Raw genomic sequence first — 72089 nt, 5'->3', positions numbered from 1 at the left:
GCAACCACCCCCTCCCAAGTGTTGGCAAACGTCACACATCGGCCTGGGAAAGCAACCTTGAATACATGTCATAACCCAAACACACATTCCTTCAGAGCAGCACAGAGATAACAGCCTGGCAGGGCTGAAATTCCCCACCCCGCGGATGATAGACACGGATCAGAAACATGACATGCGAAACGTTACGATGCATGCAAACCATTGGAACGATGAACATGACAGAGGTTGGGTTGTTACTTTGGTAATGGAGCACTTGGTTAATGTGAGTTGTTTTCCAGTAGACTTATCTTTCTAATTTGCCTAATTCCTGGAAGCTTGGCACTCAGACAAGTCAGCCATCAACAGGCACATAGAGGTAAACAACATTTACATACCATTCAAAAGAGACAATAAAAAAGCTAAAAAGGAAACAAAAAGACCAGAACACATCCTTTCCAGCAAACAACATGCAGATAACCAAAGATTAACACCAGGATTAACACCAGACGAACAATCAAGCAGTATACAATACCCTAATCAAGGAGCTACCAACTCAGTCAAACAAGCAGTAAACAACAGCCCAATCAAGGAACTACCAAGGAGAGAACAACACCCCCACCCCCACTGTCACGGCAAACTGCTGTATATAAGCAGAGACCCACTCCCTTCCAGCCCTGAAGATGCTGCTTGGTTGGACAACGAAACATCTGCAAGAAAACAACCAAGCTCGGAAAGCACCAAGGACTCCACAGTTCAACACTGAGCTACAATATTCTCTTTGATTGGTAATATTAATTGTGTCATCTGGACTGTTGCGAATTCAAATTTTTTTATTTATTCGATTTTTCAAATTTTTTTATTTATTCGATTTGTATAGCTGCCCATTTCACCTGAGTGATTGTAGGCGGCTCACAACAGTTAAAAAACAAAAACTAGGAACAGGTTAAAACAGGAAAAAGGGAAAAAGGGAAAGAAACTAGAGTGAAAATAGAATGCCTCTTGGAAGAGAAAATATGATTAGAAAATAATCTCCAAATAAGAGACTGGAAAGCGAGTTGAAGAAAAGAGAATGTGGAAACTATTTGTAACAGAATGAAGATAATTATGTTAAGATTGTCACAGAAGTGTGTGGAGTTATACCATTGGGAAGTGTGAAAAAAGGAATGCCTAGCAGAATGATGAAATTAAAGAGGCTGTGGATGAGAAAAAATACAGAGGAAAATGTAATAACAGTACTAAGCTGCGATTCTTCTATTTTTGTTTGGTAGTATTTTTGGAGCAGGGAAGATCGTGCGTGGTATGTGGAATGTGGTGGCATGGGGGAAAGATGAGTTAGTGGTACTAGAGTTTGGGATGAAGTAGGATGACATGGTGCATGGTAAGGAAAAGAGAGAAGGAAGATGGCAAAGGATGACAGACAGTAAATTGTGGCAAAGACCCAACAAGCAAAGAATGGACAAGACAGTACTTCTGGAAAAGTACAGGTAGACTTAGAGGGACTGAGCAATTACAAGCCAGGTTTTAGCCTAATGGATTGTGTACCCTATATATCTCAACCAATCAGAAGTGGCAATGTATCATAAGCCTTTTACCAATTAGTGGTGGGTAGACAAGACCTACCAGAGCCCTAAAAAGAGGCAAAGAATCAGAGTAAAGGGAATTTAGTCTTTGGAGGAACTCTAAAGGTTACCGTTGTTACCATATCTGCAGACTGGCATTAATCATACATTATACATTCTCTGGTAATCTGCAGTGTACAGGTCTGCCTTTGAAAATGATTTGGAAACTGATCAGGTTGCCCAGCGCAAGTACATGCCACTGATTCTTTTATGATGGCAGAAATGTATTATATCTACTGTTCCTCCTTCCCTGCAAGCCTACAGGGAAATCTTTTCCTGCTACACGTCAAAAAGTATTTTTGTTGACTTCCAGTGGAGATATGGTGGACTGAGCAGCTGTGCCTGCGCGCTCCGCGGGCAGAACTGACAACACGGCAATCTTTTTTCGGGCTCAGGCGGGTTTTCCTGAAGCCCAGGAGTGTTCCTTTGATTGCAAACAGTGTTTCGTGTTTGACTGGTAAGAGCTAGCTGGGAGGCTGGGAGGTCACCATTTTTTAAATTTCTTTTTTAACCAGGTAAAATTGACAAGAGTTCTATGAACTTCCCCTTCTTGGGCAAGTGATAGGAAGGAAGGTACTACAAAGCCATGGTTAAGCACAGTCCAAACAGAACACCAATATGGCTAGAGTGGAGGGAGGAGTTGAATTCTGGAAAGGGATTTTGGGAGCTGGCTTCATTCCCAGGGAGCTTATGCATGGGAGCCATGCTGCTGCAGAACGCCCTCCATTCAAGTTGGGCATTCGCTGGCACAAGTTGAAATGTTCCTGTCATGCCACTGTATCAGCAGCTTCCCCATGGCCAATTCAAAGGACTGCTTTTGACCTTTAAAACCTTAAGACAGCTTGGGAGAAAAGTTTTTAAGGCAAGGTGCTAAACTCTTTATTTTTTATATACAGGTAGTCCTCATTTCTTCAGCAAAGGATCGTTACCTTGTCGTGGTGCTGGAGCTTGAGCACCTCAATGATGCCATGAGCTAAACCGTGAAGGGCCACCCAAGACGGGAAGGTCATGACAGAGAGGTCAGACTAAATGCGATCCCTGGGGAAGGTAATGGCAACCCACCCCAGTATTCTTGCCGTGAAAACTAAATGGATCAGTACAACCAGAGATATGTCGGTATACCATCGGAAGATGAGACCCCCAGGTCGGAAGATGGTCAAAATGCTACTGGGGAGGAACAGAGGATGAGCTCAACTAGCCCCAGTCGTGATGACGCAGCTAGCTCAAAGCCGAAAGGATGGCTAGCGGCCGACGGTGCTGGTGGTGAACGGCGAATCCGATGTTCTAAAGATCAACACACCATCGGAACCTGGAATGTAAGATCTATGAGCCAGGGCAAATTGGATGTGGTTATTGGTGAGATGTCAAGATTAAAGATAGACATTCTGGGCGTCAGTGAACTGAAATGGACTGGAATGGGCCACTTCACATCAAATGACCACCAGATCTACTACTGCGGACAAGAGGACCACAGAAGAAATGGAGTAGCCTTCATAATTAATAGTAAAGTGGCTAAAGCAGTGCTTGGATACAACCCAAAAAATGATAGAATGATCTCAATTCGAATTCAGGGCAAGCCATCTAACATCACAGTGATCCAAATATACGCCCCAACCACAAATGCTGAAGAAGCTGAAGTAGAGCAGTTCTATGAGGATCTGCAGCACCTACTGGACAACACGCCTAAAAGAGATGTTATTTTCATCACAGGAGACTGGAATGCTAAGGTGGGCAGTCAAATGACACCTCGAATTACAGGTAAGTATGGCCTGGGAGAACAAAACGAAGCAGGACACAGGCTGATAGAATTTTGCCAAGACAATTCACTCTGCATAACAAACACTCTCTTCCAACAACCTAAGAGACGGCTTTATACATGGACTTCACCAGATGGACAACACCGAAATCAGATTGATTACATCCTTTGCAGCCAAAGGTGGCGGACATCTGTACAGTCGGTAAAAACAAGGCCTGGAGCTGACTGTAGTTCAGATCACGAACTTCTTCTTGCACAATTTAGGATCAGACTAAAGAGATTAGGGAAGACCCACAGATCAGCTAGATATGAGCTCACTAATATTCCTAAGGAATATGCAGTGGAGGTGAAGAATAGATTTAAGGGACTGGACTTAGTAGATAGGGTCCCGGAAGAACTCTGGACAGAAGTTGGCAGCATTGTTCAGGAGGCGGCAACAAAATACATCCCAAAGAAAGAGAAAACCAAGAAGGCAAAATGGCTGTCTGCTGAGACACTAGAAGTAGCCCAAGAAAGAAGGAAAGCAAAAGGCAACAGTGATAGGGGGAGATATGCCCAATTAAATGCAAAATTCCAGAGGTTAGCCAGAAGAGATAAGGAATTATTTTTAAACAAGCAATGCGCGGAAGTGGAAGAAGACAATAGAATAGGAAGGACAAGAGACCTCTTCCAGAAAATTAGAAACATTGGAGGTAAATTCCAGGCCAAAATGGGTATGATCAAAAACAAAGATGGCAAGGACCTAACAGAAGAAGAAGAGATCAAGAAAAGGTGGCAAGAATATACAGAAGACCTGTATAGGAAGGATAACAATATCGGGGATAGCTTTGACAGTGTGGTCGGTGAGCTAGAGCCAGACATCCTGAAGAGTGAGGTTGAGTGGGCCTTAAGAAGCATTGCTAATAACAAGGCAGCAGGAGACGACGGCATCCCAGCTGAACTGTTCAAAATCTTGCAAGATGATGCTGTCAAGGTAATGCATGCTATATGCCAGCAAATTTGGAAAACACAAGAATGGCCATCAGACTGGAAAAAATCAACTTATATCCCCATACCAAAAAAGGGAAACACTAAAGAATGTTCAAACTATCGAACAGTGGCACTCATTTCACATGCCAGTAAGGTAATGCTCAAGATCCTGCAAGGTAGACTTCAGCAGTTCATGGAGCGAGAATTGCCAGATGTACAAGCTGGGTTTAGAAAAGGCAGAGGAACTAGGGACCAAATTGCCAATATCCGCTGGATAATGGAAAAAGCCAGGGAGTTTCAGAAAAACATCTATTTCTGTTTTATTGACTATTCTAAAGCCTTTGACTGTGTGGACCATAACAAATTGTGGCAAGTTCTTAGTGGTATGGGGATACCAAGTCATCTTGTCTGCCTCCTGAAGAATCTGTATAACGACCAAGTAGCAACAGTAAGAACAGACCACGGAACAACAGACTGGTTTAAGATTGGGAAAGGAGTACGGCAGGGCTGTATACTCTCACCCTACCTATTCAACTTGTATGCAGAACACATCATGCGACAAGCTGGCCTTGAGGAATCCAAGGCTGGAGTTAAAATCTCTGGAAGAAACATTAACAATCTCAGATATGCAGATGATACCACTTTGATGGCTGAAAGTGAAGAGGAACTGAGGAGCCTTATGATGAAGGTGAAAGAAGAAAGTGCAAAAGCTGGTTTGCAGCTAAACCTCAAAAAAACCAAGATTATGGCAACCAGCTTGATTGATAACTGGCAAATAGAGGGAGAAAATGTAGAAGCAGTGAAAGACTTTGTATTCCTAGGTGCAAAGATTACTGCAGATGCTGACTGCAGTCAGGAAATCAGAAGACGCTTAATCCTTGGAAGAAGAGCAATGACAAATCTCGATAAAATAGTTAAGAGCAGAGACATCACACTGACAACAAAGGCCCGCATAGTTAAAGCAATGGTGTTCCCTGTAGTAACATATGGCTGCGAGAGCTGGACCATAAGGAAGGCTGAGCGAAGGAAGATCGATGCTTTTGAACTGTGGTGTTGGAGGAAAATTCTGAGAGTGCCTTGGACTGCAAGAAGATCCAACCAGTCCATCCTCCAGGAAATAAAGCCAGACTGCTCACTTGAGGGAATGATATTAAAGGCAAAACTGAAATACTTTGGCCACATAATGAGAAGACAGGACACCCTGGAGAAGATGTTGATGCTAGGGAGAGTGGAAGGCAAAAGGAAGAGGGGCCGACCAAGGGCAAGATGGATGGATGATATTCTAGAGGTGACGGACTCGTCCCTGGGGGAGCTGGGGGTGTTGACGACCGACAGGAAGCTCTGGCGTGGGCTGGTCCATGAAGTCACGAAGAGTCGGAAGCGACTAAACGAATAAACAACAAAGTCCTCATTTGGTGACCACAATTGGGACTGGCAACTTGGTTGTTAAGTGAAGTGGTCACTAAGTGAAACTGCGACTGTGCTTATGATCTGACTTCAGCTTTCCTTTGCTTTACAGACATGCAAAGGTCGTAAATGTGAGGATTGGTTGCAAAGTTACTTTTTCATCACTGTTGTAACTGCAAATGGTCACTAAACAGGGCAGTTGCTAAACAAGAACTACCTGTATTGCATATTCTATTTAGTGTTTACGTATTTTCTTATCAATTTATTCTAAACTTTATTGTTTCTGTTCTAGATTTTGCATTTTATTGTTAGGCGCAACAATAGAGTATGTCCTTATTGGGGTGATTAAAAATATAATAAATAATGTAAAGTGAATGTTTTTTAAATGTAAATGTAGATGATAATTATGCAAAAGAGTTCACCTATTGATGCCCTAATAAGAGATTTTTTTTTTTTCAGTGCAAGTAGCATTTTCAGAGCTAGGGACGCGGTGGTGCTGCGGGTTAAACTGCTGAGCTTGCTGATCAGAAGGTCGGTGGTTCTAATCCACGTGATGGGGTGAGCTCCCGTTGCTAGTCCCAGCTCCTGCCAACCTAGCAGTTCAAAAACATGCAAATGTGAGTAGATTAATAGGTACCGCTTCGGCGGGCAGGTAACGGCATTCCGTTTAGTCATGCCGGCCACATGACCACGGAAGTGCCTATGGACAAACGCCGGCTCTTCGGCTTTGAAACGGAGATGAGCACCGCCCCCTAGAGTCGGACACGACTGGACTTAATGTCAAGGGAAACCTTTACCTTTACCTTAGCATTTTCAGAAGAGGATTTTTTTTCAGGACTAGAATTGGGAAGAAAATATTTAATATTCTCTGTGTGTTGGCTACCGTTCAGGTAATTATCAGTCTACCCTCCTCAGCTGCTATTGTTTACTTTTTCAAGGTATGCATGTTAAATGCATAATAAATACAAAAAAGCATATATAACCTTATCCACTTTGCCCTTGAATGCAAATCTGTCGCTGTCATTGAATTAAGTATGAAAGAAAAGTATTTCATTTTCATTTAATTGCATCATAAACAAATGGTGTTAATTTTTGTTATGGTACATAACTTTATTTGATATTTTGTCAATGTGAATTTTCCTTTTTGTTATTATTTACTAACCTTTTTTGATCTAATCTTGTAATATGTGCCTGCTCACAGCTTATGTGTCTTCCAAATGGCCTGTGTTCTACATAAACAGCACTAATTACCTATTATGCACAATAAATTTTGTTTAAAATATCAAAACTGGTATAATTCACCCCACTCCAGCATTCAGCTTGACTCAGTGGGCATTGTATTCATGGATTGTGAGTGTGTGTGTGTTTTTTAAATTCCTCGATCAGTGTTCTGTGGTTGTTATGGAAACATATTTCTAGCATAATGTATGTCTTTCTCCTGTGAGGTCCTTTTCTTTGGCACACACATCTCTTCATGGGCGGGAGAGTTGGACATTATTTTGCCACACCTTTCAGCTGTAGAGCACCTTCTGTCGTTTGGTGTAACCATATGTGCTAGCGATAGATGGTTGTGGGGCACTTAAAAAATACACGAATCTTACAAACAACTCCAATTTGCCAGCAGATCAGTTTATTAAACTAACAGTATCATTGAATTCACTGTGGCTTATTTCTAGTACACTCCTGCATACTAACACTGCATTCTAAGACTATTGCTAAAACAACCAGACTATCTCTTTATCCAGGCCATGAAAATGCAGGGTTCACAAGCAGATTAGTTTGGGATGTCTGTACCATTTTTATTTCTATGCTGACATTCATAATGCTACATTCTATCCACTTTTGGGGGTGGGTGAGAGGTGGAATTATGGAATAACTGGTGATGAGCCTAACCAATTAGTAATGGTTTTCCAAGTTGTTCCATGGATGATTATCCCTGCCCCACATTTGCAGGTCCTTCCCCTCAAGCATGCATGGGACACTGGGACAACCCCCCCTCCTTCTCACTAAAAGAAAAATAAAGAATTGCCCTGGTCCTCTCCCTTCCCATCCTCAGTCTACTTATATGTCTGCTATTAACATAATGCACTGCATTTGGAAGCTAGCTAGGCAGATTACAGGTAGTTCTCATTTAGTGAATGCCTCATACAATGACCATTCGCAGTTATGATGGTGATGAAAAACTAACTTTGCAATCAATTCTTACATTTATGACCTTCACAGGTATGTAAAGGGAAGGAAAGCTGAAGTAAGATAATAAACAAAGCTGCAGTTTTACTTAGTGACTGCTTCACTTAATGACTGAGTTGCTGGTCCCATTTGTGGTTGCTAAACAAGGACTACCTGTATTGAAGGAGTGCCTGAACAGCAGCATTCCTTACAGGGCAGAAACCATGAGGACTCAGGAAACTATGGAGAGTAGAAACCATAACTGATGGCTAATTTTCTTAGAATGGATTGTTCTTGCTGGCCTCCAAGTTGGCCAATTAATACAAGTCCATTTCCTGACTACTGTGCAGTCCACACGAATTACTAAAAAGCAAGGATCAAACACACAGAAAATATTGCAACATCTTGTTTAAGGCAACCAGGATATTGTAATAATTGTGTTATAGAAGACTGAGACATCAAAGCAATTCGAATAAACCAACCTTTGGTACAAGATGGGAGTTGAGCGTCATCATCATCATCATCATCATCACCTTGCCATTTTATTCTTGTTCAACTGTTGGAAGCTGTAAGGACTTGATGTTCTATTGCAAGTCACTAGGAGATAGTTCACTAGATCCTGATTGAGCTTCTGTCCACCTCCAGCTTAAAAGAAAGCTAGAGAAGCTACGTGGCACAGAGACCTCTTGAAAGATATGCTCTAGTCCTCCAGCATCTGCTGCTTGAGTGATTGTATCATGCTACTTAATAGTAGAGTCAGCCCTGTTGGTGTATGCATAGCCAAATAATAGAATATTGAGTCACAAGCCTATTCAGTGAAGGACCAGAGATAAAGAGTAAAATGCTTCTTCCCACCTGCCCCACCCCACAGCCCTGCCTTCCTCCAAGGATTCTTGCTCCATGAAATGTGGTGAACAGGCATGGATTCTCACCTTAGCGCGAAACAAAGGAGGACTGATATGAATCACTATCTTTTTTGTAATGCTTTTTATTGAAGAGTTTTAACAGTAATAAAAGCTAATACAAATTGAAATTAAAGAAAGAGAAATAGAGAAAAATAAATAGAAAGATAGAAAGTGCAAAAAAGAAAAAGTCACTCATGCCTTGTTCATCTCCCATAGAGACTACTGCAATGCGCTCTACATGGGGCTACCCTTGAAGAGTATCTGGAAGCTACAGCTGGTCCAGAATGCGGCCGCGTGGGCAATTCTAGGTGCCCCAAGATTGGCACATGTAACACCTCTGCTGCGCAAGCTACATTGGGTCCCAGTTTGCTTCCGGGTCCAATTCAAGGTGTTGGTTACCACCTTTAAAGCCCTACATGTCATGAGGCCAGGCTACCTGAGGGACCGTCTCATCCCCATTACATTGACCCGTCCCACCCGGTCAGGCAGAGAGGGCAAGTTATGGGCCCTGTCTGTAAGAGAATTCTGTCCTGTGGGGTCCAGGAAGTGAGCCTTCTCTTCAGTGGCTTCTACCCTTGGAACATTTTTCCCCAGAGGTGAGGCAAGCCCCCTCTCTCCTGACCTTCCAGAATAAGCTGAAGACCTGGCTCTGTCACCTCGCTTGGAGTAGGAAGGGGAGTAGTCATTCTTGGGGATGGCTGGTACCCTAAAATGGCCCTCATATACACACGAACTGAATTAGAACTTTCATTGCCATCTGGATTTTATTTTATATTTATATCTTGTATTTATATTTAATGTATTATTTATGGTTTTATTGTATTTTAAATCTCTTACCTTTATTATAAACCACCCAGAGTCCCTCCTCTGGGGAGAGAAGGGCAGTGGCAAAATTTGATGAATAAATAAAGACAAAAAGAAAAAGATATGTAAGAAAGTGACTTCCAATCTTCTTTACAGCAGGTACAAGCAAACTTGATATCTCTTCTCCCCCTTTGAAATTACGTTACATATATCACTTCTTCCCATATCCCAACCCATTTCAATACACAAATCCAAAAATCAGTGACAATTCTGTCCAGTTTCAGCAAAAAGTCCAGAAAGGGTTTCATTATTTTATAAAAGTACTTATTTTTATCCCTGATCAAACAAATAAATTTTATATTCTTTGCTCTTGCATAATATGCTGATATCATTAATCATTAACTTGGCATTGAAATATTGTTTTAGGACTTGGTCTCCATCCATATCTTCTTTTGCCCATCCTAAACTTTTTTTTGAGGCTTCAACAGCCCTCCCCTTACTATTTTCACCAAATTGTTCTGTGAATCCTCCTTTCTCTTGTAAATGATTAACCACATCATTTTTCACCTCTTGACTTAATGTTTGCATCTCCCCTCTGTTTGTTATCTTTGTTTTGTTTTCCAAAATTTCTGTTTGTTTTCCAAAATTTCCACCTTGACTTCACTTTGAATTACCTCTCCACTCAGCTGTCCTGTAAATTCTTCAAGATTATTTTTCATCTCTACTTTTATCTCCTCTTTCAGATCTCTTTTAAATGATGCATTCACATAGGCAGTTATTAAAATATCTACAGTATTTTGTTTTTATCACTGAACATCATTTGTAATACTGTGGATTTATTTGGTAGGTCCTCTGCTGACAAATAATTAAACAAATTCATCACAATTTCTTACACTCCTGCTTGACTTTTCTTGAACAGAAGGTAGGTGTCACAGTTCCTGTTCCAATGTTACTGAAACATTGCAACGAGTCCCCATGCCATGCTGGTGCTGACACGTGTTGTTGTCCAGGAGCGGGCTGCTACTGTTCGCTTGTACCAGGCAGCGAGCTGGATGATGCGAGTATGAAGGAATGCATGTTTGGACTCACTTGACTGGTCAAGGATGTTCCCCGAAGACTGCCAGCAACCGTTACGAACACCTGCAAGGGAATGGAATTGTACTGACATTAGGGGGAGGGGGTTGGGATTGTTTGTAGGTTAACTGGGAGAAATCCCGTGCTTTTGGTATTCTCAGCTTTGCCTGTGATCTTGCATACTATTCATCATTAAATTAGATTTCCATAGAAGTCTCCTGAATGGGACTTTAAAACTGGAGATAAAGTTTATCTGTCTACTAAGTTCATCAAATTGTCTCAACCATCCAAAAAGCTGGCTCCAAAATTCATCGGCCCCTTTCCCATTGTGGAGATAACTAATCCTGTGACTGTTAAACTTCAGCTTCTACGTAATTTAAAACACATCCATCCTGTTTTTCATTGCAGTTTATTGAAACCTTTCTGTGACTCCCACCGTTGGCACCCTTCGTCGCCCCTACCGCCTCCCATCATGATTGATGGTCACCAACACTTTGAACTGAAGCCCACATTCCGTAAAGATGTAAAAGACTATGTTTCCACTTGTCCTGTTTGTGCCATGTCCAAACGCCAAGATGGCAAACCTCAGGGGCTTCTGTAAAAAGTGGCTGAACCCTCCAGACCCTGGGAGCAAATTTGGACTCATCTCTATTTAGCCCAAAAATGTTGGCCCTGCTACTTCTACCAAGGACTGGTCCATGATCTCTGTGGCAGCTGGAGGCTGAAAAAGAGTTTTTAAACTATTTTTTTAAAAATGCAGCTTCCAGCTGTAAAAAGATTGCCTGTTTCTGCTCTTTTCACAGCAATCCAGACCAGTGACAAGTTTAATTTATAAAGCTCAGTTATAAATGGAAATAACTTGGAGATTGCTAATTGCACTACAGAGTTGCACATATCACTTTACAAACTTCCCTAGCCATATTGCACTCTGCATACTCGGTTGCTGCCAACCTCACAACTTGGCCGTTACTAAAATTATTCAATTAGTATTGAAATCAAAAGAGTGTTAAGTGTTCTTCTCTCCCTCCCCCCAATATATGGCAGTGCGTTTTGTTAATCAACTCCCTCTGAAGAAAATCCTCAAAGCCAATTTTCAGTTTCCTCCCCATCCCTCACCCCCTGCCACATCACACTGTTAGTAACAGTTGGGACCCTGGGTTATAGAAAGATGACCACCAACACCATGGGCTTCCTAAATCAGAATAGCAATAAAACACTTTTTAAAAATGCATTTCACAGTTTATTCTTTGTGAGAATTGCCCTTGCTTCTCCTGGGGAAAGAGATCAAGGGCTGTTTACCCAAAAGGGTTTTCTCTGTTGGCATAAAGAAGGGTCTCCTAATAGAGGAAGTCCAGCCTGTTCTATGAACTCCACCAAAAGTGAAAATGGAGTCCTAATAAGGATGCCTGGCCTCTGACTTCTTTCTGAACAAAACTACAAATATGGTATATTTATTCCTGTTCAACATCATCTCTCTGTAAGAATCTGATGACATGTTATACACATCACCTTTTTTAACACACCTGGTAAAACTCCACTTGTTTCTTTAGGGCATCAAATGGCAGCATATCACATAATTACAGAGCAGTAGAGTCCAGTGGAGCCTGACATATATGAAGAAAAAAAAATCTTGCATTCTCCTCACATGAAAAGCTAAGCTTGTGGCAACTGGCAGCTTCTGGACCAAATCTGCCCAGCAAAAACAATAGAATTGGTAGTCCCCCCATGGTGGGACTGTAATTTGTTTTTCAGTGACAGAAACCTTCTGCTTCCAAACTCTAGCAGGGAAGGCAGGAAGAAGTTTGTCTTTTTCAAGAAGGAAGAGGGAGTGCAAGTCAATTTTCTCCTACATTGTAATTGCATGTGGGAATGACCTTGGGAGACAGAAGGAAGAGCTGTAGATTGGACTACTAGCATGAAAAAGGTTTTTCAGCCCACAGAAGGAGAGGAAGTGTGGGAAGTGTTTCAGAAGGGACCCTCCTTAGTTTTCCAAAGAGTAAAAAGAAAGGAGGGGGGAAATACTTTCAGTCTTGCAAGATTCTGTTAATGTAACCTTACATCCTTGGTAGCATGTCTTATCAAGAACTTGATCATAATGTTAAGTAGAACCTCTGCCAAGAATATTTTTAGGGAAGACCAGGTCTGTAGCAGACAGAACCTGTAAATGGTTTGATGACATATCTGGTCAATACCTTGGGAACAATGAAAACGTAGTTCTTAAGCATTTATTGTTCCCCTTTCCTTTGGCAGGTGTTAGATTAGGGCGCTGACATGGTTCCCTTATTCTAATAGTTACAAGTAAGAATACAGATAAGGGGCAAGCAAGACTGATTAACAATAACAACAATACAACCCACCAAGCTCCCAAGTACTTTCTTCTAAGCACATGTGTGGAGGAATGTGCTATACACCAATTGTGTCAGTTGACTAAATAACCCTTTCTGCACAGGTATTTCTTGTATGTGCAAAGCAAAAAAGAGGTCCACCCCACCAACTCCTTGCCAATCTTCCATGGCACCAATACACTCATACAATAGTAGAAGAAGACTTTTGTATTAACCAGGAAGTGCTTTGGTGAATATGGCTACCTAAGTGAATTGAGGTGATGACTAAAAATGGTATAGCAACAAAAGTTGCCCTGAGTTTGAGAAGCTGAATCCCCCCAAGATCTGTCAGGCAGGATCTCTTTAGCTCCTTTGCAATTCACTTTAAATTAAGCCTGGGAAGCCGGGCTCTAAGGGAAAATTTCCCTCTCCCCCTCCTGGTTATAAATAAGTCTCTGGTTATGAATGAACAAGCACAGATTTACTGGTATAATTAAGAAACAGAATATAAACATACAAGCAGTACCACAAAGATGTAAGAGAAACAGTAAACAATACTGCTTCTCTGAATTCAATGAAAGCCCTGCCGAAAGGGCTTGCTGACAAACTAGCTATGGTTCCTTTCTCACAAACATATTCACAGGAGACTGAGCAGCACTCCATTTCAAAGGTACAGTACATATTTAAACAAACTATCTCTCCTCTCCTGCAAAATGTTCAAGGCAACAGGTGAGCTATATACTCTACTCTACTCTGCCTGTCTGCTTGATCCCAGCTTGGGATCCATTAGCTGAGTAATGCTAACCGTGCCTCTTTATTCCTTTGCATCCCCAAGCTGTCCCTTCTCTTATTGCAAGTCACAGGGAGTAGATTATGAGTTATTTGTTTATTCATTCATTCAGTTTAGGCACCACCCAACTCCAAATGGACTCAGAGCGGTTCACAATATAATAAACAATAACAACATAATACATGACAAAAACAAGATGGGATCTGGTCACTCAATACAAAAGTATATACAAACAAAAACAAAAAACAAAAAAAACCACATCCAACAAGGGGCTCCATCCTAGCCCAAGGCCTGGGAAAACAACCAAGTCTTCAGGCTTTGTGAAATGTCAACTGGGTGGGAGCCACAGGAATGTTAGGGGGATCTTATTCCAGAGGGCAAGCTCCCCGACAGAGAAGGCAGGTTTCCTGGATCCTGATAGATGGCACTGTTTAATTGAAGGCATACAGAGTGTGCCAACTTTGCTGGCATCTGCCAACTAGGCAAAAACCATGGGAGATAGGTGGTCCCTCAAATAACCTGGCCTTATGCCACGTAGGGCTTTATAGGTGATAACCAGCACCTTAAGTTACACCTGAAGTATATTGGCAACAAGTGTAGTTCATGAAGCAGTGGTGTCACATGAGCATATTGAGGCATGCCTATCACTGCTCGCATTGCTGCATTCTGGACCAATTGAAGCTTCCAGTGGTCTTCAAAGGCAGCCCCATGTAGAGCTGTAGCATTGCAGTAAGTAGTTGAGCTATGAGATAACTAGGGTATGAGTGACTGTCTGAAGGACCTCCTGATCCAGGAAGGGGCACAACTGGTACAACATGATCTTTAAGCAGGAGTTGTGAGTCCAAGAGGCCCCCCAGGTTGCACACCACTCTTGAATGGGGAAGTGCTATCCCATCCAAGAATATAGAAGGAAAATCCCCAGGTCCAGGGGGGCCTAATATCCACAGCTGCTCTTGGTAGGATTGAGTTGGTTCTTCCCCATCCAGGCCCACACAGCCTCCAGGTACCTGGACAGGACCTCAACAGAGTCATTTGACTGGCCTGGGGTTGAAAGATATAATTGGGTCATGATCAGCATATTGACACTACCAAACCCCAAACTGGCAGGTGACCTCACCCAGCAGCTTCATGTAGAAGTTAAACAGGAGGAGAGAGAGAGTTGAACCCTCTGGTATACCACATGAGAGGGGCCTAGGGGATGATCTCTTCCCTCCTGCCAACATTGACTGGAACCAATTCTCACGGAAGAGAACCACCTCAAAACAGTGCCCTCAATTCTGGATCCCCACAGCTTGTCCAGAAAGGTACCATAGTCAACAGTGGTGAAGGACACTGAGAGATTAAGGACCACAAGGATTGATGCTCCCTCCTGGTTCTGCCACATGTCATCGACAAGTGTGACCAAAGCTCTTTGTACTGAATCTGGCCTGAAACTGGACTGAAAGGGGTCTAGATACTCTGCTTCCTCCAGGGTTTTCTGCAACTGCAGTCCAGCCACCTTCTTAACCACCTTTCCTAAAAAGGGACGGTTGGAGAAGGGACGGTAGTTGTCTAAAATGGTTGAGTCCAAAGCTGGCCTCTGGAAGAGGGGGTGTATCCACACCTCCTTCAATGCTGAGGGCACTGGCATCTCTCTCAGTGAGTCTGATACTTCAGCATGGACCCAACTAAGGTCACCTCCCTGGCCACCTTAACAACTCAGGAGGGACCTGGGTCCAATAAACAGGTGTCTGAACTAACAATGCAGAGAAGCCTGTATACTTCCTCAGGAGTCACCAACTCAAAACTCATCTCAGATCATACCTCAAGATCAACTCCAGGAACCTTGGTCAGACCTGTCCAGTTTGAGTCCAACCTGGAGAAGATCTGAATGACCTTATCTACCAAATAGCCAGAATATTCTTCACAGTGGCCCCGCAGACAATAAGGTGGGCCATCCCTCCCCAGCAGGCATGGGTCACTCTAAAAAGGGCTGTTGGAGCACTGTTGGCAGTTGCAATAAGAGTGGAGATATACTGACATTTTGCTGCCCTTATTGCCTCAAGGTAATCCCGAATATGGGCCTTACCCAGTTCATCTTTGGTCACACTTGCTTTGAGTCTTCTTCCAACAGCACTCCAGGGATATCGTCATCTCTCCTGGAGCTCCTCAGTAAACCAAGATGTACTTGGGATCAGGGCACAAGAAGATGCTGCATAGAGGCAATATGGTCTAAGGCTCAGCCATCCACACTTTCCAGGCTGTGACTAAGGCCTCAGCTGAGCTGGCCATCACACCAAGCTGCCTCTGGAATCCCACTGGGTCCACCACTCTCCTGAGACACGCCACTTGAATAGGTCCTATGTAAGCTGGGTAGAAGGCAGCAGAGAGAAAAACCTCTTGGGCTTTTTCCTTTCTATTTTTTTTCCTCACAAGTTGCCTTTCTCTCTTGCATTAAAACTTCGTTATTTCATTTTCTCTAGGCTGTCCTCTGTAAGAAGAGATAAGCTATTCCTTTCCTTTTTTTCCCCCCTACCCATTGCTCCAGGCTAAACTTCTTCTGACCCACTCCTTCTTCCTGGGTTGTGTTTTTGCCTCTCTGTCCCTTAGCATCATCCCTGTCCCAACTCTAATTTCCCACATTGGCTCCCAGGTGTGTAACAGCAGCCGTTTGTTTTTCCCTTGACCATAACCTGTCTGGAGGCACTTATTCACACCTGATTCTAAATTCTAGTTACTGACCTAAACGTTGGCACCCAAGCCAAGCAGATTATATAGAGATCTGTTATCTTATGACACAAAGTACAAGGTTCTATCTTGTAATATTCACCGAATACCCACACAACAGAGACAGCCATTAATTATGGCACCCTACTGGATAAACCTAGGAAGAAGCTAATCACTGACCTTTGTGAATTTAAAGGCTGACCTGCTTGGTTATTATCAACTATTTTTCTAGATACATAGAGATTCTGTGCCCAGTGTTACTTGTCATAGCGTGCTTGTACAATTACAGAATACATTTGCCAGGTTTGAGATCTCAGAAGTGCTCACAATGCATTATGCTGCCCAGTTCATGGCAGCAAAATTCATTTTATAACTTCCACCACATCACCGTTCTTCAGTATTTTCAAGGAAATAGGAAAGCTGAAAGAATGGTGCAAATGGCCAAGATTTTGTGGCAGGATGACCCATATACCACCCTTCTAAGTTACAGATCAGCACTGGTAATTGCTGCCAGTTATAACCTTGTGTAATGATTAATATAACAATAGTAGGTGTCCCTCTCAACCCTTGAGACAAATCTGAATCTTTAGTAGTCCACTTTGCAAAAAGGTCAAATCTACACACTATAAAGTTAAAAAGGATTATTGTTTTTATAATCTGTGACTCTTGGTATGGGAACTGACCCAGTGGAATGTTGGAGACAAAGTCTAACACAGAGAGACAAAAGATATTGAAGATTCCAACTACAGTTAAAGGCTACAGGGAAACAGCCCAACTGTATTTGCCTAAATTGTAAGGGGGAATAACTAATGGAAATTGAAGCCATCTTCTCATTCTCCTTGCCTAAGCATCCTTAAGATGCCAGAGTTTGTTTGCGTCTGCCTTCAAATCATGACTGCCTGGACAAGTCCCCTGAAGTGTTCTTGGCAAGATTTTCAGCGAGATTTGCCATTGCTTTCTTCTTCCTAGGACTGAGAGAGAGAGTGGCTGGCTTTATGCCTAAAGCAGGACTAGAACTCACAGTCTCCTGGTTTCTGGCCTGGAGCCTCAACCAATACACCATACTGGCTCTCAGGACACCAGAGTAGCTATGAAGAATTTAAATATCCCCGTAGATACTATTGGACTCAGCTAGCTAAACTCACAAAAATATAAATATCCAGCTTACCACTTATTTTGATGGAGTGATTGGAGGCCACGGAGAGCCAGAACTGAGTAATTTCTATACAGAACAGCCATATATTAAATATGGTGTGGAGTTTTGAAGTGATAGATTAGTAGAGAGTGCTAGAGGATTTGGGAAGTAGCTTCTTACTTGAAGTCAATAAAGAAGATTAAGTACACTTTAATGGCATTTTTCATGAAAAATCTACATACCTTTTAATGAAATTGTGGTGCTGTTTTATCCAATGATTCTACAACATTATTAACAGTTTTAAAACAAAGTGCTTTGGAATTCCAGCAAAAATTAACTGGGGCTGGAAAGATTGCCTGACCATGATTTAGAGCTGTGCTTCTCAAACTTTCATATCTTAAGTTCTATCGTCAAGGAACTGGTCCATCTTAAGATAAAAACAAAAAGCCATTTTTTCCAAGAAGGACATTTATATCTTTACTGGCAGTCTGTTATATTTATCACTTGCATTAAGTTTTAAAAACCTAAGTACAACTTTGGTGACTTACCTTGGATCCCAGCTTGGCTACTTCTAACATTCACCTGTGGTATGTGTGGCTGTAAATCCCTTATTTAGAGCAACAGTGTAGGTACACACGTCACACAGTACCGAACCTGCAAGTCCTTTCCTCAACACTACCTAGTTGCTAGGCAGCGTGGGAGCAGAGATCCTAAAGAGGCCAGGAGCTTCAATCACCCCTGCTAGTGTATTTTTAGGACAAAGGAAACATTAACCTTTAAGGCGACACTTTTTTCATTCCAATAATAGCACCACATCAACACAGGAACAAGTGAAAAAGTAATATTAATTTTGAAATGCATAGCATACTATTTACTCAAAAGCCCCTGTTAGTTATTTGGCCTTATTTCTCTACAGTTTTTAAAAAAAAGATTTTAACATAAATTAATCAAAGTATGCTTATACATCGGTATCAACTGCCACAGCAATTGTATGATTGATTATACTTCTCTGTAGCTGCACTCTTATTTGCAAGGATTGGAGGAACAGGCTTGGCCTTTGATTGTTGTTTTGATTAGTGTGCCCATACCTGGGCTGCAAAACAATGGATGGCTACCAGTTGACAGCAAGGAAATGGAGAAAAATCTTTGTTGCCATCTAGTATGTTGCAGTTTTTGCAGCCCTGCTCTGGTAGCCTTAATATCTGTATGTATCACAACTATATTATGGATTTCAAAGTCTGTGTAGGTTGTGCATGTAGCTACCCACAGTTGCATACAAGTGGGTGGCTATAAAAGTTGAAAGTATAAATAAAGAAACATATCTGTCTGTAGCCAAAGATAATACTGTCATAATAGGGTCACAATCAAGTCAGCAAAAGTTGTGACCCTATCAACTTTAGGTTGAGACCTGAACAAATTTGCCTGGAACCCTGCTTAGGCCCTATAAAAGAGAGAGAAGGAACAGTCTATCATAGGTCTGCTTCTTCATTCATTCAATCATCACGATACTTAGAGAAATACCACACTGACCTCCACCCATGAGCTCCTACCAGTTCTGTTGCCAAATTTCTTGCAGTCACTGTTGCTGTGAACTAAACTGTATAACAATTTCATTAATCTGCTTTCCCTACACTGATTCATATTCAATTTTTAAAAATGCTCTTTTTTCCAACCTCCTGATCGTTTTAATACATGTGGTATCTTAGTTTTGCCTTCTCTGCTTCATCCTCTGATTTACATTTTAATTAGTAAACCATTCCAATTTCAATAATTATCTAATTCCCTGTTCTTCCCACTTATTTTTACCTGACTCTACTGGACTGCATTATATTGTAATATGCTTGATATTTTGGTCTTTGACTACAGATAAGCTTTACGTATGAAAGAAACGAATGAATTATTTGGAGATGCTAGAAAATGGAAAGAGATTGACCTCCTACCTCCTAAGAACTGGGAGCCTCCAAAAGCAGCTATTGGTGCATTCTGAGAAAGGCAAGGAGCAAATAACCAGTTAATTTCCTGCTCCTTCACTCTCTTCTGAGGGAAACCATCTCAGCTACTTCTGTAAGCCAGATAGGACCGCTACTGATATGTATTACTTTGGTAATATTAATTCCTTTTGGGATATAGTATCTTTGCCCCTTGGAAGATAAGTTTGTATTCATGGTCCTCTCCTCTGCCCCCATTTCATGTTCACTGTCACAAACACTCAGTGAGGTAGATCGGAGGGACTGATTAGCGGATGGTTACCCAGTTAGTGTGAATAGAGGAGTGGCATGAAAATTTGGGATGTCATCTAACATTCTTAATTTTTTATCATGCTATCTCTCAGGATATTGTTTGGCTCTGAGCTGTGTAGGTGAGTTGACATTCTGAACCCAGTTCTTTTTTTAAAAAGCCCAAGGGCAGGAACCATGATAAATAGGTAAATAAATAATGTTTGACATTTCATTTAAACATCCTACAGTACATATCTTCAGCTTTGCAGAACTTGGTCTGTGAAGAAGTTGGAGAGGAAAAAAAGGTTCAGAAGAGATATTGTAGGAGGATTATTTTTAATTATATATTATGGTTATTCTTTTATTTTCACTTTGAAATCGGCTTTATCATTTAATTTGATTTTTTCTGTGAACTTTTTTTAGTAAATGCATTTCTGGAAAAAAAAAACTGGGCAAACAAATTCATGGTTAAATACTGTTGCTGTGTCCCTTTGTCACATTCTCATGAGTATACAGTATATCCTGAAATAAAGCAAAACATTTAGTTTCAGATTCTTTCCCCAATCTCTGTTGAAAGGTGACTTTAAATGCTATAGCGCTGTGCATTGTGAATTATAAATACGTAGGTCCCAATATATCCCTAAAGGGATTAGACAATGAGGGGATATTCCACCACATCCAGAGCCTTTCCTCCTTTTCTTAGAATGACAGTGTGTGGGTCCTTTAAGAGAGAAACTGTGATAGGACACAATATACTGTATCTATATGCCTATATGAGGCCTCAGCCATCTTTTCAGGGAGTAGGCATCACTTTGTGATGTCATGTCGTGTCATGGCATCCTCACCCAATAAAAAAGTTTTATTTTTTCAAAAAAACTTTTTCAAAGGAATGAAAAAGTCAGTCTTAACCTTAAAAAGTAACAGAATAAAATGGCTTATTGAGATCTCATGAGATCACAAGAGAGAACATAGCAATCTTGTGAGATTTCTATATCATGCAAGATTTTGACCTCAATGAGTTAATTCATTGAATTTTAAGTTTTAAATGGGACACCAGTGGATGTAATTTAACAGCATTGTGGCTCACTTCCCCACACTCAGACCATAATGGTAGAAGAGTATCCTGAATAACTTCTGTCTTCCCTTACCAACCCAATACCAAAACCAGTTTTCTTTACATAGTAAACTCTATTCCCACAAACCTTCAAACACATTTCCTTAGACCTTAGCTTACCCAAATAATGAACAAAACAGAGAGGGAAATTTAGTCATTCTTTCTAAATCCAATCTGAGGCCTCAGTCAATCAAGTGTAGTTTCATTTTTGGGGTTCAAGCTGATTTTAAGTTTTTTTGAGTTCACAGTTTGACCTTTAAAATTGTTACATGGGTATAAAACATTAATGACATAATAATAAACATACAAATGACAATCAGAAGAATAGAAAACCTTCTGGTTACAAAAGATTACGTAAAATATCATGGACTGAACATGTATGAGATTAGATGTTCCTTCAAAGAATGGACAAAGATAGGGAAATTATTAATAGCATCAAGTAAAGGAATGCAATGATATGCAGTGAGGAATATTAACTATTGTACTTCAATTAACTATACCAAAAAAAAGAAAATAAACCAAAGGAAACACGTGTGTCTGAAAGTTGACACATATCCTTGCTGAAAAATCTATGTGGATGGATTAGCAAAAATACAATGCCTGTGTTGGGACAGAATCTCAAAAGAACAAAAAAATATTGATGGTCACCAACCAGGAGGAGGAGGAGGAGGAGGAAAAGGAGGATGACAATAGTAAGAAAATTAGGGAAAAGTTCTGTTAGGATTGAAACAATGTTCTGATACAATTTTTGAACATAGTTTGTTTGTTGCATTCTTTCCTTTTATTTTATAATCTGTAGTTTGCAAGCACAGCTAACAATCATGTAACCAGTTTGTTTTCTTGGCTAATAAACAAATTCAAAGAAACACCTGATACAGTCAGAAGAAATTGATAATGCATGTTTTCCTGCTTTTAACCAATTTTAAAAATCTGCCAAGAAGAAATTAAATGTATGGAAATGTCTGTACATTTAAAGTTATAGTGATATAATATAATGATTCATGATCATAATATAAATGGTTCATGATTATAGTTATGTGATGTCACAAATATCCTAAAAATGCAAAGGGATACAGTTAACTTTAAATGTCAGAGTTGTGATAAGAGACTCTGATGAAGAGTTGAGAAAAATTGCAAAGTAAAGAGAATGAGAGAAATCACCGAAAGAACAGATGGACAAAAGGGAGTTGCACAACCGAAGTGTGCATGGAAAAGTGTGAAGTTTACATCTTTTAAAACAGCACAGTCTGATGGTGGGCGAGCTCATCTTGCATGTTGCTTGGCATGCAGGCAAGAAATGTGCCTTCTTTTAGCACTTAACAGCCGTGCATGATGCATTTGGTTTGGTTTTGTTGTCTGGAAGAATGGAAGTCAATGGCAGCCAAGCACAGAGAGATAGGAATTGTCACCCTGATTGAATGTGATTCTTGCCTGCTCAGGCCTGAGAATGCTATCCATGGAAGTGAAGGTGGTGGTGATGGTGGGGTGGGGTGGATAAGCACCTTCCTGTGAGTTCCAATAGTATTTTGCCATTTATTCAGAAAAAATCTGTTTAAGTAAAAGAATAGTTAGCTAGGACCTGCTGATAAGCAGTTTTCACTTCTTTAAAATGGTATTTTCCTTTAAAATAACATTGGCTCGCTCCATATCAGTTAATATAGTCACCTTATGCTTTTTTAAAAATCTTCTTAGTACAGCTATACTGCCCAGAGATAAAGTTTAAGCTATAAACCTTCAAACTGTTTTGTTTTGTTTTGTTTGTTTTGTTTTGCAAATCAGGGGGAATTCCTTGGAGTAATAAACCTGAAGGGATACAGAAACTCTGCACTGAGGCTCAAAAATCTACAAAAGGGTTCATGAGTACTCAGCAGTTTTCCCCTCACTGTTCTCTTAATAAAAGGAAGCAAAATGCTATGAAAACAACCCATGTGAGAGACAGAGAATATTGCATAGCTCTTATGGTGGAGCTATTTAATGTAGCTTTGGAAGACCTAGATGACAACAGGCCCCAGAGTACAAAGTTTTGCTGCTTTTCTTTGTAGGACAATTGTTCCTGGTGGCCCATGTCAAACTTCAAGTGGCCTGGTGTGGTATAAACACTAAGGACTCTGCTGATCACTCTTTGCTTGGGTAACATTTTATCTTCCACCAACTCTTCTTCTACATGATGCTCTGACTCCAGCATGAGAAAAGGTCAAAGTCTTGGACAGAACATCCATTTGGACCAGTCCTTAACATCTGGTGCAGAGGGAATGTTCAAGTATTTTACTAAGTGTGCTGCCCACAGGATTTTGTTGTTGTTTAGGACCCATCACTTAGCTCTGACTTCAAATCAAGGTAAGATTTGGAGCTTTCTTGCTGCAGCATATTTATGGACTCCTTCTATGATAGTGTTGGCCAAAGGATGTTAGAGAATGAAGGAGAGCCAGTTTGGTGTAGTGGTTAAGGTGCTGGGCTAGAAACCAGGAGATTGGGAGTTCTATTCCTGCCTTAGGCATGAAAGCTGGCTGGGTGACTTTGAGCCAGTCACTGTCTCTCAGCCCAACTCGCCTCACAGGGTTGCAATTGTGGGGAAAATAGGAGGAGGAAGAAGTATTAGGTATGTTCTCCACCTTGAGTTATTTATAAAAAATAATAAAGGCCGGATAAAAAAATCTAAAACCCCCCAGGCATAATTGTATATTATTTCATATATTCAACATTCACAACAACATTCACCTACTATATGTTACAGATGAGGTGTGATGGGCTTTTGAGGCTTGATTTAGCAACTTATAAAAGTATCTAATACAGAGTTGTCAGGAATATGCTGTTTTTTCAGCAGGACACTTCTTGACTTGGAGTTAATTCTCCTTCTGCAAAGTCCTAAGTGTGCCTAAGTGAGGTATGAGAAGATTAAGTACATGTGTGTATCAAAAATCTCCAAAAATGCTGTTTCTGTATATCTGTAGCCTCTTTTAAGCAATCTAAAGAACTTTCACAGCAGTTGCTAGATTGTTTCAGCATTCATAAGGGTGTTCTGAAATATCCTTTCTATTTTCTTCCACATATAGGTCTTGGTACTGTTGGTGTAAGACTTTCAGCTTGAAGTAAGCCACAATCTTACTTCATTTCTATGGCAATAAGCCCCAATGAACATAATATGGCTCACCCCTGAGAAGTAAACAACATTGACAACTCCACCTTCTTCACATAGAGGGCTAAACCTGTCTAGGCCCTACCAGTTCTATCTCCAGATAAAAATTCTAATTCCAGAATGCTTACTTGTGCATGTTTACACCAACGTACTGAATACAGAACAGATATCTGAGATAAGTTTTCTAACCGAGCCTGTTTCTAATAGGCTAGTTTTCTATGTCAAAGGGTGTTAGTTTATCTCTTCCTGCTTTCCTTGCATGAATAAGTTTTCTTTTATGTAAGCTGTCCTCTGCAGCCAAGGCATACTGTAGGTATATTACTTCACTGGGGATGAGGCCTTCTTGTTCCAGATTCAGCTGCCTTATGTTTTCTTGGATGCTCTTGGATAGATAAGAATGGACCCACACTACTTTTCCTGGCCTTGCCAGAACAGAGGCCTTGGAAGAAACAGTCAAAAGGAGCCACAAACACCAAGACTGTGATAAGATAACATCACAATTGGCTGGTTTCATAAATATCATTCATCTTCTGCCAGTGGTAAGCTGCCTTGTCATGCCTATGGAAAAGCTTGTCTTGGTCAGAAATGTTCTTTTTAAGAGCTGATCCTCTTAGCAACTCCAAGTGACAAGCCATAAGGATATCAGGTAGGAATGGTGGAGAAATCCATGCTTTCCAAATTTGTAGATGAGCTGGAAAGTAGGTATATCCAGTGCACACTTTTCCAAATTTTGCGATGTGGTTCATGGGTCAGTAAAATGTAAATACAGATGCATGTGTTGTGGAAAATTGTGTATGTTAGCAAAAGTCAGCCTAATAATGTGTGTATTAGGGGAAAGGTGCATATAAAATATACCTATTAGAAGAAATGGATGCAAAAATATATGGATTTTGTGCAAATCATTTTTAAAGAAGGATTGCAAACTGATGGGGAAATCGGAGTTAATGTACTGTAATGTTTGAAAAATTAGATACTGAGTCTATACCATACCTGGTATCAAGATGCTGAAACAATGAGATAATGTTACAGCTCTCTCTGTCTTGGCTCACATGGCTTTTTTTTCTCGTCACTTTCCTCTGCTATGTTGTTTTAAATATGGAAATGCTCTTTATTATATCTAACCAAGTGGAAAAATACAGGAGCTTAAAACATGATTGTTAATCTTAAAGAGAGCCAGTTTGGTGTAGTGGTTAAGGCATCAGGCTAGAGACCAGGAGACATGCTTTCTAGTCCCGCCTTAGGCCCAAGACTAGCTGGGTGACCTTGGGCCAGTCACTGTCTCTCAGCCCTGGGAAGAAGACAATGGCAAACCACTTCTGAAATCTTGCCAAAAAAACCTGCAGGGACATGTCCAGGCAGTCGCCAGGAGTCAAGGTACAAATCTTAAAAATAGTACAAGCCACCAAGAAATCAGTACTGGCTGATTTGGGTCTGCCAGATTTATTGTAAAGATAGCAGCTTTTAAAATAGGACTACTTTAGCTGGGTTGCAAAAACTCATATGACCAATAGGTGGCAGCCAAATGATGGAGAAACTCCAGCTCTTTAATATCATCCAGTGGAAATCTTGATTTTTGCAGGCCAAATATATCAGCTCTGATTAAAGACATTCCTTATGGGTCAGTTTTTACAAGATATTTCGTGATATTCAGGGGGAGGGGGAGAAGCCTGGCACTTGGTTGATTCATAATTGATACATGTCAAAATATGTCAGATCTATGTAATTTTTGAAATTGGTTAAAAGGAGTTGATTAGTTTTTATGGGTTTTGTTAATCCGCAGCGCCATCTAGGGTTGAGCTGAAGAATTTAAATCTACCTGTAACTTGTTTAGCAGAGGTATAGTAGTTTAAAAAAGGAACTTAAGTTGCATATAAATACAGTATGTATCTCTTGTGGGGTAGAAAATAAAGGAAGCAGAATGGGGATTCCTGATTATGAAGTTAATGTTCTTTTTTTCTCAGTGAAATTATTATTGGTTTATTTAGGGGACATCTTGAGTCTGCTAAAATAGAAATGTGGGTGATAAATTGGAATAACAAATTATGTCAGCACCAATTCTCATGCCACAGCTTCTCTACTTCTGTACTGTTTAAAAATCAAATAAATCAGGACAGCCCATATAATATGTATTGCATTAATTTTCACCTTCAGGGAGAGATTCTTTTGGTGCAGGAACTTAATATTCTCTGGTGCAAACTTCTTTAACCTGGTATATTATATTTTGAAACTGCAAATCCCAGAATTCTTCAGCTCCCATTGCTGCTCCCCTAACTCAACCATTAAGCCAGCTGTAGCCTGAACACATCTGAAAGACACCAGAGTAAGGTAGGCTGTGTTAGTGTAATGTTGTGAAGGTAGATACTGTACAACTTTTATTTCTTTATCCAATTTCTATCCTGCTGCTATCTAGATTGGACTCTCACCAGCACACAATAGTTAAAACTGCAGTAACAATATATTAAATATAAAAACCTACTCAAAACCAACAGTTAACATGCCAACAAGCATTGTGATCCACCAATCTTCAAAAACTCTCTGGAAGAGCCCCATCTTTAACATTTTCTGAAACATTGTTAATGTGGGGGCAGGCCTGATTTCTAAGAGATGGCTGTGCCATAGCACAAAAGCGATTGCTGAAGCCTCCAATGGCTTTCTTCACCTTACTTTAAGGAGGTGAGAGACATTTTCTCCCAAAATGTTTGTATTGAGCAGGCCAGCTCTGTTTCAATGCCAAGTCATGTAGGGCTTTATGGATCAAAGCCAGCACATTAAATTGTACCTGGAAATGTATTAGCAACCAATGCAGGGCCCAAAGCACAGGTGTGTTGTGCTCCTGGCACCTAGTGCCAGATAAGATGCAGGTTGTACCTTGCAGCTGCAGAAAAGTCTTAAAAGGAAGCCCTAGATAGAGTACATTGCAATAGTTCAGCCAGGTAGTGACAAGAGTGTGAATTACTGTACTTTGTACTCTGAATAGGGTCAAAACCAGTGCCCCAGCCAAAGCTGGCTAAAAGCCCTCCCTGCCATGGCCTCCATCTGTCCATGTAGTAGCAGCTATGAGTTCAGGAGGACCCCCAAGACACGGGGTGCCAGGACAGTGCTACTCCATTAAGGAGCCTCACCACAGCAGTCAGAAGAACTTTGAGAAATCAACAGCAACTCCATTATGTATGATCAATGACACAAACTTGCCAACTTAATATCTTACAAGGGAATTTCTCCTAAATGTATGATAGGCAGTTAATTAATTAGACCAAGACAGTACGTCTTTCCTATCTACGTCAGAGAACCCTTTATATTATCAGAAATAAATGATGGAAGGAATATTGGATACTCACTTCTTGGTGAAAATGTTTGAAGGTGAAGGTTATGCTTTTAGAATAGATGCTACAAAATATTGTAAGTATGAAACGTTCCCTTCCTTACAGACTGAAGATACAGAAGGGAGAACATTCTGAATTTCTTTGATAGGCTGTGCTCAAAGCCACTTCACCCTTTCCCTTTAACATTGTTTTCCAGCATTGGCAGTTAAATGAACACGTGGAGTAACAGTAACCATACCTTCCTGAGAATCCTGGAAGAAGCAAAAATAAGTTTGTTTATTTATAATTTAAATTTCAGAGGCCACCGACTCATCATCAACTGTAGGTGGCTGACATAGATGAAAAGAACAAAAACACAGACTGGAAAAGAGATACCTTGCTTACAGTATCAGACTGGGAGACTAAAATTGGGGAATATGCTGCAATGGCAAAATTAACACCATATAGCCTCAATAGAAATTTAACTGAATTCAAGCAGGAATGGTTCCCTTATACAGTATATATTGTATTATACTACATAACATAGAGCAAAGCAGATTTAGACATCTATGCGTTTTAGAGCTTCACAAACAATTACTAGTGTTTGTTGCAAAGTTTAAATATTTAAACTGTGGCTAGTTGGTTGGGAATACAAACAGAACAGAAGGGGAGGCTGTATTACTAAAAAGTAGTTTGTCTTTTCTTTAACTACTGTATGTTTTAAAAAATCTAAATGTAGTACTCTTTTGTTTTATCTTGCTTTTTCTACTGTTTATTAAAAAAACCCAAAAACAATTCATTAAAGTTTGTTTTGATCTTTTAACAGGCACTGTGATTAAAGTAAAATAGGCAGGTAGCAATCTTCACTGTAAATGCTTAATCAGTTGGTTATAAAGAGAAGTCAGATCTGCAGAGCAGTTTGTTATTGTTAGGATTGCAGTTTTAACCGATTTGCAGCACCATCTGATTTATGACTTGTCAAAAGTAAGTTTTACAGTAGTACTCCAGAATTATTTATTTATTGGTACCTTCAAGTCAGTGTTGACTCCTGGCAACTGCAGCTTTTTTGGCAAGACTTCAGAAGTGGTTTGCCATTGCCTGCTTCTTAGGGATGAAAGAGAATGACTGGCCCAAGGTGCCCCAGCTGGCTTCATGTTTAAAGGGGGACTGGAACTCATGGTCTTCCAGTTTCTAGCCTGGTGCCTTAACCACTACACCAGACTGGCTCTCACTCCAGAAAATTAGGTATAAATTATAAATAATCATGTAAAGTTTTATGTGATTCATGTTTGCCTGGAATCCCATGCTTCTGTTTGCAGTACTGTATTCACTGCCTCTGCACTTCTTTCAGATCTCCTTCCATTAACTGACCTGGTATTCTAATACTATGATATTATGTAAAGCTTGAAGGATTATCTAGAAAGGCATAAAAATCTCTATCCAGAAGGTGAACTTGGCTAGTATCTTGTGCAAGTGAACATACTTTCAGTCACATCCTTAAATGTGGGAGTACAGAGAATTCTCTGAAGTCTAAGGGGGAAGAGATGAGGAGGAATAGAAGAATCAAACACTGGGGGTCACCTCCCTTAACAATGACTTGTTGCATTAGTTATTCTTATATTTCAAGTCATTTCACACTTTGTTCAGTCTTAAAAGGTGCCTTATTGAATTTTTCATAATTTGTTTATTTAAACACAGACTATTTATGACTGTTTAATCCCATAACCTGCTTGTTGGATATTGAGAGGCCGGGAAATAACACTAAGAATTGGAAAGGAGTTGCATGGGATGGGGGTAGCTCTAAAAATTCAAATTGCCAATATATTAGGAAATAGCTCTTCTGCTGTTGTTCAGAGTTTACGTGGGATAGTTGTTAGATGGATCTGGAAAATGATAGGAATGGATTAAAAGGGAAAAGCTAATGGTTGCAGTATAGGCAAAATTCTAAGGCAAGCAATCAACTATAAACCGTTATATAATCCTCCAACATCTAATTGAGAAATAAGCCAATATCTCCAGAAGGGCCTTCTATGTGGCATTGATTCTAAAGCCATCTTTGACTCAATTCCAAGGCCTAAACTTTGGAGAAATTGGGAGGATTGGCTATGGACCATCATTTGATAGACTAATCAGAATTTTTCATCACCTTTCTCAGAGTAAGATCCAGCATATTGTGGGCCTCAAGGAGTCTCAAACAATGGTGAATTTTGTTACCATTCCTGTTTAGCCTCTATATCCTTAGTCAATCAGTTAAGTGGCCAGCATTTCCACTTACTATGATTGGAGACAAACATCTAGCAGGTTTAATATATGTGGATGATGTAGAATCTGCTCCAGGACAGAAAGGGAATGTTGCAGTCCTTTTCCAAAAGGATCACTTCATCCAAGATGGAGATCAATGACCAGAAAATAAATATATTGGTCTGACAAAAAGTCCTTAAGAACATTGTTCGTCCATTAATGGAGTAAGACTGAACAGGTTTGGAGCTTCAAGTACCTGGGGATTATTCTTCTCAGTACTACAAAGAGTGTCCTACAAAGTGTCCTACAAATAGCATATAAAGTTCATAGTCCAAATGCCCAACCTAGTATTGTGGTAATGTTGGACTTTTTTTTATTCCAGAAGTTCTTGTTTTACATATATATACATGAGGCAAAAACTCTAGTGCAATTCTTATATGGCTTTTAATTTGTATCACATGCCAAATTACACCTTTGGGTTTCCTTACTGATTTCTACTGATCTTGTAATCACCTTTGACAGGCTAGGTTTCAGTTATATGATTTCTCTCCAAGGGTACTTTTGGCACTAGTGTTACAAAATGAATATTAAGGGATATGGATTAACAATGGGATGTTTCAGTGTTTCCAGTTTACTATAATTTAGATATAATATATTGTTCTCTGAAGCTATAAAATTATCTATTTGATATATCATTTCCTAACTACAGAAGAATCAATTATGTTTGGAACAAATAGGGATATTCCATATTATAGGAGAGTTTGCTGTCATGGCTCTTGAGAATCAACGGGATATGCCCTCCTCAACTGTGCATTTGATAGAGGTACAGTATATGGCACTGTCTTATCATCACTTTTTTGCTTGCCCATTCAGGCAAGAGTGTGTTTGTGTGTTTGTGTGTCTGTGTGTGTGGTGTGTTTTGTGTGGCTAAATTTTGGGTGCCAGCACAAGGCAGGTTTCCCTAATTTCTTTTAACTGTGAAGTTGAGGTAAATTTGTTATTTTAGATAGCCATTTTTTAATGTCACCTTGAGTATATGTGTATACATGCTTTTGATCTGATCATTGACCACAGGAAAATGATAATGAACTGAAAGAAAGTCTTCACCTGCAGTACAGGTGACAAGAAGATGAAAGCGACCTTGTTTGTAAAGGTTGCTAAAAATTGCCTCCCGTTACACTTTTTTTGCCTCAGCAGGTGGCAACTCCTGGCTGACATTGATTGCAGCAGAAGGAGCAGAAGAGTGTGACAGATTAATAGTTGGAAGGGAGACCTCTAGGAAATGACAGGTCCGTACTTCTGACCAGGAAGTGCAAAACACTCAGAAGAAGGCAGTGGCGTACTGCCTTCTTCCATACTGTAGCTAAAAAAAACGTATGGGCACGTCTTCAAATCAGCAGTTCCATTCAAAACATCACAGTGGCTTTGCTGCTGGAGAGGTGCAGTCAGAAAAAGGGTGTTAAGTTCTAGAGTCAGGATCCTCCTGATGAGGGGTAGCCTGTATTATTAGCTGATCGTGCTTTCTTCCAAGTTGTGAAATGCTGCACCTCCTGGTTTTTGCAGATCACTATTGCTAAGTGTTATACTTGCACAAGAAAGACAAAAAATTCCACTTGATTTTTTCTGATCAGCAATCCTATTTATAAATGAATAACATGAGTGTTCTTTATTACATGCTAGTAGCTTGCTTGCCTCTTATAGCATGTTACATTTTACCTTTAGTGGAGCACTGATGATCATTTACAATGAAGAGCATTGATTGTTTGGCCTACCCAGGATTTGACAAAAAGAAAAAAAAGAAGTATGGAAAGCCACTGTTTTACACAGAATCATAGCTCTAAAGTGATATCAAATGGTGAATGAAAGTGACCTATTTATGTGCCTGTAAATCAGACTAGGTTTTTTCTGCATATGTTGTATGTGAATGCTTATGCTGCTCATTGAGAAGAAACAGAGATTGCATTTGATCATCCACAGAAAATGTTTGCATTTATCTTTCTTCCCAACTGCTTCAAGAGAACCAGCCCTTCCCTTCCCAGGGTAGAACTGCAGCCTTTATATATTTGTATGAAATTAAATTAGCAATTGATAAATTGAGAAAAGAGAAGGGCTATAAAATGAACAAATAAATACAACTGAGAGAAAATTTATTTGCAAGTGAAAGCATATTCTAGCCATAGTAAGAGAAAATACTCCCATTTTCAGCTTTTCCTTCTTCTCCGAGTCTGTGTAGGTGTGGTCAATCGCTGTGATCAGCCAGCAACAGAACTGATGTCATGTCCCCCAAAAAGCAACCCACCTGTAGATTGTTCAGGATTACCCTTCATGGCTAAATTGCTATTAATTATTCCTTTATTCATAACACTTATGGAACTTGCAGCTACACCAGTGAGATGATGGCTTCTGGCTTACAGCTACTTCAAGGAAAGTAGAGAAGTTAATGGAAGAACATTTCTTGGTGACGTTTATCCATGAGATCATGGCTGAATGTAGCTCAGAGAATAGGATCAGAGCTATTTCTCACAAAATGCCATTGCTGAGCAGCTATCACAGAAGATTATCCTGTCATGCTGTCGTTATGGGCTCCTCAGAAGGATTATTGAGGGAAGTAGCTGGTCCTAGCTTTATTCTTCCTAGGAAGTCTCTTAAACCCTCCCTCCTCTTGGCCAATCTGGATATCTGTCTCTGATATTCTCTAGATTCTAATGATTGGGGTACTCAGGCCATTCAATTTTCTTTGACTTGAATACAACTTGCAGACAGGCTGGTTCTTATCCTCTCGCTGTTCTGTTTCAACCAGTCCTTATAGTACAAGGAGTTCCTCCCTTTTTATAATATTGCACCCACTGTGATTTGTCTCCTAGTGCAATAGATTTCAGACTCTTTATCATTCTGATTTTGAAAACTAATGTTCTAAAATTAATAGTGATCTCTGTGTCAAATAATTCTTACAAAATTAAGTAAGGCAGTGACACAATTATTCCACGTGCTTTTCAAAACAGAGCATCTAGAGAGAAAGATACATATGGACCATAAAGCAGCATTGCCCCCATCTCTCAAGAAAGGAAACACAAAATCAAAACACAACATGTATTTTAATAAATTTCACATATGCTTATGTCAATAATTTAAATATTTTAGTAAATCTGAATAGACATCTTCTGAAGAAATGGAAGATCAGAAGAGTGGCATCCAGATATTCTACTTTCTATTATATTCAAATTGCCTTCAAAAATAAAAATGTATATTTTACCAATCATGGGAATGCTGCAAGTAGAAGGTGAGTGCCAGAAAAATTTGGAACAGAATCAAGGGTGGGTGAGTGTTGCTGAAAATATTACCAGAATGACAATTGTTTATAAGTTAGTAAAATCTTAACAATTTTGATAATTATTTTTTAAAAAGACTTTAGACAGAATTCCATAGCAACTGTCCATGGAACTCATCCCGCAACATTCATTGTAATATCATTAATTAGAAATATGGGAACAGCCCTAGGTGCTTTGCAAAAGTTAACTCTGAAAAGAGATTAACTTAAATTAATGGAAAGAATATTTTCTCTTCTCTCTTCCATCAAGCAGCCTCATAGATCATCCTGCACTATTCAGCTGCAGAGCTCTGAGAGGCACAAGAGGCAAAGGGAAGAGGGAAGAATAAGAAATTCTTCTTTTTGAAGGTCCTTGATCATGAAAACCTATATTTATTTGCCTATAAATAAGTTCCAGAGCTTACTCCCAGGTAAGTACATATCAGACTGCAGCCTTGGTTACTTTCTCATAAGTAATAATTTCTCACACTGGCTATTCACTTTGTTGAGGTATGATCTCCAAGCAGATCACTTCTTGACATCAAAGCAATTTCCAGAAGCCCATGATAGGCAATTAATATAGCTCCATTCAATTCATACCTTTGCACTTCCTATAGATTTCAATATAGAAGTAAGATCAAAGAGCCCTTCTCTCTGTAAGTCACACTGTATTATCCTGGAAGAACTGATCTCCACAGCATGATCTTCAGCAGCAGAAATTGTCCTTGTTGGATTGTTCCCACACAGTCTACTGGGGAACTGCTCTTTAGTTATGCCATTGGTTAGATGTAGAGGTGGAGTTGCTTACCACTTCTTGTGAGTTGAAGTCTACATTTAACATATCCCATGAACAGGACTCTTATTTATTTCATAAGTGTTTGATGCCTACCTCTGTTGGGACCAACCAAACATGTTTTTGTTATTATGAATGAGAGAGAGGATTATTTTGGCCAAATACCAACTTACAGACAAGAGCCTTGTTTTAAATATTACTTTTAAATTGAAATATCTTAATTAATAAATTGTTAGGGGATATATATTTTTATTTTTTATTTTATACTTATTAATGTTTTTGACTCATACTACCTGGGTAACAAATGTATTAATAGAGTAATAGAGGAGTGAATGCTATATTATTATGTGATCTATTTTATTAGTTGGTAATATATTATTGTATTTCTTTGTTTTACTCTTTTGTCCTTTTAAATTTTGCTGGTCATTGACGGAATGAATATGATTGATTGATTCAATGTCTGATATATAAAGGCATTCAATAAGTATGATCGTGGTTTCTCCAAATGTACCATACTAGAGACACACGGTTAATTTTAAGTCTAATAATATATCTGTAGTATTTATTTTATACTTAGTTATTTTAAACCTCTACATATTGAGACAAACAGATTTCCTACAACAAGCCAAATCATATGACAAAATACTTTTCAAACAGTAGAGAACATCAGAAGAAAAAAGACACCCACTTAAAAGCTGCTGGTGTCAAGCGATTCTTTTTTCTGCCTTTGCCCATATTTAAGTGATACATTCTTTGCTACATAAAAGAAAAAAAATGGTGAGGGTAGAAATCGGTGATGCCAGAGAGTTGCCTACAGGAACTGGCCACATTACAAATATTATGCTCAAGAATATACTTTGGCTTTGTGATTATATTATATACCCAGCTAGAATGCAGAAAGCAACAATATACTGTATATTATATATTTTTAAAAAACTGTAGTAAAACAATGTGTGACAATTTGGCTGTTGGAAACAGAAAATCCAAATGGATACTGTTGGGTTCTTGCTAGGGATAAAAAATATAATTGGTAATAAGCTAATATATAATGATACTTCCAAATCTGCCATCTTCATCAGGCTGTCTCATTTTGCAAGTATTGCTCTTTTAAAACATTTCCATGGATGATTTAAATTGTATATGTATAATTTGGATGGATATCAGGATTGATCTCATATACTTTGCCCAAGAGATGACCGAGCATGTTCTCTATGTTCTTACGATAATTATTAGTGAGGCTTTGGATTTTTGCTGCAGTTTCTTCATCTACTTTTGTTGATAGATTATCCTGAGAGCCCATTATCTAAAAAGACAAAACAAATTATCATCTGTCAACTAAGTAGAAACATCTACACAGATTTCAAAACAAACGTTCTTTCCTGTTTGTGGTTTGTATACTGCTCTTTTACAGCAGGATGCTGTTACTCAAAAAGTATTTACTTAGGTAGTTATCTATCTTGTCCATCTTGCTTTTGATATAGGATTACAGGATAGAGAGGCATGTGTTGTATATGTGTGCATCTCTCTCTCTCTGAAACAGCTTAAGACTACCATTTTGTGTCCAGAAAAAAAGCAAAAAAGAGAAGATAGTGAAGTTGTTCTAAGACTACTGCATTGTCTACAAAGCTGGTACACTTTGCCATCCCATGCTAAACTAACTTCATAATGTGCTGGCCACTGTTAATATAATGGGATTAAGAAACATAGAAGGGGACTTTTGAATATAAGCAATTGGTTAACACTCAATCTATGTATTTGATGTTTCAGTGTCCTACTCCATCCAGAAGAAGCTGTTCCAGATTTGGTTGTCAATGGTCAATTGATCAACAGGACTCCATTTTGTACTTTGCACAAATAAGCAATTACAATTAAGTTTACTCACACTTAGTCCCTTCAGCTAAGCAACAGTTTAGGGTTTTCACAGCTTCTTCAATATCAGTTAGTAAAATACAGCTATTATCCACTCACTGAAATAAATTAATCCCTAAATTCTGACACATTTTAATATGTTCTTTAACTCAGAAAGATACATTTTATCTGTCTTTTTTTCCAGAAAAGAATCAAATAAATTTTTTTGGAAAACTGTGAAAATGAAAGGATATCTATCCTGATCCGCATATTAGTTTGGACAGTGCAAATCATTTGCTTCACTTAAAGATGTAGGTTGAACTAAACCCTCAAGCATCTCTTAGCAATACATAATTTCACATTAGGACATTATAGCTTGGAAAATGATTAATGGGAAGCATTGGTGGATTACATTTAGGTCTCATGCAGATGAACTGGTAAAGATAAAACACAATGGCATGAATAGTAATGCTAATAAATCTTACTGTAATGATACTTCATTTTTCACAACAGTAATTATATAAATTAGAAGTGCATATCAAATGTGGACATGGCTTGGGGAGAGAGAAAGAGAGAAAGATTATACATGTGTTATACACACACACACAGACACACACACACACACAATTATTGATGCCTGATGATGATGATCCCAAAATTTGACTTAGATATTCTACACAGAAGGGTTTATTATCATTACAAATTTAATAATGCTGTTCTAAAACAGACATTTTTTTGTTTTTTTTAAAAATCACATTTTCAGATTGCAGTTTGAAAACATGTACTGATTTTAATGTAATTTGGCAGGTTTGAGCCTATAAAATGCCTTTCAAATATATTTTGATTCTGTTGAGCAAACCATTTATGCTTCTTCCATGCTAGACAATGAAATAATAAAACTCTGTTTTAATTTTATTCTAGATGTGGAAACTTGATTGGGAAGGATTATCTGTGGTTCTGTTAATGAATAAAGGTTACTTTTTATATATGTAAATCAAGAAATCTACATGTTTCATATGAATACCTAATATGTAAACCAAATCCATAATTTCTAAATAATTGATTATATGCCATCAAGTCATTGCTGACTCTTAGCCACAACATAGATAGATTTTCTCTATGACAATCTGCTCCTAACCTGGTCTTTCAAGTCTACCAACAGTGCACTTATTACCACTGTAACTAAATGATACTGATTCTAATAATCCTAAGTAATACTGATATAAATCTAAATGGGATCATAAGAAATGGTGAATGTATTAAGGCAGCTACCAACCTTCACACTTAAGGGAGATTTGCAATTTGATTACATTGCACCAATTCAGGCACTATTTAGCCAGCTGTCCATTGCCATCATCTCATGTAGTTTGAAGCACAGAGGGAAGGTCATCTTCCCTGCCTTGATTACTAAAGCATAGGTTTTAGGTCTCTGCTTTAATGAAAGATAGTGTAGTATAATGGTTTAGATGCTGGGCTAGTACCAGAGATACTCAGGTTCAAGTCCACCCTCAGCCAAGGAAGCTCAGCCCAATTTACCTCACAGTATTGTTATTGTGAGCAAAGAATAGTAACAGGAAGTCCTAAGTGTGCCACTTTGAACTCCTGAAGGAGAGATTGGTCATCAGTCAATATGCATACATACATACATACATACATACTTTTAAAAGCTATACATAAAGGAAGAGAAAGTTCTCCCCCAAGGCCTCACACAGTTAATCTGAATTGGAAAAAGGAAGTTTGATTTATTATATATTTTTAAATTCACGTGTGTATTTCGGTGTGAGAGTTGTGGAAGAATAAAGGCAATCAGTTTATTGAGTGGATATACTTACTGTATGCAATGCAATATTGGTGTAACTATCATTGGTGGACAAATAGAATAATATATATAATTGTATCACGCAGCACTCCATACTAAGCATGAATTTGTCTGAAGAGTATGTACAGGGTTGGGGTTTCATGATTATTTGTTTTTAATTGACTAAATATTTGACAGATTGTGATGGAAACAACATTGACCTACCATTTAATTAAATGATATTTCTGTATCAACTGAACAGTTTAGCAAGGTGATGTTATAAGCAGATGCATACATTCCAAGCTGTGACTCCTATCTTCTAGTTTTGGGCTTCCTTTTCACACACATTTAAATGTTTTAACCTTACAGAATTCTAAGTACAATACTGGAGAATTGCTGCCAAATATGTGGGCAAACCCTTTCACCATACTTTTGTTCTCTACTTTTTCAGAGAAGACTTTCAGAATGACTAACATGAATGGTAGTAGATATAAGATTAAATTTTATATTCATTGATTCCTTTAGTGCATACAAACAGTGGCTTCATATGAACTTAATGCTAACCCAGGATCACACTGTACTTTGAGAGATAGGCAGCATTCATCCTAATTTCAAAAGCTCATTGTGTCAATCAATTGAGATCTCTGGCTAGAATGGTCTGCTTCTGTCTGTAAGATAGGCCAGATCAGAAAACAACCTCCACAGGAAAACTAGAACTGACTTTGTTGAGATAGACTATAGTAACAGAATCTTGCAAATCTGCTGGTGTTTTACCTTCCCCCCTTCTTATACCCCCCTGGAGTCAAAGGAGGAGCCAGCCTGAACCTCTTCCTAATACTATACCCTTTCCCAGGGCTTAAGGAATGTATTTGTTAGAAATGAAATAAATAAATAAAATTAACAACAATAATTTATATGCCCCTGACTCTTGTTGATTCTGTAATGGTTTCTGAATATTCCCTTCAAGGTCATCTCCATGGTTCTTTCTTCTTCCTTGTTGTGTGTGTGTGTGTGTGTGTGTGTGTATGTGTATGTATATGTGAGAAGGAGAAGGGCAGAAGAAGATGTCTCAGAAGGAAAGATGTGTCATGTTTCCACTTATATTGGGCCTGGTTTTACACCCCTCTCTCCCTTCATCTAGCTCCTCCATCACTGATATGTGATGGGGCCTCCAACAGATTTTGCAGGACTGCCATACTTAAAAAAAAAGGGTGCCTATCCTTCTGATATGTCAACGTGTCATGTTAAGTATATGAGCATACTTCCTATTTCCCACTAGTTTTTGTTTCTAACTAGTTGCAGTTTTATCATTAAATATGAACTTGATTTGCTGTTTCTTCCAGTTCAGGAAGAAGACAAACAACTGATAGTTGAAAACTGCTGCACAGATTTCTGATTTTTTACTTACAGCTGTGTTGCAGAAGGAATTGAGGAGATTCCCAAAGCATGGTAAATCAGTGTTCTGTCAAATGCAGTCAGCATGAAGATTGCATACTACTAAATGCAATTGTGTCTTTGAATATGATTTCAAAATTTTACAGTGCATGAAAACTTGCAACAGTTCATGTAATTGCTCTTCAATCTTGTCAAAATTAAACTACTGCAACAAAACAAAATACAGATATTGAGGTCCTGTGAAACCAACTTCTTGAGATGAATCTCCTGCTGGGCCAAAGAGCTGTTAATAAACGGATTTCCTGCAATAACAACTAAGACTGGTGCTATTTCTGGAAATTTCTTTTTTTTGTATTATTTACATCAAATCAACATATCAGAACTAGTAGTTAAGCTTGTTGTTACTTTCTCAATAAAGGGATTTATGCATTTCATGATCTGGATGGAGATCCAACATATGGAATTTAAAATTGTGGAAACAGAATCAAGAAAGGATTGTGGAATCTGAATACATGAAATACATGAAATGTATGAACAATTCTTAATATTTACCTAAATTCTTAATATGTTCCTGCATTCCCCAATGGGAGATTTCCAGACACTTTGATTTTCATTTGCCATCAGCCCTGGCCAGCATAGCCAGTGTACTAGTGTGAAACCTCTGGAGAACTTCAAACTGGCTAAGTTTGATTGATGTAACCTTCCCTTGATATTCTTACTTACTTTGGACTGCTTCCATCTGAAATCCTTTTCCCTCTGGAGCCTGTAGTGGTCTATCTCTGCTGTGGCTTCTTCCTTGGCCTGCTTCAGTCTCTTTCCTTTTCCTGAAAAAGAAGCCAAGCCATTTTAATTGGATTATTATGTACACAGTATTAATTTGTACACAGCAGGAGGGCAGATAAAACACAATCCCTTTCTGTATTCAAGCACAGTTACTGTAGCTCTTTGTCCCATTTTCCTCAGCACAACCCAGACAAGAACCCCAAACTTCCTTTCTTGCATTTCTTCCTCCTCCTCTTTAGGAGTAGAAGAAATCCCACTTCTGAATTCCTCCTGCGAAGAAGCTGCATATAACCTTACAACTAAATGTTTAAAATTATACATAAATCTTTATGGAGTCTGAATGCAATATGCAGTAATCAAGGATTATGCCATACATCTTCCACTAGAGAGATTTGGGAAGGGCATTGCTCTTTATTATACTGGGGAGCGGGATCGGTGTTTTGTTGATCACTGTTCACATAATCTTTTTAAAAACAGATTCCCATAATTTCTTAGAATCTTTGGAAGCTTCAAATGGGAATGATCTCAAGGGCTCCTGTGTCTGTCACTGTTATCTTATACAAAATGACCTGGTTCCCCTGTCACATTAAGTCCTAGGTGGTTTAAGCATAGTTGACCTACTGGGTTCACACACAGCACTAAACTATAAACCATGATACACAAATTACAAGGCTAATTCACACAACATGATAATGTCCAAGCTAGACAAATCACATTATGATTCCAAGCAATACTGTACTTAGACACCCTATACTATACAAGCATATTCCTAATTCATTGCCAATAATAAGTTAATGGATATATTAAATATTAAATGGACAAAAGTAAATCTGCACAAATGCTCATATGCATATGCATATCACATACAATATTCTAGAGGAGATGACAGAAGACAGCCTTGACATCTCATCAGGTGTAGTATTTCCACGACATTAATGAGTACGTGTGCATCTTGCATTTTGAATATATATGCCTTCTCAATCCATTCAAAAGGAATCTTATTATCCTAATTTATGTGAATAGGGAATTTTTAAATAAATTATTTTAAATAAATATATTTTAACGAGTCTACCTTTTTAATGTTATGGATAAATCTTAGACGAAGCACAGTTCCCTTTATTGTCCTTTTTCTCTGTTCTCCATGTGCTACCTACGGGGAGGACATTTCTATTGATTTTATTAGTTGTTTTTTTATGTATTGACTTTAGGATCAGAACTATTATGTTTACTTACTCTCAGATCAACAGTCAAGTGTTTCCAGGTTTCCTTACTGAAAAACATTGACACTGTCACAGTGCATTTCTCATTGAAATGTGGACAGCTCCTTATATGATGAGCTTTAAATCCAACACTTATTTTTCTTTCTTACTTTTTTACAATAGTGAGAGAACAGATTTTACATGTCGTTGAGAAAAAACATTATTTTGCAAGATCTGCCCTATTGATTAACTGACAGGAACCCTTCAGTTCACAACGATTGAATTCTGTTGAATTCTGGCAGAATTCCAAACCACTAGAATCTCAGATCTCCAAATTGCAATATTTACGTTTTGTTGAATTTTCCCCTCCCTTTTGCCACTCTTTGCAAGATGCAAAGGTGGGTGAGAATATTAAAACACATTTCTAGCACTAATACATTGCAGACATGAAGGTAAAGGTAACATAAAGGGCTAGTGACACAGTTCATAATAAGAGGAACAGGACAACAGTGATGTCCAGCTAATTTTTAAAGCAGTATTAAAAACAGTGCTTGATGTCTTGGTCTTGCAAAGAGCCAGGTAAGTGCCAATTTAGCCAGGAAAATGTATTCATGTATTTATCTATTTATTTGGACCCATCATTCTACCTAAGATTTAAATCTTAAAATAAATAAATTCTATGAGATTTTGAACACCATGTGCTGTTCCCCTAAGTATGGAGCTTCAGTACACAGAATAGAAAGTCCTCTCTCAGATGCAAGATGGTGGGTTGGACATCCCATTTTAAGGATATATGTTAAGCAGACTGTAAAGACGTAATAAAGATATTAATTTAAGAATGTACTGAAACAACCAAAGAAATAACCATGCCTGGACAAATTCTAGGAGCCAGAGCATTAATGTTCTTACATAGAGATTCCACTTCTGTCTAATTTAGATAAGAAAAAAGGATGAAGAGAACCATTCTGAAAGTGTTGATTGCCCTACTTAGAAATTTAGTCTGAACTTTGGGTCATCTACTGGAGTTAGTTTAAGCTGTAATCTTCTCTAATTCTTGAACTTTGTCTGCAAATGTATGTACAATTTATAAAATACCACTTTGCCTCCAATGATCACATCCCAAAGAAAAACACAGCTTGGGTAGAATTGCACCTATGGAATTCTCATCATTCTGAAATCTAGAATGCCCAGGATTATAGACTGATTGGCAGCACTGTGTTCTTTAGACTTACAACACCAGAGACCCACCATTAGAAATGACACCCAACAGTTTGAGTATAAGGTTTTCAACTTCCTTTGCAAACAGCCCAGTCATTTTTCCCCCCGTTCAGTCGTGTCTGATCCTCAGCAACTGCCTAGACTAGACCCTGAAGTTTTCTTGGCAAGATTTCAGAAGTGGTTTGCCATTGCCTCCTTCCTGGGGCTGAGAGAGAGTGACTGGCCCAAAGTCACTCAGCTGGCTTTCATGCCTGAGGCAGGACTAGGACTCCCAGTCTGTACTATGGAAGATGTGATAATGCAAGCATGCTTTTGCATCGCAGGCAACACCCATAATGGCATATAGGAACTAATCAGACACAGCTATTTTTGTGATAAAGCATATGAGGTAAGTAGTTCCAGGTTTCAGTGTAGTCATGAGGGATTTACCCAGTATCTGCAGTTAGATGCGTTCTGTGCCCTGTACCTCATATTTATCTCCTCTTCCAGAATTTAGATTAGAAATTTCTCAGCTGAGGGGATCCTGTCTCCATGGAAAGGCAATGCACTGCTTTGTATAGTGTCATGTCAATCAGAAGCAATGCTATCAAAAACAAATTCATGCAAAAGTGGAGGAAGAGCTGTCATACCATAGTACTGCAAAAAGAAAGGGGAACCAAAACTGTTGGAGACAAAGATGAGGTTTTTGGCATACTGAAAATGTTGCATGGCTTCCTATTGCAGCTGACAGGAGTAAAACTATCCATGGTAGGGAAACTGAAGATAAAACAGAATAAGAAATCAGCATAGTTTACTTCTCAATAAGTTACAATCCTGACACATACTGGAATAGTGAAATCTATAGCATCCGTCAACCGCATTCTTCAGAACCAGAAGGTTTATTCTCTATGCCTTGAAAAAATAATGCTTAGGTGACTTTTTGCCTGGTGGTCATGTCTGGAATTTTAAAAACAATTTGTGGGCATTCTTACAAAATGACTGTCCTTATTTACAAAATGGCTGCCATAGGAAGTATGTCCTGCCAAAAAATGCCAATTCACCATTTCACCAGAAGGCCAACTAATGAAGTAGTCCTTGCCATTCTAATTACTCCTTTAGAATAATATCCTACTATCCTAGATCATCACAGATTTTTTCCTGTATAGGTGGGCACGATTATAAACAAAGCAGTAGGCTCTAATCACTCATTTTTATTTTCAACAAATGCCTCTGGGTTTTTGTAGGGTCTAGAAATGTTCTTGGAAATAAGCATTATGTTAGAAATTTCTTTCCTTTGCAGCATTCCAGCTTCCTTAAAAAAAGAAAAAGAAAAAGGAACTTGAAAACAAAATCACTTGAAAACAAAATCACTTGAAAACAAAATCCTAGGGCATTGCCTTCTTCTTGTCCCTAGTCCATAAGTGAGACAGGCTCGAGCTGTCTTGAGCTGTCTTGAGATTAGTGGTTTCTTCCTTAAGACAATAGCATTCATGGATGGGGAGAAGTCAGGTGACCAATAGTGGGTGGGATCAGTGTGGCGCTGATTGGCTATTTCAGGCTGATGCAGTCCTCTTTCCATTTCAATCTCCCATTCATTTAATCTGCCACCATTCTCTTGTCAAGTCCTCCCTAAACAGCTGGACTCCCAGTGCTCCTTCAGTGGCATATCCTTATGGCACAATTATGCTAGACTGCTTAACTGGCTGTACTGGAAATATTTTAACCCTATGGCCGCAGCAGCTTAATGCAAATCTGAAATATCAAAGGAGTAAAATGATGGGACCAATCTATTCCCCCACTGCCTCCCAACTAGAGCACAGATAAAGCCACAAGTGGGCATTGTTTACTTCAGCCTTTCTCAGCCTTTTGACCCTGGAGGAACTCTTGAAATATTTTTCAGGCCCCGGGGAACCCCTGCACATTCAGTCTCAAGTATAGGCCAGAAGTTACAAACTTATTATATTCGTTTCATGTGTAGGCCTGTATATATGCACTAACAGTGTTCTTAAAGTAAAAATAAAGAATGAAACCTACCTCCTTAATGTGAAGTTTCCTGAATTTGAAATAATTTTTTAAACAAATGGTGATCTCCCAGGGAACCCCTAGTGACCTCTCACAGAACCCTAGGGTTCCATGGAACCCTGGTCGAGAAACCCTGATTTATTTTATAAACAAAGGAACTGTCATGAGTAAGGATGGCGAGCAGGGGGCTCCCATCCAGACTGTCAAGCGCATGCGTAGCACCGATGAATTATTCAGCCATTCAAAGAGACACAGATCGGGACCGCCTTAACCCTTGGGGGTTATATGTCTGGGTTTTTCCCACGCTTCTTCAGTTTGTTAGGATTCCTGTTAAGTACTAGCAATAAATATTAGAGACCAGTTCCTTGTCTCAGTGTGTTTCCTGGTTGTTAGGACAGGAACAGAAGAAGAGAGAAATCCCAAGGAAAAGTACTGCTTGTGATTCAGCAATCTTTGAGATTCTGATCGGAGGGTTTTTTTTTTTTTGAAACACCAAATAGCTCCAACTATGAGAGAAAGGGATGTAGAAGGAGGGGCACAGAGGCAGTGGACAGAGTCCTGCAGACCCTCCCCATTTCTGCTACAGCACCATGATTAGCAGATGGCAGATGTTTTTCTCACCAGATGTGCAAGAGATGGAGGACAGCAAAGCCACAGGACTTGATCAGTCACTGTGCCTATTATGCACTGCACACATAAAATCAGGATAGTGCTATTTGGCAGTAAGTCAGAGCAGAGGCCATAGAGGCAGGATAGGGACTGGCAGTGGGGACAACAAACTGCCTGCCACTATCATTTGCTGCTGACTCAAGGCTAGATGGAGAGCACTTCAAAAAAGCAGCCTATAGGCTCCACTGTAACCTTAGAATCAATACCTGGAGGTTGGATAGGCTATTGGCAAGAGTGTCTACTCTTCATGCTGATTCTAGGGGCAACTGATACTTAAAAATAGTTAATATTGCATGGAGGCAGAAAGGAAATGCTGTAAAACCCAAATTAGAAGACAACCTTATAGTTTGGGGTTATCGATCAATGGATCTAGGATGCTGTGATCACAGAAGAGCACGGAAGGAAGAAAACACAATCTCTTGATAGGTTATATTGATTAGCAGACAGCCTTTCATTCTATGCTACGTGCCTGGCTGTTTCAAATAGTTAGAGAGCAACATGACTCTCCTTTAATAGCACTTCTAGAAATTATAGTGGCAATATGGAACTTTAATATTGTTCTAGGCTTCTATCTGATTATTGGAGGAGGTGAACTAGGGACTTAATGCAATATCTGACTCAAATTCAGGCCCTGAGGAACAAATGCTGATGGCTCAGAATGGCTGCATAATGATTTCTCATTGGGAAAGTTACAGATAGCTGCTGTATACATATATAACCTCATACATACTATACCTCCAGGGATACAGGTCATATCTCTCTGGATTCATGCTTTGGATAAAATCCTAATCTTGTTTGTTTGTTTGGTTTGACTCAATATATTGTATGGTACTAATCCAACAGTGGTGATTTTTAAATAGTGTTTTCTGGATTAGCAAACAGTATTCTGTAAACTCTGCTATTAGGTATGGTTAACAAATCATAATTAAGCAAGTCATTGCAGCATGCTGTGAGAAACCAGCCACTGCTTGGATGGAATAGCAGGAACAACTGTGACAGCAGAGAACTGTAGCTTCAGCAGGAGGGATCCAAACAGCTAGTTGTGGATTGGTAGACTGTCAGTGGGGCTGGTCTGGACATCTCATAAGAAGTTGTGGATGGGTGCTGTCTCTGCCTCAACTGATTACATCAGACATGGGCTTATGTTTATTTTACAGGATTGGGGGGCATGCAAGATCTTCCTTGCTGTTCATACCAAAGTTAAGGTCTGCTAACTAGTACCACATCGCATCTGGGAGGCTGGGTCATGGGTGGATCTACTTACTATACATTGGAGTAGCCTCCATATACAACCACAGAGAAACCTTTAGGTTTACAGAGAAACTCTGCTTGGTTTATGTGGAAGAGCAGGCTGCTTGAGACAATTGCAGGCCCCTGCGCTCTGTCCTGTCCCTCCCATCTGAGCCTGTCCCCCAGTGTCAGCATGGAGGAGGTGCCAATAAAACAGCAAGCTTGGTGCAGGTGGGGGGGGGTGAGGAGGGGAGACACATTGTTTTGGAACTCTGCAGCCACTAGAGACTGAAGAAGTCCAGCAGTAGAAAAGATATAAGGTGTTTTTCCTTCAGAGGGTGGGGAGGAAAAAGAAAAAGTCTAGAGGGCCAGCGAGGAAAAGCACAAATTAAAGTTTTAAGAGCTGTACATGCTGGCCATTAAAAGTGACAACAGAGGGGGAAATGAAGATATTTACATTCCAGAGACAGAGGGAGAGAAAAAAGACAGAACAGGCTCTGTAAGAAGAAAACATTGATGCATATTAGATAGTAACAGAGAACTATGTTGTAAAGCAGTGTTTCTCAACCTTGGCAACTTTAAGGTGTGTGGACTTCAACTCCCAGAGTTCCCCAGCCAGCCATGCTGGGAGTTGAAGTCCACACACCTTAAAGTTGCCAAGGTTGAGAAACACTGTTGTAGAGTATAAAGGTAATTATAAGGTAAGTGTAATAGTATAGAAGTACCATAATAGTCATAGAGTATAGAGGAAATAGGAAGCACTCACATATATATATATTTCTGAGAATATAGTTAAATTTTACACATCACTTTTATAAAATACTTTTGGTTTACAAATTTAAAAATCTGCCCACCCGTTATAGGGAGAGATAAAAGAAACCATCTGATCCATGGTCCAGTTCTTTTGTGTCTCTCTTGAGTCTGGGTCAGTCCAATTGGGTATGGTTTAAAAAAGAACCTGTGCCAATTTAACAATTGTCAAAGCAAGCTAGAGTGGAGCCATTACTGGAGAAGCAATATAGTGTATCTGTATACATTTAAGAGGGAAAATTATACAATATACTGTTGGCGCTTTACACAAAGCCAAATGAACAAGATTTTTCCAGATGAGACAAAACATCTACCTGAGATGCAATTTATCTACACTATCTAGAGCTTTTCTAGTATGCAAACATTTTAGATTTGTATACATTTTAGAAGAGAGATCAGTCATGATATACTTTTAGTCCTTTATTTGTGCTCCTTGAACTCATTCCTTCAACTGTATAAATTACATTTCCCTCTGATTTTAAGTGTATTGACTGTTGTAAAACTAAGTAAAGATCTAAATAAAAAAAAGAGAGAGAAACATCCCAAAGCAATCACCTAAAACAATGAATAGTGGTGAGGTGAGCCATTAACAGGTAATGATAATTAATTTTTAAAAAGCTGTTGGATGTAATGCAGATTTCTCTCTGGCTTTGCTATGCTGATTGAGATGTATAGGATGCAGTCACTACATGACGTGGGTGGGATTTGCTGTTCCACTGGGCACTCTCATGCAGAATGAATTGGCTGTGCCTTTTCCATCTCATCACTGTCCTCCTTGTAGCGTGTTGAATGTGTTTGGATTTACCAACGTTGCAAGAAGACTGCCACAAAACAGAGGAAATTGTAAATATATTGAGGCTTTACCCACCCCGCCAGAACAGAACACTTTTTGAAGGCAGAAGCAGATGACATTAGCCTTGATTCATGCTCCTCTGGGTCCAAATTTGGCATCTGGGTGCATTTTCCTTCTCTGGTTTGAACACAGTCTTTCCTTCGTCCGTCGCTTGGAACGTTCTTGTCCACTTCTGCACTAGGTTTTCTTCCCAGCTCACTCCAGCAGCAAATTGGCTACTTCATAGCAGATGGCCCACCCCTTCAACCAAGGCAGTACTTGCCCTGATCTCTAAGAGCTTCTCTTTACTATTAGTATTAAAATAGGCCTGTGGTGTGAAGCCTTTTAGCTCAAATCACTGAAGGAATGACAAAACAGTGCAATCCTGCACCTTTTTAAAAAAAAACTGTCAACTACTTACGGAAAACTAGCTAGGGAAATTGGGTGACCCAAATCTATTATTTAAAATCAGATTCAGTCTATCTATTCAGTCTCAATACAAGTAGCCCTTGACAACTGTTCATCTAACGATGGTCCGAAGTTACGATGGCCTCAGAATAGGTGCTTTACTGCACTTCCGAGCATTGCAAAACGTCGCACTGCCCCCACGGTCGCATGATCGCATTTTGGGCACTTGGCAACCGGCTTGCTTTTACGACCAGTTGCAGTGTCCCGTGATCACGTTTTGTGACTTTTTTGCCATTTTGCAGCAAAGAATGCCCATTAGGGAAGCTGGATTCATTTAACCACCATAAAAAAATGGTCATAAAATCAGTCTAGTCATGTGGTGATTCAACTTACGACTGCAATGACTTACAATGGAAACACCGGTCCCAATTGTGGTTGTAAGTCGAGGACTACCTGTATTACATCCAATATGAAGATATTTGGACTTTCAGCCATGGATACAAAAATCTCTTGAAAAAGGGGATGCCATTTTCCATTCTTCTCTGAATAGAAATTACAGTTGGAACAGCTACTGTACTACACAGATAAAAGGGAACCCAATGTGGATCTTGCACCTAAGAAGGCAGAAGTGTATGAGGGCTACAGGTGGATCCTGAAAGATTTGTTCATTCATTCATTCAACCCTCCAGAAACCTCCAACAGTTGTTACCAAATTATAATGTTTAATATGACAGAGAAAGCTATTAAACACATACAGTAACTGAAGAGTAGAACTCTGCAGATCCTTGAGGGGGTGATTTGCTTTGGTGAAGATTTGAGTGAAGCAAGACTTTAAAGCTGCTATGTGAGGGTACATTGCTCTCTAACTTCTAAGAGTGAACCGCAGTTGAGGGCAAGATGACAAACCCATCTCTTGCATCACTTCTTATCCTCAGTGAGGCAGACCAAAGCCACTGTACTATATTTAATGTTAATTAAATAGATAGCAAATCAAACTGAGTTTTCGTTTCATCATCACCTACTACTTTTTGAAATATGACTAAAGAAGTTGCATACCCTTCCAAGAAGATATCTAATAATATTGAGATAGATGACAATAGGCACTGAAGAGTCATGCGGGTTTCAAGTAAGGATTCGTTAAATATTTCTGAGAAATTTCAGGATCTTTTATTTTTCTCCTGATTCCTTAGATTAGCCTTTCCCAACTTGATATTCTGAAAATTGGGTTGAGACTTACACAGAAGGTTGCCTTTGAGTAGAACTGTCCAATTCATTTTGAAAATCCACTTTGGCATCATTTGCTGGCCACTGTATCATTTTCTGTGCCCTATGCTTCAATTTTTGGTGGATTTCCAGTAACGGTTGGTTTCATTACTACAGGATATATAGTAAGAACTAGTCTCTATAAAAGTTACGTATGTTCTTTAGACACATAAATAACATTACATGTTTTATATATAATGCCCCAAATTTATTTATTTGTAATTTTTTACAAGACCCCAGCGCTTCAAATAACTACCACATGGCTAAGGATTTTATATGCAGCCATATTGCTCCTAAGTTAGGTCTGACATTTTAAAACCCCTTAAGAATACATTATCAGTGACTACTGAAATTATTCACTAAAATATTGTAGCAATCTAGAATCTTTGTTACACCAGACATTGGTCTCATAAAATGGCTTCCTCTCTCTCATTTGAACCGCAGTTGAGGGCAAGATTTTAACCTTGCAGAATCAAACTAGGTGTGTTTGTTAATGTATATTTACAAGTCCAGATAATACTGTGCCTGACACCCTTCTTGGGTTTCCCACTGTCATTGCTCCACTCATACCAATGATATGTGGTTTCTCACTTCATTTATTTGGAAGCTGTGAGTAAATCAGCACAGCTATTTCAGTGTAATGGATAGTTTTCAATTACTAGCAGTATATACAACTGAGCCTATGTTACACTGGAGTGCAACTGAAGCTAGAGCAAAACCTGTTGCTTACTCAGGTGAATGAAAAACTGATGGTTGGTACAGATCCCATTAATCTTTACTCCCCAAAGCATTAGGGCCCTGCGGTTTGCTCATTTACAGACAGAGTTGATTGCAAGGACTGGGATCCAGTAAGCCTTGATTCATGGACTCATCTCACAAAAGGTAAAGCTGGGAATATGAATTCAGGTTGATATTCAGTCCTGACACGTTTAGAGGACATATTCATGTTCTAAACTGAAATATGCCAGCAGGAGAAGCCAAATTGCCCGCGATACTTACTCTGTATTTTAAAGGCATACAAAACAATGATCAGACACTTCATGCTTTTCGATAGGTACTTTCTTTCAAGGCTTAGTTTCACCTCTAGATGAGTTTTGAATCTTTTTGTAACCAGAAATAATTCACAAACTTGCTTACTTTAAACATAAACCAGTATTGTCATAGAGAGAGAGAAAAAAAATGCAGCACCTTAAACTGACAAAACCAGTGCACGCAAAGCTGAATTTCACCAGGCTGTGAAAGCTTTCTATATAAACTTTGGAAGACTTTTTGGGGTGGGGGTTTCCTTCTTGTTCAAAGCAAATGAGAAGCAATAATTGAAACACAGTATTTATTTTTTTTTACGGGGTGTTAGCAATCTATTCTTATGTGTGTGAAGGTCATGTTTTCAGTTTACCATGCCAGGTCTTTTTCAGTTCAGGAAGGGCAAGCTTGTTTAGCATTGCAGCTGAATCCTGCTGATGGTGGAAGAGCAAGCAGGCTGCACCACTTTGAACTGGCACAGATTGCCCTGGAACTGGTGCTTTCTGAAGTGCAGTAAAAGTAGCTTTGGCTTATGGCACAGGCTTGTGTGAGTGTGTGTGCCTTTGAGTCAGTTTTGACTGCTGGCAACTGCCTGGACAAGTCCCTGTTTTCTTGGCAAGAGAGAGGGTGACTGGCCCAAGGTCATCCAGCTAGCTTTGTGGCTAAGGCAGGACTAGAATTCATGGTCTCCTGGTTTCTAGCCTAGTGTCTTAACCACTACACCAACTATCTGCCTTAAAGGTAATTATATCCCAAACAACCACTGAGATCATAAAATAAAGATAGGCCAGAGTTTCAGAGTTTCACAGAGATGGAATTCCTTAAATGCCTCTTCATAGAAGCTTAAAGAAATGAATGAAAGAAAGTACTCTGTAGAAGTTAAAGTGCTATGAGACATAAAAGAGTAAAAGCATAGCCTCATTTCATGGAAATGAAACCAATTTAATTGACCAAAAGATTGGCACAGGCTTGCCAGCTGCTAATCCAAAGCCCACTGCAGCTCGGAGCAGAATCTAGAAGTTCCATCTTGTTTCCTAAAAAAATACTTGAAAAATAATTTACTGTTTCTCTTAGATCTCATGAGATTTTCTTTCTATTAGTTTCTCCTGGTTTTGAGCTTTCTTATCTTGTATGGTGTCCAATAATGCTGTTTGTGTGCGTGTGTGCATGTAAGCCATGTAAAGGCCTTATGGAAAGATACCTTCACTGATCTTTAACTGAAGCATGGGAAGCTGCTCCCAGGAGAGTTGATTCCTGATTTTGGTTGCATGAACTCCCACAAACTTCTCAGATGCTTTGTAATTAAGGTTAGTACATCCGTACTATGTGTGTTAACTCTGAACATTTATTGTCCTTTATTTTCTTTGTTTTTGGAAAGCAGTTTTTTCCCCCAAAGGCATGGGTGAACAATGGATGGCTCTCTAGATGTTGCTGAACTACATCTCCTGACAGCCCCAGCCAGCATGATCAACTGTGAGGGATGGTGGGAATCATTATCTCAGCAGCACCTGCAAGGTCACATATTATGAGCCCACATAATAATTCTCAGATTATCGCCTTCATAGAAGGCTGGTTACACTCTTGGGTAGCCAAAAGAGGATTCGTACCAGCTATAATGGTAATTAGGAATGAATGAAAATAGTGAATGAAAAGTAAATTCTGGCCAGATTTTGTATTAATTGGTGATTTTAAAAGGAATCCTAATGAATATTAAGGCAGTGAAAAACTTTAGTGGAGTGCTTTACCAGGCCTGCAACTAGAGTCTGTGTCACCCAGGGCAAACATGGATTCCATGCCCATTTTGGTGCCCCCCCAGCACTCATTTTGGCACCCCCCCAGTGTGGCGCCCAGGGCAGATGACCCACTTGCCCCCCCCCGTTGCAGCCCTGTGCTTTACTCTGAAGTTGCTCTACCAAGCGATGTAGCCCCAATTTCAAAGAACAAAGCAAATATGTCATTTACTTTATGTTTCTCCTGGGTCCTTTTCTGAACTTGTAGTAGACATAAAAGGCTTCTGTTGGAGAAGGTACCCCAAAGTACATTCATGAAACAAATCACATCACTGCATCTCCACAAGGCACACAGTGGCCAATGCAGTACAAAACATCTACAGAACTGAGACTAACAAACCCATATGTTGAACATTTAAGGTTAGATTTGATTTTAGTTATTTTAATCCTGCCTTTATTATTTTTATAAATAACCAAACATGGCAAACAGACCTAATACTCCTTCCTCCTCCTATTTTCCCCATAACAACTACCCTGTGAGGTGAGTTGGGCTGAGAGAGAGGGACTGGCCCAAGGTCACCCAGCTGGCTTTCATGCCTAAGGCAGGGCTAGAACTCACGGTCTCCTGGCTTCTAGCCTGCTGCCTTAACCACTAGACCAGACTGGTTCATTCACTAGACCAAACTGGCTCATGTCACAAAACATATCCTGAAAAGTATTGTTTAGTTCAAAGTACATATTTCTGAGCCTACTATTTATAGATTTTTCTTTGGATTTTGAATTTTTTTGCAAAATCAGAGAAATGTGTAATCCAAAAGATGATTTCCTTTCTTATTACATTTATATCCCACCTTTATTGCATAAAACTCAAGGTGGTGTACATAACACTCCTGCCACCTATGTTCCCCACAACAAGAACCCTGTTTGGTGGGTCAGGCTGAGAGAGAAGAACTGGCCAAAAGTCACTCATCTGGCTTTCATGTCTAAGGGAGACCTAGAACTCACAGTTTCCAGGTTTTTAGGCCAGCACCTTCACCACTACACCAGACTGGCTGCCTTAAAGGTAATTATATCCCAAATAGCCCATTATATCATAAAATAAAGATAGGACAGATTATCAGGGTTTCACAAAGATGGAATTCCTTAAATGCCTCTTTGTAGAGGCTTAAGGAAATGAATGAAAGAAAGTACTCTAGAAGATAAAAGAGCTACAAGACATAAAGAAGTAATAGCAAAACCTAATTTCATGGAAGTGAAACCAATTTGATTGACAAAAATATTAATAACTCTTGGTAGTAAATGCAGAGCCGCTGACAGGGCCCAAGATAGTAAGGAGAAAAAGATCTAGGGAGATAAGACATCAGGAGATGAAACCTTGTCTAAAGGTGAATAATACTTACTTTATAGAAGTTGCTGCAGAATAAAATTGCATATGGTTTTATGTACTATGGATCTTTCAACAAAACCTAGAATGTATAATTAGACTAACGAAATGTTAGTAGGTGGGTTAAAATGTGATAAATAATGTTGGAAATTCATACAAGACTATCCTACATAGAAGATCCACAAGAACTAGTGCTACTAACCACTGGCCATGTTGGCTGAGGCTGAGGGGAAATGTAGTGCACCAACAAACAGAGGGCAATGGTTCCCTTAGCTCTGAAGTGTAGCCAACATTAGAGCACAGAACATTGTAATGGCATAGTTGGGAAAGATTGATTCCACTCACCTAATTAAAAAAATGCCACATAATATGTTACTTCTGCCTCCCTGTTACAGATCCCAAAGTGGAAGAAACAACTCTCCTCATTAGAGGACCGGAAAAGAAATGTAGGTTGTAGAATAATTCCCCATAAGGAAATAGGAGAAGGATGACTGCTGACTTACATTTATTCAGCCTGAAACGAGACACCATATTATCAAAATGTTGGGAAATAGACGCTGGAGGTAGTTTTAAAAATTAACCCGATGGGAAGACATCAATTTAAATGTCTTATTAAATTGCTTTGTTGATGCCTCTGTGATTTATCTAGAGTTATATATAAGAAAGGTTTCCTGGAGATTCAACAGAGGAAGAGTGCCGGCCTAAGGTGCAACTTACTTTTTTTGGCTTCTTCAAGTTTATCTTTGGCCCGCTTTTCTGCCTGCAGAAGCTGCTGTATTCCCTGAGACTGGCTGGTCATTTCGCCTCCTTGGATTCAGGAAATGCCTGTGGGAATTACAAAGAAGGAAGGGGGCTTTATGGTGTGACACCATATTTATTCAACACTTCTTCTGTTGCGTCAATAATCAAAACATAAACTTTGCTCTGCTCCTTTGCAGGCTGAAGCCAGAGTAAAACTCTGGAAGAAAATGAAAAGCAGGGGCAAAAATGTGGATGAACCGGTCTGAGGGAGTTCCCCCCATCCCTTGGCTGCCCTCTTCAACATGGTTTATATGCAACCATCAACATAAAACCTTTGCTAGCTTTGTTTGACAGTGATATTTATGATGTTTAATATTTAGAATAAAAATATCAAGGTAGCAGCATGGCTTAAGTAAAGCAAAATACGGAAAGCACCTGGATTATTCCTTAATAATTGGTTGCATTGTAGATCTTTTCCTGTACAGCTGTTGCCATCAATATAGGCACATCAATCACTGCTATTACATCAACATTTCTTAGTTTAATATTGCAGGCATGACACTTACACATGTCAAAATCTCCAAGGTGACTACTATTACTAGAATTAGAAGCCAGGGTGTAAAATGGTCAGGTGGTGACATTGTTTCCATTTCAGTATTTTGGATTGTTTGCATATATTCTTTATTTCTCATTTGTACATATATACATTTAATTTCTATTGATTTCTATTATTATTTTATTTATTTATCCCACCTTTATTTATTTTTTTTATAAATAACTCAAGGTGGCAAATATACCAAATACTCTGTCCTCCTCCTCTTTTCCCCACAACAACAACCCTGTGAGGTGAGTTGGGCTGAGAGAACAATCATTAAAAATAATAATACAGAAATAATTGCCAAACATTTTTAGAAGATAAAAATGTGACTATCAAAAGTACAATAAAGCACACAAATATACATAAATACTAGATATTTACACACTTTTGTTTTCTTGGCATTACCATTACATATATCTAGGACTATTCCAGTGTGGGGTGATTTTTCCCCCCCCTGTTAACTGGGCCTTCTGCTGCCTGAAGAGCTCTGTGAGGATTATCCTGTCAACAGGACTTCAATAAAGTTGTCCATTACTTTGTCTCTCCTCATGATGTGCACGATTAGATTTTGATCCGGGTTCTTCAAACCGGAGCAATATGTAATTACCATCCTGGCATGGGGTGGCTTCAGACACCTGAACCAGGTGGATGCTGAGGTCATAGTGGAAGAAAGAAAAGGGACACTTTTCATAGTAGTATTTTATCCCTTGAGCTCCGCTCCACGCTCTTTGGATATATCCAAACAGCAGAAAAGGAGACCAGCATAATCTGCTGTGTGTACACACTGATGCCTACTGTGCCTTGATAATGAGGCCAGCAAGTGGTTATGGGTCCTAACAGTGTCCTGGAGTACAGGTTAAGGTTCAGCAGTTGATGGATTTCTCTATCAACAGAAAAAACATTCATTAGTTGCTTTCCTTAATATGGGCTGAGGCTGGGGAAGGAGGTGAGTTTTGACAGATGGTTGGAGTGGTGGATTTAGGCATCTAGCAGCTGTTTAAAACAACAAACACCAAGAGCATTCACCAAGTGGGGTCACAAATCATCCTGTCCCAGGGTGTGTGGAAAAAGTCAGGTTTTCAACTTTTACATGTAAATGCTGCTCTAACAATTTTGAAGCTCTTCTAGCAATAGCAGGTAGACCAGATGGTAGGTCAGGACAGCTATACAGCACTGTACAGACATCCTGGTCTATCGTCTTAGAGAAGCATCATGTTTGCTATAGACCAGTGTTTCTTAAAGTGTGTCCCCCAAGACCTTCTCAAGGGTCCTTAAAATCAGAATTATTTGCCAGATATTGAAGATGTTTGCAAGAAATTCAAACAATGACACTTCTCTTAATTTTCTTGTTAAAAATATAGTTTTTTAATGAAAAAATGTTTTATTTATGTTATTATCTAATGGGTTTAATATTGTTATTTTTACATGATTCGATAAATAAATATTTTATGAATGCATCAGTTTTAATGTTTAGTGTGGTAAATATTGATAAATATAAACCATACAAACAAAAGCTGTTTTGGGGTCCTCCATAATTTTTAAAAGTGGGAGGGGGTCCTGAGAAGAAAACGTTTAAGAAACACTGCTGTAGAGCAGGGTTTCTCGACCTTGGCAACTCTAAGCTGTGTGGACTTCAACTCCCAGAATTCCCCAGCCAGCTTTGGGGAATTCTGGGAGTTGAAGTCTGCAGAGCTTAGAATTGCCAAGGTTGAGGAACCCTGAGTAGAGGATGGTAGACCAGGACCTCTTTACACTTACAAACTGCATCCCAGTGTGACCTGCCTGCCAGGACCTTTGTTTCCTCATGGACTTGACAGGAAGGTTGCTGTAAAGAGGACCCTTCTCTATCACTTCCTCTAGCAATCTCAGTGCTACTGCTTCTCTCCTGGTGCCATGTCAGTCCTTCAGCACAAATCAAAATGGACATGGAGGGGAGTCAGCAGCAACCAGGGTGGAAAGCATTTACGAACAGCGAACAAAAGAAGCTAATGGGAGCTGGGCATTCCCAGTCCCACCACATCGTCACTGCAGTTGCACCAAAGTGCCACACGTCATGCATAGCTAGCCTTGTGTTAGGAAAATATGGAAAACTCTACATCCACAAAGATAAGAAAAAAATGAAGTTAGCCAGTCTTGGATATGGCCTGAGGGTGAGATAAAGGTTGCCCCATGCAGAAGGATTTTCAAAGTATGGTTAACAAGGCCTCAGTGGCCTTCAGTTAGGCAGATGCATTGATGTACCCCTTGTCTGCTGGTCTGAGCTGCAGTCTTGAGCTGCTAGCAGGCTGCTGCCCTGCCCTTCACTTCAAGCACTGGCCAGATCAAAGCTCCGCTATGTGCCTTCTTGTAATAACAAGGCCACAATCATGCAGTCTGCCTGTTGCAGAAACAGTGAATTGTGTAGGTAAACCTTTACTTAAGTTCTTACAAGGCAGTTTTCTGCAGACCAAGCTGGATTTTTCTCTGTTGTGCTTTATGAACAGGGAAGTATAAAAACTTGGCTTTAACTTTTGCATCAGCAGACCATCAGAAATATATTTTGACTGGCATAAGAGTAGTTCAGTCAACTACTGCTCAACAATGCCATATGTGAATACGCATGCTTATTTCAGTAGCAAGAATTTCAGTAGGTTTGGTTATGAAATCAAAACTAGCTACGGTTGTTACGTTCACGCTTTTCAGATGATAGTCCTCTTTTGAAGGCCAAGGAATACCATAAGACATTTTCATGCCTGAGGATGAGTAGCAGAAGGCACCTGAATTCCACCTGCAGAAATTAGCATAACTGGTAGCTGGAACTTTCTCCTCTCTCTTCTGGTTGAAATGAACTAGCTAGCAATTCAAGGTGTAAATCTATCAGATAAGGTCATGTTGGTGATATACAAACCGAATTAAAAGCCATCAGAGCTTTCATTAATTGCCAAAATACAGATGCAAGCAGATAGCTTTTCAGAATCAGACAATGATCAAGGTTTCCGAGGAGACTCCCCTACTGGGAGAAGGGTTTAAGGTACAGAAGATTAAAGTGTAACCAAATGTTCTTCCAATCTGTCATGGTATGTGGGAATGACCTTGGGAGACAGGACGAAGAGCCACAGACTAGACAATGGTCAGATAAGAGGCAGCTGAGTCCGCAGAAGGAATGGGGGCTTGGCAGGTGTCTCAGAAGGGACCCTCCCTAGTTTTTGGAGTGTAAAAGCAAGGAGAATAAATGTACTTTCAGATTTGCAAGATTCTGTTAAAGTAACCTTACAATACAGTCAGAGCTAGTACTTCTGGGTGTGCTTCTTGTTTGGACTACCTCACAAGGCTGACACAGTCCAGGACTTCAGGCAATACCATAACTATAGGAAGCTTTTAGCTTCTGCTTGAGTACAACTGTAATGATTACCCTAGCCCAAATACTCAGACTCACAAGAGGCTGCTATATGAAATCTGATTTATTAAGGAACTAAAGGCAAATACAGAGAAAGCTGAGAATGAGCAAAAGCGCGCCAAATACAAACTTAAACCCTTGGTGCAAACGTATCCCGCCTCCCTCGTAACAGCCCCGCCCGGCACAGGTGCTAGCAATCGTCAGAGTTGCTAGCCTGGGAAAGTAACCTTGAGCGCAGTAGATAATGCAAATACATTCCAGAGCAAAGCCAAAAGATAAGTACTCCCATCCTCCCGAGAAAGATGAAACACGCATCCTGCTAATGACATGCGAAACGTTACGATGTATCAAAGACATTGAAACGGCGAACATGACATACCGCCCCCCCCAAAATATCCTTAGGGACCCGGCTTAGTGGGATAAGCAGAGTGGAAACGGGCAACCAGGACAGGAGAAGCCACATCTGATGCAGCAACCCACTCCGGATGAGGGAAATGTTTCCAACGAACTAAATATTGCAGAGTATTGCGAAGGCGTCTAGAATCCAAAATTTCTTTAACTTCAAAGTGTTGCTGACCGTCAATCATGATGGGGGTTGGAGGTGGAGGTTGGCGATGCCAGCGGTCAGAAGGAATAGTCGGTTTGAGCAAACTGCAATGAAAAACAGGGTGTAAGCACTTGAGGTTATGAGGCAAGTCAAGTTTAAAAGTCACAGGGTTAATTTGAGCGGTAATTGGGAAAGGACCCACAAATTTAGGGGCGAGTTTCTTTGAAGGTTGTGAGGACTTTATGAACTTGGTGGAAAGGTAAACCGAGTCCCCTACTTGAAACGCCGGCTGAGGAGCACGCTTCCGATCAGCATACTGTTTGTAATCCAATTGTGCCTCAGCTAGTGCCTTTTGAATCATTGGCCAGGAGTCTGCCAGTTGCGACGCCCAATCACCCGGAGTGGCCGATCCGCCTGAAGGCTGCGGTTGATCAGGGATAGGTACAAAGTCTTTGCCTTGGGCCACCCGAAATGGGGTTTGGCCGGTGCTTTGATGCACTGCATTGTTGTAAGCCACTTCGGCAAAAGGGAGGAGGTCTACCCAATTGTCCTGCTGGTAATTCACAAAAGCTCGAAGGTACTGCTCCAGAGTAGAATTTAAAGCCTCTGTGGCCCTATCCGTCTGGGGGTGCCAAGCCGTGGACAGGGCTTGCTTCGTTCCTAACAATTTGAGGAACGCCCGCCAAAATTGTGAGGTAAATTGTGTGCCCCTGTCTGAAATTAAGCGGGAAGGACATCCGTGTAGCCTGTACACGTGTACCAGAAACAGGCGGGCCAATTGACGTGCCGACGGAATGGACATGCAAGGGATGAAGTGGGCTTGTTTTGAGAAATAGTCTTTGACCACCCAAATGACAGTTTTGCGTTGACTGGGTGGTAATTCAACAATAAAGTCCATGGAGATTTCATCCCAGGGGCAAGAAGGGGCAGCCACCGGCTGCAGCAGTCCTTGGGGCTTCCCCACCTTGCGCTTAGACATCGCACAAACAGTGCAGGAGGCAATATAGTCTTTGACATCCTTATGTAATGTGGGCCACCAGAACTGCCTCCTAACAAGGTGCAAGGTTTTTACAAACCCGAAGTGACCTGCCAGTTTGTCATCGTGTGAACGTAGTAACACCTCTTTTCTGAGGCTTTCAGGGACGTAGAGGCGGTCAGATTTCCAAGCGAAGCCTCGGTCAAAAGTAAGATTGTTTTTATTTGCCAGCAACCAAGTATCAGTTTTCAGTTCTTTTAGAAACTTTTGTTGCAACTGGGAAGGAATTGACAAAGCGCTCGGCTGGGCGGCGTCCGCAGCGGGTGGCTGCTGCGCGCGCGTTTGGCTACGCGTCACAGCCTGCATACCCAATTGGGGCGCTGTCCACAGGGTGCTAACCATTTCTGGCGCTGTCCCAGAGTCCTGAGGTTGCCTTGACAACGCATCAGCCAGGAAATTCTTTTCCCCCGGAATAAACTTCAATTGAAAATTGAACCGATTAAAAAATTGAGCCCAACGGACTTGTTTCGGGCTCAGTTTTCGAGGGGTGCTAAGAGCCTCCAAATTTTTATGGTCAGTCCACACCTCAAAGGGATGATTCGCCCCTTCTAACAGATGCCGCCAAGCTTCTAATGCGGCTTTTACTGCGAATGCCTCCTTTTCCCATACATGCCAACGTCGCTCAGTCTCGGAGAACTTGCGGGACAAGTAGGCACATGGCTTGAGGCATCCTGTCCCATCTTGTTGCATCAACAATGCCCCAATGGAATAATCGGAGGCATCCGCCTGCACCACAAAAGGTTTTGAGGGATCAGGATGTTGCAAAATGGGCTCTTTGATAAAAGCTGCTTTCAGCCGCTCAAACGCCGTTTGACAAGCAGGCGTCCAGCGCAACAGCGCCCCTGGATTCTTTACTCTCCGAGTATCTCCCACACCCTTGGTTCGGAGCAGTTCTGTTAGTGGCAAGGCAATTTCAGCAAATCCCCTTATGAATAATCTGTAGTAGTTGCTGAACCCCAGGAAACTTTGAAGTTGCCTGCGGGTGCGGGGGCTTTCCCAGTCCATGATAGCCTGCACCTTGGCAGGGTCCATTTCTATGCCTTTATCTGAAATTCTATACCCCAAATAGTCAATTTGTGTCTGGTGAAATGCACATTTAGACAGTTTGGCATACAATTCTGCTGATCTGAGTTTACTCAGCACTTTTTTTACCAGAGACACATGCTCTTCCATGGTTTCAGTATAAATCAATACATCATCCAAATACACCAATACCCCTTTAAACAGATGTTCATGCAGTACTTCATTGATCAGTTGCATAAATACCCCAGGGGCCCCAGCCAAACCAAAAGGTAACACCTTATACTGGAAAGCTCCCAACGGGCAATTGAAGGCAGTTTTCCACTCATCGCCCTCCTTGATTCGTACACGATAGTAGGCTTCTCTTAAATCAAGTTTAGAGAAGATCTTTCCCTTAGCCAGATGTGACAACATGTCCTTGATCAATGGCAAGGGATATTTATTGGAAATTGAGACGGCATTTAATCCGCGGAAATCGGTACAAAGTCTCAATGTCCCGTCCTTTTTTGGGCGAAAGAGAACCGGCGCCCCCACCGGTGAATTCGCCGGCTCGATGAATCCGCGCGCCAAATTTTTGTCCACAAAGTCTCGCAACAGAGTCAGTTCCTTTTGTGTCATGGAATAAATCTTTGGCTTGGGCAATTGGGTGTTGGGCACCAGTTCAATGGCACAGTCCGTCTTTCTATGGGGGGGTAATTGGTCGGCTTCCTTCTCGCCAAACACATCAGCAAACATCCTGTACTCTGCCGGCAAGCCTTCCAGAGGAGGGGCCGGGACATGCGGAGTCGCAGCTACCGCAACCCCCACCATCTCCTCTGGGGCACCCTTCCCCTCAGTCGCTTGGTAGAACCCATCCCTAAACGTGATAGTCCGGTAAACCCAGTTTATTTGGGGATTTTGCTGAACCAACCAGGGCACCCCCAACACCACCAAGGGACCCCCTACTGGAGCCACGACAAAAGACAAACCTTCCCGATGGCTGCCCAGCTGCAAGGCTACCCGCCCTGTGAAATGGGTGACCGGTTTGCCCCCTGCCATGGACCCATCCAGCTGTGTAAAGGCGATGGGTCGCTGTAAAGGGAAAGTAGGTAGCTCCAGAGCCGCTACCACATCAGGGTGCATTAGACACCGGGAACACCCCGAATCAATCATGGCCCATACTTCTACAGTCTTGGATTGGGAGCCCAACTTCAACTTCACCGTGAGAATGCGGTAACTGCCACTCACCGATGAAGGCTCGCGCCCTTCTTCCACCACCTGCCCTGCAGCGCCCTTTAAAGCAGGTGGCTGGCGTTTCCCGCCGGCTGCAGGATTTCGGGCTCACCCTCATCCTCGTAGAACATCGCATCGTCTCCCTCGGTTTCAGCCACTGCGGCTTTCTGCTTCCTCGGCAGGGCAGGGGACTTCGTCGGTGGCTTGCCGAGCCATTCCTCTCCCTTTGCCTTCGGGCACGCCGCCACTCGATGCCCCTCTTTACCACATCTCAGACACAGGCCTTTTGCATACCGCTTCTCTCGCTCCTCATCCCAGGGTCGTTGTCCTGGTCTCCCCCCGGTGCTCGATGGGCGGCTGGGCTTCACCTCCCGCCCCGATTTGGCGGTCTTTCGATGGGCGAAGATCTCATGGGCATGCTCAGCCCTCCCCGCCAGCTGGATCCATTCGTAAAGCGTATATGGGTCGTCTCTCCCCAAGGACCAGCGCAGCACCTCTGTATTCAGGCCATCCTTGAATAGCTCGATAATGGTGGCTTGGGACCAGTCATCCACCTTCCCAGCAAGCGCTTTAAACTCCAGTGCATAATCAGCCACGGATCTTGACCCCTGCTTAAGTTCCTTCAGAGCTCGCTTTGCCCTCTCTTTCGCCAAGGGATCCTCGAAGTGTTGTCTCAATGCCCAGAGGAACTCATCGAATTTCTCCAGTTCAGGCGCTTCCGACTGGCACATCTGGACATACCAGTCTGCCGCCCTCCCTTTCAGTTTGGTGGCAATGGTGATGATCTTTGCCTTTTCCGATTGAAAAAGCGACCCCCATTCATCCATGTAGGCTTTAGCATTCGTCAGGAAAAATGAGAGTTTGGTTGGGTCCCCATCAAACTTGACAGGGAAGTCTCTCATCCCGCCCCCCGCCGGGCTGCGCCCCGCCACCGGGGCTGCAGGGGTTGGTACCTCCCGGGCTCGCGGCGGCGCGGGGCCCGGGGGCGGCCGCACCGGCGATGCTGCGATTTCCATCTGGACCGACTGGTCCCCCTCGCGCCTCTGCGCCGGCCGTCGCTGCTCCGGGGACCGCCCATGGGACGAAGGGGTTGAATGCCGCTGGCTTGATCCTTCCCGGGTTTCTCTCAACGAGGTCACATCTAGGCTCAGCTGCTTCAGTATAGTTTCTAACGAGTCCATTTTTGACTCCAGTACTCGGATACGATCCGGGGTGGGGGAGCCCTCCGTTGGCTGCACCTGCACCACGGTGGGGGATAATGGGTATCTCTGCCTCCAGGATGGGCCCCCTGCCACCGTGACATCCCCTTGGGTCTCATCCCAGGTGACCAGCTCGCCTGGAGAATTTACGGTAGTCTCCGGGGCGGTTTTCAGACCCTCGGCTTCACCCTCCGACTCGGAGCTCGCCTCTTCTAGGATGGCTGACAGCTCCCCCCCCTGGGACGGTCGGTCGGGCCGCCTCACGGTCGAGTCCGGTTCCCCTTCTTCCATCATCACGATGTCGGGTTCGATCATCGCTGGCGCTCTCCCTCACAGGGTTAGACAACTTGTCTTTTCCTGGACAGGGGCCAGCGGAGTTGGGATCTTAGATTCTCAGCTTTATGTAATGATTACCCTAGCCCAAATACTCAGACTCACAAGAGGCTGCTATATGAAATCTGATTTATTAAGGAACTAAAGGCAAATACAGAGAAAGCTGAGAATGAGCAAAAGCGCGCCAAATACAAACTTAAACCCTTGGTGCAAACGTATCCCGCCTCCCTTGTAACAGCCCCGCCCGGCACAGGTGCTAGCAATCGTCAGAGTTGCTAGCCTGGGAAAGTAACCTTGAGCGCAGTAGATAATGCAAATACATTCCAGAGCAAAGCCAAAAGATAAGTACTCCCATCCTCCCGAGAAAGATGAAACACGCATCCTGCTAATGACATGCGAAACGTTACGATGTATCAAAGACATTGAAACGGCGAACATGACAACAACTGGCATTGATCAGCCTGATTCATGGCTACTCTGGAATATACCTATATGATAACAGTGGCTGTACACTCCTCTGCCCTGCTGGATTCCTGTTCAAAATCTGAGTGAAGTGTGCCAAGGCCAAGACTTATGCCTGGACTTCTTGTGTCCAACTTCCTGAGTGCCTCATCATGATCCTCCTCCTCCCTGCCTAAGGATGTCTTCTCAGCCATGATATTTGCACATGACTGCTGGTAATGGAAAAGTGTCCATCTCACCTATCTTAGGATGGCCACACAGGTTGTCTAATACACACAATACTATCCTCTAGGAAAGGGAGGATATGCTGCTCTGAAATCATGGCTGCTTTCATCCTGCCATTTTGCTCTGCGCTGAAATCATGGCTCCCTCTGCCCAGTGGAAATGCTGGTGTAGTTGAACACCTGTGTGTCATGGTTACTGTTCCAATGTTCCTGAAAAACATCGTAACGGGTTCCCATGCCATGGGGCTGACACGAGTTGCTGTACGGGAGGGGTCTGCTCCTGTTCCTTGTACCAGGCTGCGATGTGAGGAGTGAAGAATGAGGAATGCATGTTTGGGTTATCTTGCCTTGTCAAGGACGTTTCCCGCAGACTGGCGGGAACCGTTAGGGGCACCTGCAGGGCATGGAATTGTACTGACTTTGGGGGGAAGGATTCGGAGTTGCTTGGGGATTTATTGGGAGACATCCCACGCTTTTACTATTCTCAGCTTTGCTTGTGATCCTGCATACTATTCATTATTAAATCAGATATCCATGAAAGCCCTGTGTAAGTCTGATGGTGATTTTGAATAGGCAATCATTACACTGTGCAATTCAGGTCTGCTTGAAAAATAAACAATAGTAAGAACAGCTAGGAGAGGCTATAAAACTGTCCATTAATAGTTGGCACCCAACGATAAAGTAGAGGGCTGCTCATGTTACCTACTATAGTATAGAGTGACACATTTTATTGCTATTTCAGTGACTGCAATTGCCTCCAGCAACTTATTCCGTGTTGAGTCACATTTCCCCCCCTACTTTCTGAGGGCTGCAGGGATGTGGAGGTGAGGGCAAATAAGTTGGAAATGTTTTCCCTCCCTATTTTTCCAGTTTGGAGGTTAAAAAATTAACATACAACATTTATTTTGCAGTTTGGGGAGGAAAAAAAAGCATTGCCAACAACAGATAGCAAGGTCATCCATGGAGCAGGGTAAAAAAAAAATCAAGACGGGGGTGTGATGATGAAGTCCCACCCATTTTAATGTGCACCACACAAATGTAAAAAGAGGAGGGGCTTTGATAACATAGTTGCGCCCAACATCTTGATTTTTTTTTTTACTCTCCTCCCACAGATGTCCCTGATAGTTTAGTTTCCAATTTTGGCAAGATAAATGTGATGTAGAAATACTTGGGGGCTGAAGAATTGGAGGTAGGGGGCTGCATATTGCTTACCCTGACTGATAGAAAGTATTTCCAAATGTTCAGGTAAAGAAGTAAATTAGAATATGCAAAATGTACGCAGACATCTTTTCCTACGGCTTCATTGTGTTTCTCCTTTTGGGGTGGATGTGTCAGTGTGAACTTTTATGTCAAGAAATGTAAACTTAACTTAGTTATCTGGTTCTTGTGGCTCACAAGTTGTGAGAGAGAACATACAATGGGTTCTATTTTTATACAGGTTAATGGAACTTTCTTTCTTTCTTTCTTTCTTTTTCTTTCCCTCCCTCCCTCCCTCCCTCCCTCCTTCCTTCCTTCCTTCCTTCCTTTTAAGACAGTGAAAGGGGAAGTGCAGGTCATCTGACTAAAATGCTTGATGCTGCATTGTTCAGCTATTAATGCTGAACATGAGCCTTTCCTGACAGTTTCCCTGGGAATCAAAAATGCAAAGCAGCAAAAGAAAGTGAATTGAAATGATCTGTTTCCATTTGTCTACCAACTAATGGTTGGGCTTACTTTCCAGGTATAAAGCTAGGAGAGAGCCCAGCCAGGGCTCTGTCTTCCCAGCTCCTCCTCTCTGGAATTTCCCTTCTAACCAGTTTACCAGTATGGCCACAGGTCCTAAAGACCGACTTCTTACGCATTGCAGAAACTTGCTCCTGCATGCGGAAGGCACTTACAGAGAAAGAGCTCTTTAACCACTTCCTATTCAGAAGGCATGAAAGACAACAAATGGTCTGTCGCATGCTTTTGCAGCCCAGATGCTCCACCCGAGGTACAAATGAGTGTTGAACAATTGTGGTATCTAACTACAGCATTCTGCCAGGTGTTATCTTCCCCTTCAGAGATCATTATCTTCTGAAGAGGATTGTAGAGGCCAAATGACAGGCTCCATTCTGTTCGGGCTACGTGCATTTTCACTCTCTTCCTTATCACTTAAGGGTAGAACACAGGAAGAAGACTGGTGGCACTATTTCAACTAGAGGAAGAGATAAACAAGTTTCTCCGGCTTCTTGGGGGTTAAGTTAATAGTCTGTTGGTTTTCCTGTCCTTTGTTCAATTCTAAAAATGTCCCTTGTTAGAAACTGGTTGCCAAGCATGGAACAGTTTCTTTATTGCTGAAACTGGCAATGTGCTAAGGAGCAGATGCACAATTGCTTTGCCATTCATGCCATTTACTGCTCAGCCTGCATATGTGCACGCGCGCGCGCGCGCACACACACACACAGAGTGCCCCGCCTCCCATTATGTTCTGTTTACATGGCCAAGTAATCAAATAAGTATTTCAGCTTGTGGCAAATTGGAATTGCTTCCTTTCATGTCATTATGCAATCAGGATACCAGTGAATTCTATTTGTGAGCATCACATGGAAGCCTCCCATTGTTCAGAGAAGTAGATTTCCCAGTTAGTAGCAAACTGGCTGTTATTAGTTTCGGCAGATGAGAAACCAACCAACCAGTCTGGATTATTAATCTGATATTGGCCTAACAAAGCAGTAGAGAGAGAACATCCAATACCTTCATTATCTATCACTTTTTGGAGGGAAGTATAAAACCAACCAACAAAAACTATTTACAACTTAACACTGTTTTGTTGCTGGGCCACTGATGGTGAAGCTCGTATTAGCTTTTGCATTTCTTTCCAGCAAGATACAGACCAGCAGCTATATTCTTTATCAGCAAAACTTAGGAACCTTTCCAAAGATGAAGGGATGGGTTTCATCTTTTCCACTCTTCAGCTCTTGGCAAACACACTGAAAACCCCTGTAGCTGTGAATGACAAGATGGCAAAATGGCACAGATGGATAATGTGTATCACTAAGTAAACAAGGTAGTAAGGATATGCTGAGACCGCTGAATAGTACTTGGGGACTTTCCCTGGAGCTTGAGGCAGCCAGATCTAGTATATACTGCTCACGCTCTGGAGTGAGGTCAGAAAACCATCACCACCACCACCATGAAGCTCAGCTAACATGAAGAAAAGTGCAAATGGCACTTTTCAGTGGAGTAAGATAATTTGTTTCTAAACACCAACTGATCCTGGATATCTATAGTTGCCATTGTCCCATTCATTTCCTACAGTTTTGCTGTTTTTTTAAAAATGTGGAATTAGCTCAGAGACTAAAAGAGAACAAGCATTTTTGATTTCCTAACCTACACAGGAACTCTTTAGTTGCATTCTCACAACAAGCTTAATCTGGATTTACCCATCTTTTTAATTTACACAAATTACATTTTATCACAAATTAACCAAACTTGGCTGAGTTTGCACAATACACTAAGTCACCAAAAAGAAAAAGAAAATATATCAGGGTCGACTGTAAGCAAACTTAACATGGTGGTGGTGGGGCAGAACTCATAGAAAGGATGGAGGTTTCAAATCTCTTTTTCTAGAAGCCCTCTGGGTCTTCATAACATAGCTCTGCCTTCTATTCCTTGGGAAAGAGCAGTGTTTCTCAACCTTGGGAACTTTAAGATGTGTGGACTTCAACTACCAGAATTCCCCAGCCAGCTATGCTGGTTGAAGAATTCTGGGAGTTGAAGTCCACACTAAGAAGTTCCCAAGGTTGAGAAACACTGTTCTAGAGTCCCCCTCCCCACCTCCTCCTCCTCACACTTGGCATATCAGCGGGCTCCCCTATCCTGTGTTTCTCTCTCCAATTACTAGGTCAAATACTAGGAAAAAATATTACAGTGTCATCTCCCACTGGTATAGCACTGAGGCACGGGACTATGAGTATCAGCCCTTTCTCCCATGGAGACAAACCAATCTCATAGGGTATAGGAAAAATTAAACTTTATTAGAAGAAAAGCATTTTAATAAATCAAAATATTTGATTTTGATTATGTTATTTTAAATAATAAAATATGTATTATTATCTTATTTTCTTTTAAATATCAAAATGCAAATATTCCAAGTTAAGGGGAAAAAAAGCTTCTTGAACCTGCCCAAGTTACAACTAGCACCTTGGTGGGTTTTTTTTAAAGTAAAATGTAAAATAAAATGTAATGCTCCACTCAGAACACAAATTGCTAATTTTACTGCTTTGAGTGGATTTTACAAACCTGCAGCTTATCATGGAAAAACAATGAGATAAAGTCAGTAAAACTACAGGACACAATCCAACAACCTTGGCTATGATATGCTATCCTCCAGCTTATACAAAGATAAAGATTAAAGATTAAAAATAAATATTAAAGATTTAATCAGCATACACATACAAAAAAAATAAGAAAAGGTCTTATTGCAGAATCCTAGCTAAATATTTCCCTGTTTCTAAGGAAATAAACAAAATTCGTGAAACAGGTGTTCTGTCAGGGCAGCCACGCTCTGAATAAGACACAGACTCACTTAGAAGGTCTAAGGATTTCTGGTTTTATTAGAACGGTGTGCGTGCAAAGAGAAAGACGGGAATCCTTATGTGGTGACAGGGTGCACTGTTTATACTTTGCTGGTGGACGTTGTGCTTCTCTACCCTCGGGCCAGGACCGGATGGGTGCTTGAGACTGCGATGCGTCAGCTGATGGGCGATCCCGGCGATCTCCTTTGTCCCCCTGTCTTCGTCCGGACCGGGTGCGTCCCCTGAAGGTGTTTCCCCGATCTTCCGATAGGCGTTAAGTCCTGTCTGATGGGCGCTCCCATTATGTTGGATATTCCTCTGTGGACATGCGTGCCTGAGGGAGGTGTGAATGCATCCCCAGGGGGAATGGGACAGCGTTCCCCCTATCTCTTTATGGGTGCCAAGTCTGGTCTGAAGGGCTTATCTATTGTGTTGGGGGTTCCCTTCTGGATATGGGTGCTTGAGTGATTTAGGGATTATGCTTATCCCTTCCTCTTACCTAATGTGCATGTACCCCGTTGTGATGCACATATGCCTTGCAACGGGGAACATGACATGTTCTCCCTTATTCCCTTTTACCTGGAGTGCCTTTTTTCTTGGAAATTCTAATTAGTTAATTCTGAGAATGTGTGGATATGTTCATTCCTATTGTTTCCCGTCTGGTCCCCCCCACCCTTGTTTCAGACGAGCCTCCAATTCCTCAACTGGCAAAGAAGGAGGGGCTCAGTTAATTTTTCTACTTGATGCAGAGCATTCAATTACGAAGATGTCTGAGATAAGTGAATGTGTATTCAGAATCCAGGCTGGCATGCAACTGACAATTTGGAGCACTTTAAACTCAGGTTGGCTTCACAAGCATATTGTATGCATGTACCTGTCCGTTCTTTACCTTCAAAGAGTGTGTTGTGTGAACACAGTCACTGTATGTTCCTGGATTTATAAAAAAATCCAAGTTTTTATCCTAAGCAGCAGTTCCCCCTAAAACCAGATGCTATGTCTTTTTGCAGCTAATGAACAAGCCATCTTGTCCACCCATTGTAGCACAATGACCCAGTTCTGCAGGAAGTAATTCACTCCTTCTCCATATTAGCAAGTTTTTAAGTGAGCCTGATAAAAAAGAGCACACCTACAGGGGGGTTCTTCTGTCTTTTTTGAGAAAGTTGTAAAAGCAAAGAAAGGTTATACCAACACCAGTGGGCATGTGAGGTTGTGGGTATGAGTGTTTGTGGGTTTGCGTTGCTATTGTTTTAACCCAGAAAACTTTCCAAAGCAAATTTCGGTGTGTTGCGTTGAGAAAAATATCACGGGTTTCACCTAATGTGTCAACTAAAGAATTGCTGGGATTTTGCATTTACATTTTATCTTGCAGAACAACACTTCTACTCAATGTTGTCTCTCATGGCTTCTGTCAGTAGCTCCTACCACATCCTGTTTGATTCTTGGAATTTTTTTTTTGGTATTTTTTTGAATAAAGCACTGAGAGCTGCTTTATTCTGTTGTTCAGTTATTACAATGGGGCTACCAGATCTGGGAAGTAAAATTCAGGTGACCAATAGATGGCAGCAACCACTGATGGTTTCTGCCCATCCTACTAGATCTGGCAGGATGGACATTCTCTGGGTCCCCTTGGTGTTGCCTGGTGGGGCCTTAGAAGCAGGCTTTCACTGTCACAGTGCCTGCCTTATGGAACAGCCTCCGTTGGAGATACAGAGACCTCAACTTTGTTGGACTTCAGGAAAGCAGTGAAGACCTGGCTTTTCTCCCAGGCACTGGGGCCATGATGTTTATATTGCTGGCAGAGGGTGGTTGGTGGATGGGTGCAAGTTTATCGGGGCCTCAATGTTGTTTATTGTTTTAAACATTTAAAACAATATTTTATTGTATTGTGTTTTTATTTTGTTCAGCACCCAGAGTTCCTTGGAAGGAAGGAAGGAAGGAAGGAAGGAAGGAAGGAAGGAAGGAAGGAAGGAAGGAAGGAAGGAAGGAAGGAAGGTGCTAGTGCTGGTTTGGATGTTTGCGACCCTGATAGCTCTATGTAGGTGGAATGGAAAATACAGAGGCTGAAAACTGCTGGGACCTTAAGGGAATAAGACACTTCTTTTCTTCTAACACTAGAGGTCATTATTAAAGAAGAACTGAGAATGTATTAATTGGAATTTGTGATGCTGCCAATCATCACAGGAAGGAAAGAGGAAAGGTCTCCCTCCCAAGATAGGAACTTGATGCCACCTGTTTCCTGGGAACAGTGGGTAGAAAAACTAGGAAGAGGGTGGGCCTACCCAATTGGGTTGTCCTGCATTCCAGTGAGTGGCCTGACCGATGTGAACAAGGATGTGTCCCTGAAGCAGAAGGTTTTTATGCTATTTTCTGGATAAGATGCTGGCCTTAGTTTTTAAGACATAGTGAGTGTAGGTTAATCTATATGGCAACTTATCCTAAGTATGATGCGTGCTAGGTTCTGGGTAACCATTTCAGAGTGGAAGGAAAAATGAAAATTTGGAAGTAGGCTGAAGCCAGAGAGGCATGCACAAACAAGGATAATAGACAAAAGCTTAGAAATGAGAAAGTAAAGTCTGGAATAGCAGCAGCCATGTAAGGCCTGCAGAGACAAATGTCAGATTCCTGGAGAAGTTCAGTGAAACTTATGGAGACCCAAAGGGAATAAATCAGAAGCCAGAAAACCTATATAGAGATAGCATAGTCTTCTTGTGACAAAAATCAACCTATAAAATGGGCAAGATAGAAAAGAACACTGAGAAAGTGGGAAAATAAAACTGTAAAGGCGAGCAATATATTACTATTATTATTATTATTATTATTATTATTATTATTATTATTAACAGCAATAACTTGTTCTAGACAATCTGTTTTTTATTATATATTTTTAAAAGAATATACAAAATAGATAATACAAATGCAAGTATAAATTTAAAAGAATATAAAGAATATTTAATACAAATAATCCAATATAAGCAGTGAAATATGGTGGATAGCCAACAATTCATATCCATTTTCTAATCAAAATATGTTCCCATTAAACTTTAAACTAAAGGTACTTTCTTAACACAATTCAAATAATTAAAGAAGGGAAACTATAGGTGATAAACAGTACATTAAGACAATGCTGTAGTTTATATGTCAAGTTGTCATATAAATTCTAAAACCTGAATTTTGGATATGGCACAATTCCACACATAAAATTGTAATCTAGAAGTGAGCTGGCCATCATTCTGCATCCTCCATTACAGACTGTAGTGGCAATCATGTAACTGAGGGACACAGCAAAGGTTGTAAATGCGGGCATTGGTCATAAAGTTATTTTTTTCAGCACCATTGTAACTTTGAACCGTCAGTCAGTAGATGAGGACTACCTGTACCAGACTTGGGCTGTAAAACTCTTATATGGCCACTAGATGGCAATAATGAGTTAAATTTTTCTGTATCTCTGGCTACCATTCTGATT

The 72089-nt window shown here is 40.7% G+C and overlaps 1 protein-coding gene across 1 annotated transcript; it reads right to left on the bottom strand.

Annotated features, from left to right (window-relative positions):
* Positions 1–33715: 33715 nt before the first annotated feature.
* On the bottom strand, positions 33716–54166 carry ATP6V1G3 (ATPase H+ transporting V1 subunit G3). Its single transcript, XM_063300159.1, has 3 exons — positions 54058–54166; positions 39514–39614; positions 33716–35052 (listed from the first exon to the last, which is right to left on the bottom strand). The coding sequence occupies exons 1-3, from the start codon at positions 54137–54139 to the stop codon at positions 34879–34881; spliced, it is 357 nt and encodes a 118-aa protein (XP_063156229.1). The 5' UTR covers positions 54140–54166; the 3' UTR covers positions 33716–34878.
* Positions 54167–72089: the final 17923 nt, after the last annotated feature.

The sequence above is a fragment of the Candoia aspera genome, chromosome 3, assembly GCF_035149785.1.
Source record: "Candoia aspera isolate rCanAsp1 chromosome 3, rCanAsp1.hap2, whole genome shotgun sequence".
Taxonomy (NCBI): Eukaryota; Metazoa; Chordata; class Lepidosauria; order Squamata; family Boidae; genus Candoia; species Candoia aspera.
The sequence above is the reverse complement of the archived record's forward strand: the minus strand, read 5'-3'. Positions and strand labels throughout refer to the sequence as shown.

Bases quoted from the DNA above. Each gene is read 5' to 3' on its own strand.
- ATP6V1G3 (XM_063300159.1), bottom strand. From the start codon at position 54,139: ATGACCAGCCAGTCTCAGGGAATACAGCAGCTTCTGCAGGCAGAAAAG. The intron at 39,615-54,057 runs GTAAGTTGCACC...CTTCTTTTTCAG, and splicing joins ACTTGAAGAAGCCAAAAAAA to GAAAAGGAAAGAGACTGAAG. The intron at 35,053-39,513 runs GTAAGTAAGAAT...TTGTCTTTTTAG, and splicing joins TCAGATGGAAGCAGTCCAAA to ATAATGGGCTCTCAGGATAA.